This window comes from Ammospiza nelsoni, chromosome 2, assembly GCF_027579445.1.
Source record: "Ammospiza nelsoni isolate bAmmNel1 chromosome 2, bAmmNel1.pri, whole genome shotgun sequence".
NCBI lineage: Eukaryota > Metazoa > Chordata > Aves > Passeriformes > Passerellidae > Ammospiza > Ammospiza nelsoni.
In genome coordinates, this window is record NC_080634.1 from 15,815,722 (window position 1) to 15,876,669 (window position 60,948).

General features: G+C 42.3%; 1 protein-coding gene across 2 annotated transcripts; it reads right to left on the reverse strand.

Moving 5' to 3' along the window:
- Positions 1 to 37,404: 37,404 nt before the first annotated feature.
- LOC132069663 (transforming growth factor beta activator LRRC32-like) lies at positions 37,405 to 55,843 on the reverse strand. 2 transcript variants are annotated; one of them, XM_059466026.1, is made up of 3 exons: positions 55,696 to 55,843; positions 45,274 to 45,364; positions 37,405 to 40,350 (listed from the first exon to the last, which is right to left on the reverse strand). In XM_059466026.1, exons 2-3 carry the CDS (start codon positions 45,358 to 45,360, stop codon positions 38,410 to 38,412), a joined length of 2,028 nt encoding a protein of 675 aa, XP_059322009.1. In that variant the 5' UTR covers positions 45,361 to 45,364; positions 55,696 to 55,843; the 3' UTR covers positions 37,405 to 38,409. The 2 variants fall into 2 exon arrangements, with proteins under 2 accessions (XP_059322009.1, XP_059322008.1); XM_059466025.1 differs by lacking the exon at positions 55,696 to 55,843 and adding an exon at positions 49,241 to 49,468.
- Positions 55,844 to 60,948: the final 5,105 nt, after the last annotated feature.

The window sequence follows — 60,948 nt, forward strand, 5'->3', positions numbered from 1 at the left end:
TTATTTAGGAGTGCATTGGTACACACAGACAGAGGCTTTAAGACCTGATGTCCTGGTTATGTCCACAGCCACGATGGCACAAAGTACTGATGTGATTTAGTGGTTATTTCCCTGCATATCAAATTGTGCGTGTCATCGCCTCATCTTATCCCCTTCTGATGACTCACATGGTCACCCTCCCAGCACCAGTGTGGTATAGAGAAAATCTTATGTCCTGTTAGTACAGTGTGGCAAAGGGAGGCTCATTGCTGTGTCCCAGGAGAATGGGAATGCTCACATGGGGGCTCCTGTGCTCAGAGTACCAGAACCTCCTTTCTCATACACGTATTAGTAAGTACTGTTCCTAGACAGTTCAAACTCTTATATGGTTTCTTGTGCTAGGCTTCAATAAACTCATCCTGGTGTGGTTAGCCGGCCCTGATAGACTCAACAAGTGTAAGAAAGGAAATCATTCTTTATCCCTGGCAGAATATTATCAGACATGCATAAGAGTCATGTCTATAGAGACAAAAACTGGATGAGAGAATTTAAGATTAATTGGATAAAAAGTATCAAAGATAGTGTGTTGATGGGTCATGCTCTAGCCTTGGCAGTCTTGATGGGCTGGACTTCTTGTCCAGCTGTCTATTGATTCACAGTGTGCACTCCTTGGAGAGCATATTAGTGATTGCACACAAATGGTCATATATGGGAATGAGCAATGCTGAGTCTGTGACAAAAATAGAGAAGCTGTTGGCAGCTCTCTTGGCCACAGCTGAAAAGTGAAAGGGCTCTTCAGCATGTACACACCAGGGTGGGTTCTTGGGAGGAATGAGTAAAAGGTGATGCTGTCTCTCTAGTTTATTGGTGCTTGTTTCCTAGAGACCTACTCAGTCCTTTGGGGAAACATTGGGATTGACAGGAATTTTGCTTGTGAGCTCAAGTGCTCCATGTTACCCCCTTTGTGTGCTTACAAGCCAGGAGCTTATCCTGCAAACCTCTAGAGGAATATGAGACATCTCCTTTACATTATCTTTGTTTAGAAATTTGGAATTACTTTCTATTTAGTGTGGCATTCTTCTACCTTAGACTACTCCATACACATAAAAGGTGCTACCATGGAGGTGATGAAGCAGCAGTGTCCTCTTTGAGCTAGAAGGAGCTCTCAAGCTTACTTTAGGACAGAATATTTACTGCAAGTGAAAGGAAAAGGTCTGATGTGGCATCCAGCATTTTTGTACCAGCACAGAGCTTGATGGTAGTTGTTACATTTTTTGGTTTTTGGAAAAGATTGTCCTCTAAACAAGACAACAATAATAATGGTAAGAAATCTGAAGGTAACCCAAACCAACAGAGCCCTTTCAGCATCACAATTTGCTGTGCAAGAGCACACAGGGAGAAGCATAGGTGGGACATTTGATCAAAATAACAACACCAACCAGTTTTATTAGATAGGCTGAATAGGGTAAAGGTGTGGGACTTTTTCCCCTAGCAGTGGTTATCAAAGGGAATGTGTGTTTAACCAGATTCTAAATGTCTCACAATATTTTTAGGTAGCTGAAGGATGAGGACAACATAAAGACTCCCCTCCTCACCAAAGTGCAGGGAGTTGTGTCCTGCAAAAACCCAGATGCTAAAGATTCTAAAAGCTCTCCCAGACATTTTTTCTATCAAAATCACATCACTGTTATTTGAACAGAGGGAGTGGCTGCAAATTCAAACATAGCTGCTTGTTGCCTGAAAAACCGTGGGTCTTGAGAGTTTTGATAAACTTTACTGGGAGGATTTTTTTAATCCATAACCCACAGGGGTGAATGGGACAACTTCAAACTAACCACAGCCTCTGCCTGTATGTATTTAAGCAACTTCATATGGGGACAATATGACCTCATACAGGGATACAGAAAAAAATTAGTAATTCTTAGCTAAAACATCTCAAGCAGTGAAGCCTGTAGAAATTCCTAGGATTCAAGCTGAGTTAAAGAAGAAACTAATAATACTCAAATACTGGAGCCAGAAAGGTTAGGCTAGTCAAGAGAAAATAGTTCTAAATCAGTGGAGGTCATTTGCTCCCTTCACAACCTTGTTTTGAAGAGCCTTGTGGAGTGAGCTGTCAGTTTAACATCAGCAGCTGCAGATAAATGCCATCAGAGGCTGATGCTCTGGAGGAGAAATCAGCTTTATCTCACAAATCAAAAGCAAGCAGCACTGGTAACAACAAAACTGCCAGCAACAGGACTTCATCCACACTAAGGAAAGTTCTGCCAGATCCTCAGTCTGTCACCTACGAAGATTGGAGGTTTCATCCAACATTCACTTCAAATAATACATTTTGTAAGGGAGGGGAAATATCACTTGGGTATTATGAGGAAGCTGTGGTATCATATTTGTTTGCCTACCTGACTTTCTTGTTAAAGGCTCACCTGGGTGGATCTGCTATAAGGCATCTGTTTATGGGTTGGTTAATACCAGTCTGTTTGTTGGTTGTAAAAGTGCCAGCTCTGTTCTGCTTATCTCATTGTGCCAGGAGCTGAGCCAGCTCCTGAGCCAGGTTTGCTGAGCAGGACAGCAGTGCTGCTCATTCCCAGCAACTGGCAGATAGCTAGTTGTCTGATAGATTTTTGCCTCTAAAAATCCTTGCTGTTGCCATTTTCCAGGTCAGAAGAGGAGGCAAATGAAGCTGTTAATTTTGACATGTTATTTTTTCAGAATCTGATGGTCTCCAGGCCAGAGACGTGCTACTTTTCCAGGTTTCCGTGGGAATCCTCTAGGAGAAAGGTATCCTCTTGCTCAGAAATAACATTTTGTTCCCTTCACTCATTTGCTGCATATTCCTATGTGGTTAGTTGATCACCCCAATGGGCGTGGCAGAAGAGGCAAGATTGATAGCTGTGCATACCAGGACACATATTCAGAATAATATTCTGATATTTGAGGCAGATGAATTGAAAACATATGTATCTCCACAGAACTGAAAGCTAAATCAAATCTGGTTATCTACTGGATTTTATTTACTAATACTGCCAAAGAAATCAATTATGAATGAACACTGTTGAAAAAAATGAAGTAGTGATTCAGGATTGTCCTTAGAAATGCCCTTTCTTCTCCAATGCAATTATCTAAATGGCACCTACCTCTGAGCAGGCAGATGGTGAGGCTGCTTTATTCATGCAGCTCACTGCTGGTCCCAGGAGTGTGTGGGAGTCCCTGCAGGGACTAATTTCAGATAATTTCAGATGCCACAAGCGTTAAGCACCTGGACAGACACATTGTCCACAGGGAATTATTGAAAATGTCCACAGGGAAAGCCTGGCAGTCACCTTCAAGGCAAGGATTTCTTATGCCTGGCACTGGGCATTTGAAATCCTTGGCCCAGACAGATAGAAGGGTGGGTCTGGGATTTAAGGGAAGACCATAGGTTCTGCAGGAGAAACTGTGACATGTTTTACATGTATCCATGGTCATTAGCTGACATTAGGAGAGTAGATCTCAATATTCACACTGTCCCAACCTTGAGCCTCACCTACCATGGAGAAGCCAAAGCAAAATGCAGGTGATTTTTCCTTCCATTTTCTTCAGTGAGTTTCTCAGAGAATAATAAATGAGACAGTAATTGGTGTCAGGACATTGGGATTTTGTGTCCCATTCCTCTAGTCCCCTGAAGCTGTGCCTCTTGGCTGAGTTAACACTCTGTTATGAAGATAGAATTTTCAATACAGCTGCCTGGGTAAAGAATCCAGTACTAGATCAAGCCTGGGGAAAAGTTATGCCTGCAAGAGTGTTGTGATTTGTCCAAACGACTGTATACATAAATTGAATTCACAATCAGAACTATAAAGTATAAGTGATATACATGCACATATAAATGCAAGTGCCATATGTGCCATCAGCAAAATCTCTTTGCCAGTGTTTACCTAAAGTTCTGTCTTCTGATTTTATTTCCTTTCCTCATTTTTATTGTCTGCCATGTCCAAAGTTTCTGAGTTCTGAAAGCTTTTTTCCCTGAGCCCTGAGTTCACAGGCTCTCTTCCTCCTGATAAAGCAGATAAACATCTGAAGCAAAGGGGCTCTGCTAGGACACAGCCCAGCCAGCCTGGGGACCTCTCAGACCAACAGAGCTGGACACAGCTGGACAGTCTGGGAGAAAGCAAAAATCTGCTCAGATAAGAATTTTTAACTGTCTGAAACAAATTTTCAGCTGGAAAATGCAGTCCAAATTTGACGTCTTTTGGGGATGAAAAGTATACAGCTATGACTAATTTCATGACCATCTCATTTTTCCTCCTTGATGCTTCTACTAGAATGTTTTTCAGAGGAAACCTGTGAGAAGCTGAGGTCTTGTTTCACTGAAGTGTTGAGATCACAGGGCATGTGTTTGGTTTTTTTCCTTTTTTTTTTTTCTGGTCTCAAAGGAGAGAGAAAAGACAAGCAATGAAGGGGGAGGTCAGCAATGAAGTTATTTTGTACACATGCAAGCACGCACTTCAGATCTTCATGATGCAAACCAGATGTTCACTGTCTGAGTCTTAGGAAGACAATAATTTAACTCATCCAGAGTAGCAGAAAATATGGAGGCATCTATCAAAATTTTGCCAAAAGAGGATTTAGCTATTTCTAACAGTAACTTGGTTGAACTATTATTCTTTGAGTAGTTTAAATTTCAAATACTCCATTATTTTAAAGAAAAGTTTCACTGAAATTCTTTTGTTCTATGGTATGAGTTTCCAATTTCTCCTTTGTTGCTCCAGTTCTGAAATTTAACTGCATTTTAATCACTCTGATGTCCTCATTTTTAAAATAAAATTTAGTTTCCATCAGTCTCATAACCACATTCATATTCTCATAATATTCATAATTCAGTTGGAGAGGCCACTGGACTTTTGGTTTGTTTTGTGCTGTTCATTCTGGTCTGTACTGGTCTCTGCTTCTGGTTTTCTTACCAGTGGGGTTTTTTATACATGTGCTTCATAGGGTATCATTTAAGCTCCTTGGTTGCACACAACTTAAATAGGAGGACCACAGCCTCAAGATACAATTTCAGTGGTAATTTTCAACTCAATAAATGTCACAGTTTATTTCCAAATTCCCAGTCTCACTCTCATAATCCTCCAATAAACAGTTACAAGAACTTGTTATTCAAAGTGAACCAAGAGTTGGGTTTTAATTTAAGGGTGTGTTTATAGTTCGGGTTTAAGATCAGTATTCTGTTCTTTGGTTATCAATTGTTATCACACTGCTCTTATTCTGGGAAGTACTGAAAAACACCTGGAGAAAAACAGTCATGGGACACAGCCAGCACAGCTCCATGAGGGGAAAGTCCTGCTTGTCAAAACTGATTTCCGTGTATGACAGGGTGATCTAGGAAAGCTTTCTCCAGGTGTTTTTCAGTAGGTGTGATCCTCCTGGACTTCACCAGAGCTTTGGACAGGCTCTCCCAGGATCCTACTGAACAGAATGTCCAGCCCACAGCTGGGTAAACACATCATGTGGGGGAGAGCAGCTGGGTCCTGGGTCAGGAACAAATGGTGACAGTGCCTGGGTGACATCAGTGGGGTTCTGCAGGGCTGAGCCCTGTGCTCCCCACCCCCTTCATTAACAGCCTGCACACAGCACTCAGTGGAACACACCCTGAGTTTGCCACTGACACTAAACTGGGAGGAGCTGTCAGCTCCCTCAAGGGCAGAGAGGCCCTGCAGAGAGACCTGGACCACCTGGAGACTTGGACAGTCACCAACCACGAGAGGTTTAACGAGGGCAAGAGCCAGAATCTGCTCTGGGACAGGGCAGCCCTGGCTGTGAGCGTGGGCTGGGGAAGGAGAGGCTGGAGAGCAGTGCCATGGAAAGGGACCTGGGGCTCTGGTCCATGACCAGCTGAACAGGAGTCAGCAGTGCCCTGGCAGCCAGGAGGGACATCCATGTCCTGGGGGCATCAGGGACAGCATGGCCAGCCAGGCAGGAGGGGACATTGTCCTCTCTGCTCTGCTCTGGGGCAGCCTCACCTCGAGTGCTGGGGCAGGTCTGGGCACCATGGTTTAAAAAATGGCATTGAGCCATTGGAGAGCATCCAGAGAAGGCTCATGAGGATGGGGAAGGGTCTGGAGGGAAAGCTGCATGAGGAGTGGCTGAGGGCATTTGGTCTGTTCAGCCTGGAGAAGGGATGCCTGAGGGGAGACCTCATGGCAGCTACAACTTTCTCATGAGGTGAAGAGGAGGGGCAGACACTGATCTCTGCTCCCTGGTGACCAGTGACAGTGCTAAGGGAATGGCATGAAGTTATACCAGGAGAGATTCAGGCTGGAGAATGTTCTCCTCCCAGAGGGTGGTTGAGCACTGGAGCAGACTCCCCAGGGCAGTGGTCACAGCATCCAACCTGACAGAGCTCACGAAGCATTTGGACAATGCTCTGAAGCACAGGTTGGGATTGTTGGGGTGTCCTTTGCAGAGACAGGAGCTGGACTTGATAATCCTGATGGGTCCCTTCCAACTCAGTATATTCTATGATTCTGTTTTCTGGGTGCTGTTTTAATTTCAGCAGTAAGTGGTCTTCATCTTCTTCAGGGTCAGATTTACAAGGAGGATTATTCAGTGTAGAGGTCACTCAGATGCCTAACCTCTCCTGGGCAGCTCAGTCTGGATTTGCCATAAGAAGTGCATCAAGGACAAGGCTTATGTTGCTGAGCAGTTACCTATAACAAAAACCAGAAAATGTAATGGGAGTACTGGGCTTTGTCTTGAGGCTCTGAAGAGAATCAGCCCTACCAGCGCTGACCTGGTGGAAGGTGCTTCTCAGTGTTCATCAGGCTTCCTCTTGTGCTACCCAAATCCTTTCTGATACAGGATGTTGGAAGAGTAAAGTTTCTCTCACTTAACTCAAGGTGACCTTAAAAGCATTCATGGAAGACATGACTTGCTGGATCCAAGTTCCTCCTCTCTCTCAGGTGACTAGAAGATGAAACCCCTCCAAAATCAGAGTGCCCTTGCAGTATTGCTAAAGAGTATGCCAGTACACTCCTGCTGCTGTTTTGTGGGGCAGGGCAACATCCGGATGCATTTACTAGGTCAGATGCTCAAGAGGACTCAGTAAAACATTTGGTTTATGAGCTCCATTGGATTTTAGGAGTCAACTGGGTATTAAAAGGCTGATGCCAAAACTTATGCAATCCTTTTCTTACCACCAAGAGAGTATCATAGGCTGCTATGGAATGCCACTACTGGGAACATAGACAACTGGGATTTTAGGGATCTTTAGGGTTAACAAGCAGCTAATTGAAGGGGTTTGGCACTGCTCTAGTGCCAGAAGTAACAAATAGATGCTTAGTCCTTTGGTGGAATTTAGCATCTAAATTTTGAAAGCTTTTTTTTCTAATTTCTCAAACCTTATGGTGTAACCCCTTTCCACCATGTTAAAAAAATTCTCAGGGAACTGAGAAATTTTAAAACAACTTAAAACTGAAAGTAGAGAAGGATGTGATAGTAGCAATAAACACAAGAGTACTTTCTTTTTCTCTCACAGCAATAGTCCTCTGCTGGGAACTTTGCCTCAAAAATGCCCGCTGGGAGCATCCCTGGCAAGGCTGTGCAGGTGAAGGGCTTCCCGGCTAATGAGCTCTGAGAGATAAGTGCAGAGACTTGTCTGGTGAAGAGATGATTCCTTTCTTTTTCCTTTCAAAGGAGCTTTTAGAGTATCATTGTTGTACAACCACAATTCACATTAAAATATTTGTTCTTTGGAAAATGAAGATGAGATAGTCTTGAGTCTGACAGAAAATCCCGGTATTCCCCAGAGAGCATGGAATGTGAAAGGAAAATACACTTGGCTCTACAGTTCAAAGAAGAGATAAAAAGTCTCAAAAGCATGGTTTTGCTTTCAAAACCATATTTGTAGGTTTATTTTAAACTCATCACATGCAGTCTCCTTGCTCTAAGTTTCTCGCTGGCACCTGTTGTTCCTGGTTTTTTACAGTCTTTAGGACGCATACAGGACAGAGGGTCGTGTTCCCTTTGATGTGTGTGTGTGACCTGCTGGCAGAGCTGCAATGGCATTGGCCTTGTACAGAGATGCACAGAAATGGGATCCTGCTACACAAGGAACTGTGGAAAGATGTGAGGAGTGACAATCTTTCTCTCAGAAAGCTTACTAATGAGACAGATAAATAAGCATATTTTGGAGTGAGAAGAGACTACTTAGTCAACAAATGTAATACGGTATGTTATATCATTTACTGAAATGTACAGTGTTAGATGTGGCTCTTGGCGATCAGTAAGAGAGTGTAAGAGCTATCCCTCAGACCTCATGCTGGAAACAAGAGCTGGAGTCCTGAGCTTAGGTCCTACTGGCAAGCCATGGGCTGGGCACCAAATACTGTGAGGGTGGTGAGGCCCTGGCAAAGGTTGTCCAGAGAAGCTGTGTCTCCTCCATCCTGGAAGTGTTCAAGGCCAAGTTGGATGGAGCTTGAAGCAACCAGGTCTGGTGGAAGGTGTCCCTGCCCATGGCAGGGGGTGGAACTGGATGAGCTTTAAGGTCCCTTCCAGACCCAACCAGGCTGGTATTCTATGGTTCTATAAGTATACATTGCAAGAACTGAACTGGGAAAACTGATATTATTGATAATTTTAAGCACCAGACAAAATTATTTTGCTAATCTTCAAAATAATCCCAAATTTTGGCAGAATTTGCCAGATAGTTTCAACAGGAAGCTGTAGAGCAGGATATGAAGGTAATGATGAAGAGAAAGTATCACAGCAGTCCTGCCTGGAACTGTTCAGTGCTTTACTCTTGTAAAAATGGAGACTCAATCTCTGCTTTGACCAAGGACACCACACCCCGTCAAGCTCTTCTGAGCAGCTTATTTTTCCATCACCATCCCTGACAGCTCCATCCGTTCAAAGGCAGAACCTCCCTCTAATTTTTGAACTTCATAGCATCAGATTTATTTGTTATTTTTACTCTTTCATGGTAGTTAGATTTATAGTTTGTTTGCCTCCAGATGACATACATGATATAAGGTACTGCGGAAATGTTTGAAGCTAATAAAAACAGCACAAACCCCTCCCAGTTCCTCCATCCTCCTGACTTCAAAAAATACCAGCTGAACAAAAAGTGACTGCTAGGACAGACAAATGTATGGGATATGAAATATTTCTGGGGATATCTGCTAAGATGCAAGCCAAGCATGTAATGCTAGGATCATGTTCATAAATCAGGAAAGAATTGTGATCTCATCCTGATCCTCCCTACCAGTCCTGGAGGAAGGCCACCAAAAACTCAAGGATAGTACAGACCAGTGTGTCCTTGCTTCTGAATTTTTTGTATTCTCTAGTGTTTCAAAAAAGATGAACACCTCAGCCTAGATCATGAATTAGCTGCGTGTTTTTTCCCCAGAAGTAAAAAACTGCAAATTATAATCTTAGATTTAAACATTCCTTATATTCCCTATTAAACCCTTTTTTTTTTAATCAGTGTAGAACTAATTAAATACACATTAGTAGCAGCATGCAGGGGGAAAAAAAGGAAAAATTTATCTTTTGTAACATTTAATCAGGGCCATATATAAGTCAAAATTTTCTTATAAATACTCTTTTGTGCAAATAGAAGCCTGCCCAGAGGAGCCTCTGTTCCTTGCATTATGCAGGCAATGAGGTAGAAAAATCAAATTGGTCCACTCTGGTCTTATAAGCTATGAATCAAACTCCATTTTAATAATGTGACTGAGAGCAAAGTCATACATGGATGGCATCACCAGACGCTGAGCAGGTGTCTGTCCTTTTCTGAATCCAGGTAGTGCAGTCCTCTTGGATGGTTGGGCAGAGACATGGTCTTTCAAGAAAGGTAGATGTCACCCAGTTGCCTTCAACATTTGCTTAACATAACTAATAAAATATTAAACAAAAAATTGGGCAAAGGTGAGATCCTGAAGAAACTTCAATTCCCAACATTGCCAAGGAATTCCATGGTCTATCAGAGAGTGTTTTGCAAGCATAAGCTCCACAGAACTCACTGCCCCGTAAGTATGAGAGCTGTGACAGCAAAGACAAGCAGTTCCAAGAAGGAGCACGACACAAAGGGCTTCTCTTGTGTCGGGCACCACATCTGGGGTTTCAAGGAACTGAAGAGGCAGATGAGTTAGTTATGCTCAACATTCCCATTCCTGACAAGCCTATGGAGGAGATTCTGGAGGGTTCTGCAGACTTCTTGGGGTTGAAGTGATAGAAATGAAAATAAAATTTGATCTGCATATTTCTTCTTTCCTTGTAATGAGAAAAATCATGAAATCAAGCCAAGAAGAATTAAATATCCTGCATCAAGTTCTACGAAGTCTAGTTTCCAAATACAAAAACACTGCTTCCACTTTGGCTCAGAGTTGCAATTCACACAGTGCGCCCTTGGAGCTGTGATTCAACCTCCCTGCATACATATCTTTTTTCAGCTGGGAACAGCCTTTAATTTTTTATCACAACTCTACTATCTGCCTGCATTATTTATATTATTTATACACAAGTGTATAAGATCCTCCGTTAACTAATTTATAGGCACTGAAGGAGGCCAAGAGCTGATTTTTAATTTTCAACAAAGTGCATGCTTTTCTGAAAGCTACAACATGGTTCTCAAATTAAGTAAATTAAACATGGTTTTTGCCTTGAAGTGTTTTTTCCTTTTTTAAAAAAAAATTGTTTCTGGGAGGTTGGTAATTTGGGGTCTTCTCTGTTTCCTGCCTGGATCAGACCCCACACTCAGAGTATGAAAGTCTTTGTTCTGGGACATTCTCACATGAAAGAGAATTTTCTCTTGTGTGTAAACTTCTCTTCAAAGACCAAATCAGTGGGTTGGTTTTGAGGTAAAAGCTATGCGTGTGCAAGAGGGCTTTGTGGTAAGCCAACTCATAGAAATCTCTAATGACTTGGGATCAAAGAAAATAGTGTTGCTTGTAACAACTTGGAGAAAAATCTGTGGACAACATTTGCTGGAAATGAGCTTGTGGGGAATATGAGACTCCTGTATTTGTCATACTCTTTTTTGGGTTTTTTTTCTGCTTGCTTTTAATAAATGTGAGCGTTAATGGCTTGCTTTGTGCCAGCTGAACTTGATAAACTCCTTGAAGGAGGCTGAAGGATGATAAAACCATGTGTTTGGAGCAACTGAGCTATGTCCCACAGCAGAAGGAAAGGTCTCTGTTTTGTTTTGGGTGTAGTTGTCGGCTGCTGGAGCGGTTGATACTTGAAAAAGGAGGGAGGTTGATCTGGGACCTCAGTAATAACCTAAATGCTGGAGAAGACCTGGCTTCTACTGCCAAACAGCCAAGAACCTGGAGGAGAGAGTTACTCACAAAATGCTGCTCCTCCCATTGCTGGTGCCAGATTTCTGTGCTCAGATGGGGCAGGGTGGACAAAGGATAACTGGACTGGTCCCCAGGGCTCTAAGGAGTTTGCTCATGAGCCTGCAGTAGCATCCCATGAAGCCTGTGCCCCTGGGAACACACATCCTTAGGGAATATCCTCTCATGGAAGACAAACCTCATTTAGACAACCTCAGGCTCATGCCAAACAGCAGATCATCTCATCTGATGGAAATATCTGTCCAAATGAGGAAGGATCCAGCATGAGCAGGGAGTGAAGGAGCAGCACTGTATTGTCCCAAACATCTCTGCATAGCCAGCAGAAGAGCCAAAGGGAGTGTCTTCCCTGTGGGAAGGGGAAACTGCAAACCCAAGGACAACCCTTGTGCAAAGAGGGCACTGTGAACAAACTTCTTTTCCCCAGAGAATGAAACCTGTCATGTTTCAAGTGTTGATCTATCCAGGACTGAAATGAGGTACTCTTGATGCAACTTGATGTGAAAAGGTAATGACAGTGGACAACTGCCACAGAATATTTTATGAAAAATCCTTTTGCTAGGACTTTTTTCTACTGAGAAGCTGAGAGGCCTCAGAAACAAAATGTAAACAGTAATTATCTGCTGGTGTGGAATGCAACAGGTCTCATGTGGTTGTTTTTAATTAATGGTCAATCATAGTCAGCTGTTTTGGACTTTCTGGTCAGTCAAAAGATTTTATTATCATTCTTTTATTTTCCATTCCTTTCTATTCCTTTGCTAGCCTTCTGATGAAATCCTTTCTTGTATTCTTTTAGTATAGCTTTAATATATAATTTTCTTTTAATATAATATATACCATAAAATAATAAATCTGTCTTCTGAAACATGGAGTCAAGATTCTCATCTCTTCCCTTATCCTGGGTCCCCTGTGAACACCACCGCAGACAACACTGATGTTCCATGTAACACAAAGTGAAGCAAAGAACTTCCATCTGCATATGAAGAACAGCTTCAGTTTCCAAGACAATATTCATAAAAGCTTAATGAAAGCAAGGCTTTCCATATTCTGCTATTTCAGTTATCATTCCCTACTAATTTTCTTAGGGAATACGAGGTCTTGGGAGAGATATCTTGACCACTTGCAGTTTGAGAATCCTACCAGAGCCTTGATGTCCCTGAAGCCCATGATCAGTTATTCGCAGATGACAAAAGCACTGCAAAAAAGGCAAAGGATAAAGGGGGAAACTAATACCACAGTTATTAGTTTAATACCAACTAATACCAAAGAGAACATAAAATCATACTGTATCAAATCTGAAAGGCACACTTACATGATGAAGAAGATTATGCAAAGTACCAAGGCTGGAAGAGAATTGTGAAGTTTCTGCTTAGATGAACATAACCATCTCATGATATCTCAGAATGCATTAGTAGGGGAACTAAACACAACAACCAGGTTTGGAAACATTCAGACAAAAGAACCAAGGATAATTAAGGTGTTAAAAATTTGCCTTGTAGAAAAAGTCACGAAGCACTGAGACTGTGTAGCTGTCATAGCCAGGAGAAAAAAGTGTCTTGATCAGATTCTTAGGGTGCTAAGGAAGATGACAGGAGAATTTTCAGTCTTAGGAGAAAATAGTAGGAGGAGACCTAGAGGATGGAGATTGGATCTAGATGTGTAACAAGTCATTGGAGCAGCTTAGAACAGAGAATGTGACTGAATTTTCATTGCTAATAACTCTCCAAATCACTACAGGATATTTTTCTCCATTTTGACCCTGAATTAACTGCCAAAATCCTATTGACCTCTTACACAATAAGTCAGACAAATGATCTTGGTCCCCTCTGATCTGAGAGGCTATGACTAATGTATCATGTGTTTGTTCTCTCATTCTCTCTAAGGAATAAGGAGATAGAGTGGGCTGTTTTGTCTTGGAAGTATTTTTGTGAGGTTTTAGTGTTCTGTACTTATTTTAGAGGTGGGAGGTCAGAAATGTGTTATAGTTGGACTGTTTGGGAGAGTTCTTTAAGGGGAACTTCTTCCATCCTGGCCACTGAGAGTGCTTCAGAGTATTTCACACTCCTTCTGTTAGAAAGTTTTGAGGCGCCAGAGGATTGAGATATTCCAGGTTGGGGAGCTGTGGGCAATCTTTTGCCATTGAACCCTTAAGGAGTGCATTTATGGCTGGGAGTTGTAGGAAGCTACTACATACAGAAAAGGCATTGTCTGATTCCATATTTGATGCCACTTGATGCAGTGCTTTGAGTCCCATGGAAAGATAACCCACTGCTGATTTTGAAGACCTGTGTTTCTCCTCTGCACATCCACAACATTTCTTTCACAGAAAATGAGCAATGTAAAGCCCACCCATGCTTTCTGAGGAGACACTATTGGCCCTCTGAACTCTGTCAAAGTTCAAAGATGACCAGCAGGGCTTCTTAGTCACTTTTCAAATATTAAGATAGCTCATACTAACACTTGCAACCAGCCAAAGATAACTATGGCTAACTCAGAAATATGGAAGCTGTGACTAATTAATTTTTTTTTTTTAAATGTCATTGCTTTGCAGTGCCTAATGAAGCATGCAAGATCACCCTTGCTGCTAGTTTCTTCTGTGACAAGAAACTATAGACATATATATGTATATCTACATATATATATCTATACATATACTAAATATTATACCAGAAAACACGGAAAAAGAAGAGGGTAAAGTTTTGTAAATATGCAGCCAATCTTTACTGTTGTATTGAACAAAACATCCCATCCCTGGAAGTGTTCAAGGCCAGGTTGGCTGGGGCTTGGAGCAACCTGGTCTAGTGGAAGTGTGCATGGGTGCTCTGGATTGATACCAGGTACCCACAAAACCTGCTCCATTACTCCCCTCTACAACTGGAGAGGGGAGAGAAAATATAGGAAATGAGTAAAGATAAGGGAGAGATCACTCACTGAACACCATCATGAGCAAAACAGACTTAACTTGGGGATATTAATTGATTTTATTACCAACAGAATCAGAGCAAGAAAATGAGAAGTAAAATAAACCTTAAAAACACCTTCCTTCCCTCCACCCCTCCCTCCTTCCTTAACTCTCCCTCTCTTGCAGTGGTGCACAAAGAGAGAATGGGGGTTACAATGAGATGAGCTTTAAGGTCCTTTCCAACCCAAACCATTCCATGATTCTGTAATTTTATGATTGTCATCTCTCCCTAGGACAGTACAACAGAGCAATGAATTAAGGAGACAGTTGTTACTTTACATGTAAAGAGAGGTGGGACTGTGTACCATATGCACAAAAAGGACTCAGGACTAGAGGTCATCTGAAGCAAAATGGACTTGGGTTTTTAGAACCTCTTTAGGTCTGACCAGAACTAACTGGTCCAAAGTCACCAACAAAGGGATTTAATCCCTGTTCATTCATCGCAGCCTGTAATCAATAACTGATGGACTATTTTGGTTAATAAGACCTCAGCTTTCTGTAATGGAGGCTTTGTAATTTATCCAAACCAGAGCACAAGAGCTAAAAAGCCTGAATTTTAGTAAGTTTGGCTTCTAATTTTAGATTTGAGCTGCTTGTTTTTGTGGCCACCATAAAAAGACATAGGAATAGAGCATTATTGGCAGCATTTGCACTTCAAGGAATAGTTTAATTTGCCACTTTTTGCTGAACAATCCAACCAACAAAACAGGCGGAGGTTATGCACCAGGAAAGAACTGATTCACTATTTCTGTAACAAATCATCATTTCCCTCCAGGCACTATTCATACATACAATAAAACTTCCCCTGAAAATCTGGCACCCTGTGTTAGTAAGAAATACAGAGGCTGAGAACACAGAATTAAATTAATTGTTCAATAAAAGGAGTAAAAATCAGGATTAGAACCAAGATCTTTTGACCTTTATCATTGTGAGACTGGTCCCTTCAATTCATTAGCAAAGTCCCAACCTCTTTCTGGAGGGTACACACTTTGATCAACTTATACTTAAGGTACCTTTATCCTCCTCTCCAGAACCTTTCAAGGCTCAGAACAAGTTTTTTTCTAAGCTCAATGAGAAAGTGCAGGTTTCCACTTATATCTGCAATTTTAAACAAAGTTGTTTGGGCCTGAACACTGTGGGATATCTGGTATCAGCTGTAGCCAGCTACAGTTGGGGTGCTGACCTCTCTTTTCTGGGTCTTGAAAGTGTTCAGCCATTCATGACTTTGCATCTTTGAGGAAGAAGGTCTGGTCACAGAAGTGATCCTGGCAAGTCTGAGTGGAAATCTCAACCAAAAGATCATGTGGAAGCTCAGAGCACCACATCCTTTTGCTCATACAGTCACAGAATCAAAGAATCCCTGAATGATTTGGGTTGGAAGGGAACTCTGAGATCATCCAGTTCCACACCCCTGCCATGGGCAGGGACATTTTCCACTAGCCCAGGTTGCTCCAAGCCCCATCCAACCTGGCCTCGAACACTTCCAGGGATGGGGCAGCCACAGCTTCCATAGACAGCTTGTGCCAGGGCCTCACCACCCTCACAGAAAATAATTTCTTCCCAATATCCCACCTAACCCTGTCCTCTGGCAATGGGAAGCCACTCCCCCTTGCCCAAAGTCCCTCTCCAGCTCTCTTGCAACCCCTTTAGGCACTGCCAGGGGCTCTGAGGTCTCTCCAGAGCCTTCTCTTCTCCAGGCTGAACACCCCCAGCTCTCCCAACCTGTCTCCAGAGCAGAGGGGCTCCAGCCCTTGGAACAGCTCCATGGCCTCCACTGGACTTGCTCCAGCAGGTCCAGGTTCTTCTTGGGGGGCTCCAGAGCTAAGCAGCTCAATCAGATGTGATTTTTAGAGCTCCAGCTCCTGTTGTGCAGTTTAGACTAATAGTTAAGCTAATTAAAAAAAAAAAATAAAAAATAGTTTTCAAAGGAGAGAAAATTTAAAAAGAAGTATTGCTCAAAACTACTCCTCAGAGATCTTGGGAAGATCTATTATAATAAATACATTAGCATATTAATAGAGCAAAACCAGTCAAAATAGACCTTGGGAAGGTTTATTTCAATATATATGCATTAATATATTTGTAGATATTCCCAATGTCTATCAGAAGTGGTTCTGAGCAATATTTCTTTTTAATCCTCTCTCCTTTGCAAAACTTTTTTTTTTAACAGATATGCTGTGAGAGTCACCCTGAAACAGTCTGGTGTGCAGTCCCTGATGCTGCCAAGAGCTGTGATTCTTGTTTCCTTTCTCCCAGTACACTCCTGTGTTTCTGGTGAAGGAACTGTTGTAGCTCACATGACTCAGGTTTGTTCAGCAGGCTGCCAGACCCAGTGTGCTGTCAGATTTGTTTATTGGGATTATATCCTTCCAGGCCTTTTATGGAAAATCACAGAAAGCCTCTATTTCAGCATGTACATTTTGGTATCAACAAACCACAAACCACCGCAGTATGTTTTACTCTCAAGTTTGTCAGCTTGCACGCCATTTCTAAAACTTAGGAGTGCAAAGGTGCATAAAAAAAAAACTGATTAAGAAAGAAAAACTTCTGAAAGTGCCCCTTTTAGATTGTCCTCCTAGTCAAGATAAATGGTGTTAAGGTAAATGCCTCTGAGTAATGGCAGTAATCACTTCAGCTGTGCAAATCTTTAGCATGTTGCTCCTTCTGGAAGGAGACAGTGTTGAGATAAAATCATTATTTACCTTTCAAGGGGGTGACAAGACCTTTTCCCAAACCTCTAGCAAGGTCTGTGCAGCTCCCTGAGCTAAAATAGAAGCTCACTCCTGGTCCCCTGCACAATCCCTCCAATGGCTTGCAGCCATGACCTTTGAGAAGTGGGTTTGAAGCAGGATGGCTCGGGTTGGGCAGCACATCCCCCCTGACCTTTTCCAAAACGCTGTTTGTTGATAAGGTCTCCTCACCATCCATGCTGCTGCTCTCAGCCTAGCTCAGGTTTTCAGGGAAATGCTCCTGCTGGAATCTCTGCCCTGCCGGCGTGTCAGAGCAGAGTCGTGCTCCTGCACATTGGGAATGTGCGCAAGCCAAGTACCAGAGCTAAGATGACAATTCTTAATCATCCACTTGATTATATTTAACTGCTAGCCTAAGGGCTTTCTTTTACTTTTCAACCCCCTCATGCTGATAGTATTTATATACATATTTAATTTAACGTACACAAGTGTCTGATGTCAATTAGCCCACTCTGATAAATGAAGCATAACACATACATAAATCCTTGCAGGAAGAAAGCTCCAATCCTGTTTATATATTTCTTATCTCTAAAGGAAAATACTCTATGGTCTGTAAATCCAGACTCTGTGAAAAACTCGTTTTGTCACATCACTTTGCTGTTGGACAATGATATTGCTGCTGCTGTGACACATGAGCACTGCAAGAGGACATTGTCTGACGGCTTGAGACAGCCAGTCCTGTGGTGAAGGTCCACAACCTTTAAAACAGCATCAAAAATGTCCAGAGTGAGGGAGAAGTGTCCACAGATCAGAAATTGAGGGAAAATTTTGCCACATTCAAATCAAAACCCTTGCCCTTACTTGAAGCCAGAATTTTTCCACTGGCATTTGACTTTGAGCACATTAGAAAAAACATATGTCAAGTTGCCAGCCTGTAGTGTAAAGTTAGTGTGTCACCAGGCTCAGCAATGGAGTGAAATGGGAGTTATATTTCTTTTGAATTAAGTTGAAGTAAAAAGTGCTGTTCCTATAAATGGCTGGGATTTGTAACCCAAGATGTGTCCTCCACCTGAAACTGTGCAAGTGGCCACCCATCTTCTAATGGCCCATTTACCATAAATAACACTGTTGCTGTCCCCAAAAGTGGGATTTGTCACCTGGTGTGCAGACAGTCAATCTCACATGCAGAGCCGAGCTATTTGATTATTTTATATTTTCAAAGATGGGTGCTAGGTAGTAAGCCCACAAAGTTAGCAGTCTCAAACCTTTACACCATACATTTTAGCCAACAAGGAAGTCTTGGTTCACTGGATACAAGTTACCTAGTTCTCTTATTATTAGTATCCTACCCTCTACTGGTTGAATGATTCTCTTTCTTCTCATGCGAACTTACCTGCAGGCTCAGTCTTTCCCTTCTATTGAGTTGGTGGGTTGCTCAAGTCAGTGTTCCATGAGTGAGCAATCTCCTCCATGGAATTACCTCTCACTGCTTGGCTGGGTGTGTGAGCTGCAGGGTGAGCTCTGCAGGGTGGCAGGAACCCAAGGCAGTGGCACTCAGGCTGGCACCAGCTCCTTCATTACAACAGGCACCACAGGGACCTGTGGGACAAGCCAGGAGACCAGGGATACAGCAGGAGCAGAGGACTCAACAGGAAGACCCCAGACTATGAATAAAGGGTATAATAAACCCTTTTCATACACACATGAAGAAATCTTTGCCTTCTCCAAAGACTAATTCTTTGAATTGCTTTGATTATTATGTGCTGCACTCATCTCTCCATTCAGCTTCCTTGTAACAATACAGTAGAACATGATCTTCAATGTTTTTTTTTAATTCACATTACCTTGACATTCAAGTACATTTCCTTGATCCCATGAGTTTATTAACACCTGCTTGTTCAAAGCCAAACTGTAACTATTCTCACTGTTAGAACTTTTCATTTTGTTGGAGGACCTACATGGAATTTGACTCCTGGTGCAATCTGAGAGACCCCACCACAACATATAGTCACCTAAGATTCTGGAGAATGTGCACTTTTCAGTGCCACATTAGTATTTTCTCTTCAAACCTTCCACCTACTCAGTGCTGATCATCTTCTTGCTTAAATATCTGACCTTTAGACAATCAGAAAAAGTGTATTGAATTATTAACTTTGAGGTTGGTCTTCAACCTCTCACATAATCACTCAATAGTACATATCACAGACACTTTACTTCTAATAAACATCACATGCATAGCAATGGCTTTGGAGATCTTCCTTTGCTAGAACAGATGAGATACCCAGGAACACTATCAAGACTACGAGTATTCAAGACTAAATTGCACAATATGTGTTTTATATTTGAATAAAAATTGGTGGGATTTGCCAGATTAAATATAGATGTATGTGATGTTAATATTTGTGTCTGAGCTCAGCAGTTTTGCCACTGGGGAGAAAGAGGTCCTTTTAGAGACTCATTGTAGAAGAATCTGATCCAGCAACTGATCCCATAGAGTCTTACAGAAATTAAGACTGGGAAAGTCCTGAAAAGGTGACCAATATCTTCACTCAGTTTCCAAGGGTGGATCAAGCACTTCTGGACCTCCCTTAGCAAGTGCTTCTCTGAGTTCTTTCTAATAAAAGGGAAAGATCAGGTACAGTGTTGTGTTCAGTAGAAAAGACTTAAAATAAAAGTAGAAAAGACATTAAGATGGCTTAATCCCACCCTAATTGGTTAAGTGTTAATGGCTGAATATGCCACTTAATTTCAGCTTCTGAAAAGTTCTGTACCTGCTTTAAGTTACTCTTCTACTGTTCACCATGGAAAGAGAAAATGAATGATGAACATCCTTAATACCCCAAAATAAGTAAAATAATTTCTTGGTATGCAACTCCTCTGAAGGTAACTCTGTATTGCTGTTGGTTGTAAACCAACACCTAGTATCTTAAATTATCTATCCAGAATTAAGTATGATGGAATGAATCTGACCACCATCAGGCCAGGACCCACATCTGAAGAACCATTTTCATGAGGTCACCCTGACGGTGCTAAGATTCCAGACCAAAATCATGCCAGGTTTGAGGGGAGAAAAAATATTTAAAAGAATCTACAAAGTGAAATGAAAGGCTCTTCCTAGAAATTGTTTGGGTTTTTTCTCAGTTTCAGTGCTGTAAATGGTCCATATTGATCTTTTCAGAGGTCCTAGGTCAAACCAACATCTCTTTTTTATGCAGGATTTTTCAACAACAGAGGTGCACATACAGTCCAAAACCTCACAGTTCTGTTACTAACTTTGCAAAATGCCTGAGGAAGTAAATATTATGGAAAGAAATGAGGACAACAATTACATAAATAAGGGAATACTTAAGTGTCTAAGACAAGATTTCATATGACACTTTGTTTCTCATTACATTATTATGCCACTTTTATAAATCATTAACAGTCTCCCTTTGTAATCTGCATGTTTTTAAAATATAAGATTCCTTTGATGATAGTCTATTTTATTATGCCTGGGGATGTTTCTAATTACCAGGATCAGTGCATTTTTTGCAGGTATTGAACTCATTAATGATCTATGGCATTTTTTCCCCTTTTTTGATGTTTCTCCTAGCTCAACCCATTATGAAACAACAAGGCAAGTTTGCTGTAATGAGAAATATAATTTTGAGAATTAAACTAATTTTCCCAATAACTGTTTTCTGATATTTTCCTGTTTTCTGTCAAAGCCCAAACACACATTTGTAAATGTCTCTTGATGTCAGAATGCTGTCTACATATTGTGGAAGCTTTGAGACTGAAACTGCACATTTTCTAATAGCTATGATCCATTGATTTGTGCTGGCTCCTTTAAAGATTGACTCTCAGTGCTTTTCAAGTTCTCATCCAGTTGTACTTAAGCTTCATCTGGATTTATGTGAATCCCAGATCTCCTGCTAATCTCAAGTAATGCTATAGAAGTAATTGAGACTGGAATGCCAAAACTAGAATGCAATAAATCTTAATTCATTCAGAAAAATACTGAAGACATATCTGCTGGGAGTCAAAACTGGGAACAAGTATTTGCAAACACAAACAACAGGCTAAAGAGATTGTAAGAAAAAATGAGTAAGGGGGTTTTGCATTGTTTATAAGAAAACAAAAGCTAAATACAATGTATTGGATGACTGCTTTATTAAAGAAGCACAAACCAAGTTTGGAAAGATAGATTTACTCTCAGTTCAGTCTTTGTAATAAGGATTAAAGTTTTTTGCTTCACTGAGGGATTAGTCAGCTCTGCTCTGTTCTTGAAGACATCTGCTTTGTATTTCATTGAGACTACTGCAAAATTGCTTTCAGCCATAAATTTCCAGTGTGTGTTTTAGTTGGATTTTTTTGGGTTGACTTGTTTGGGGTTTGTTTGTTTGTATTTTCCACAAAATGAAAGACATAAGTGGCATCTTACTAGCTAACAAACCGTTCCTGGGCCCAGCTAAGGCTGCAGATGCTGCTCTGAATGGTAACTGTCTCTGTCTAGATTAGAGCTGGTAGAGAGATGTTTGGTGAAGATCAATCACATCTATTATATTCCTGGTTTAGTTACCACAGAATAAAATAAACAGATAGGTTGTATCAACTTCAAATGAATTTTTCAAGCCATCTTCTGTTGAGGTGATTCACTTCTCCTCCTCCTTCTCCTTCTCCTTCTCCTTCTCCTTCTCCTTCTCCTTCTCCTTCTCCTTCTCCTTCTCCTTCTCCTTCTCCTTCTCCTTCTCCTTCTCCTTCTCCTTCTCCTTCTCCTTCTTTCCTGAGTGTCTGGTAGCACAGTAGTCTGGGTACAGGCTTGGAGGCAGGAGATGGGCATTTAGAAGCCCATATCTGCCCTTCTTTCTCATGGAATCTGTCCCCTTGGATGAGGCTGTCCTGTGACAGTAAATCCAGTAGTAGCATCAGGGAAGTTGTCACCTGTCATCAACAGTAATCAATATCAGCAGGCTCATGCTGGTTTTTATGTGGTTATTCATGAAAATTTTCCTGGTGAAATTCAGCAGGACATACAGCACAGGGGCAGCCATGATTTCAGGTCAGCCTGATGTGATTTTTTCAGAAAAACAAAGAAAATAAGATAATTTCAGCCTTGTTGGAGCCATGTACCTGTGCAGTGAGGCTTCTTGAGTGCGTAAGGGTTTGTGATCAAAGCTCCATTCCACTTCCTCTTGTCCCAGATGAGTAGGATAATGCACAGTGAGCCTTCCTTTTTGCTGAATGATACATATGTGAAGCTTTATAAGTAGTTCTGGGATCATGTTGGTGCATTGGGTTGAATTAGGTCTGTAGAGCTGATGACTGGTGCTGCTATTTCTCCTCATTTCCATGGTAAGCTCTCACGAAGCGATGATATTTTATCCATATGCAAATGTTCCACAAAGGCCATATGCAACTCAATTTTATATTATGTCAGCTTCTCTACAATAACCATGGTTGTCCCACTGAAAAATACCTTCTGCAGTTGGAGTTCAGTCTGAGACTCTTCAGAAATCTGTTGAAACTCAATTTTTCTATCTCAAGTGAAACAAGCTAAAAATATCACAGAATCACAGAATATGAGTTAGAAGGGACTCCCAAGGATCATAGAGTCTGACTCCTGGCCCTGCACAACACCATCCCTGAAAGCCACCCCACATGCCTGAGAGCATTGTCCAAATGCTTCTTGAGCTCTGTCAGGCTGTTGCCGTGACTGCTGCCCTGGGGAGCCTGTTCCAGTGCTCAAACATCCTCTAGGGGAAGAACCTTTTCTAATATCCAGTCTAATCCTCTCATGACAGAGTTTCTGGCCATTCCCTCAGGACTGCCACCAAAGAGCAGAGATCAGTGTCTGCCCTTCCTCTTCACCTCACAAGGAAGTTGTAACTGCAGTGAGGCGTCCCCTCAGTCATCCCTTCTCCAGGCTGAATAGCCCAAGTGCCCTCAGCCACTCCTCATGCAGCTTCCCCTTAAGGCCTGTCCTTTGAATGCTCTTCAATGGGTTATAATGTCTTCCTTGTATTATGGTACACAGACCTACAGACAGTATTCAAGGTGAGCAGAGAAGAGTGGGGAAAATAGGTGTTTTCCCTGACCCCTGCAGCTTGTCAACATGCTGGAGGGAAGAGATGTCACCCAGAGGAAGCTGGACAGTCTGCAGAGGTGGCATGGTGTGAACCTCATGAAGCACAACAAGGCCAAGGCCAAGGCCCTGCACATGGGTTGTGGCAATCCTAAGCACAAACAAAGGAAAACTGGAGAATGGATTGAGAGGAGCCCTGGGGAGGACATGGGGGTGCTGAGGGATGAGAAGCTCAACATGCCCTGGCCACGTGTGCTGACACCCAGAAACCCCTTAAAAACCTCAGGCTGATCCCACCAGTTGGCAACAGGGAGGGGGGATTCTGCCCCTCTGTCCTCCTCAGGTGAGACCCCACCTGCAGTGCTGCTTCCAGCTCTGGGGTCCAACATCAGAAAGATATGGAGCTGATGGAGCAAATCCAGTGGAGGCCACGGAGATGCTCTGAGGGCTGGAGCCCCTCTGCTCTGGAGACAGGCTGGGAGAGCTGAGGGTGTTCAGCCTGGAGAAGAGACAGCTCTGGAGAGACCTCAGAGTCCCTGGCTGTGCCTTAAGAGACTCCAGAAGGGCTGAAGAGAGACTTTGGACAAGGGCCTGGAGTGATGGGAAAAGGGAGAACAGCTCCCCATTGCCAGAGGACAGGGTTAGATGGGATATTGGGAAGAAATTCTTTTCTTTGAAGGTGGTGAGGCCCTAGCACAGGTTGTCCAGGGAAGCTGTGGCTCCCCCATCCCTGGGAATGTTCAAGGCCAGGTTAGACAGCTCTTTGTATTTTCATTCCACAGCAGCACGAGTGGATTAAGAGTCCTTAAGAAAATACTGTGTATGTTCAAGCACTTTTATTCCCCATCTGCATGAATAGTGTCCCTTATCAGGTTTCAATTTGCAGTTCCCTTGGTACTCCTTTAATTTCCTTAATGGGTTCTCAAATTTCCTGTCTTAGTGGCGTTGGAGAGAGGAGGGGACACTGAGTCGTGGTGGTCAGAATCCAAATTCATTGTGGACTACATATACTTGTATACTATTCTAGGAAACCTAGTAATTTTTTACTGCAATGGTTGGGTTAATCATCACATAAACAAACATACATTTTGCAACGTCTCTTTCTTGTAGAAGTTGACTCAGTCTTCTTTTCTTGATCCAATCTTCTTGCAATCTTCAGAGCTCTGTTTGCTCTTGCCAAGGCATCCTGATTATCAAATCTCTTATGCTAATCAGGTCCAAAGTGCATCATCTCCCCCTTCTCTTTTTAACCAAAAACACTCCTTTAATGGCCTTATTAATTAATCTCTGCACACATTGAAGCAAGAAAGGTATCATGATTAATACAATTATTATCAAAATTATCACCTACATACTCATGCTAGAAAAAAATCTCTTAGCCAGGTTGCAAAGCCCCAGCCACTAAAGAGGTTATTGGCAGCTGCAGGGGGCATTATTTGATCTAGAAAGATTGCTAGAAGTATAATTGTTCTAAAAGGTTTGATTCTTATATATGGGGTGAGAGCAAGAAACATTTTAAAAGTTTTAGACCTATTCCTTCTGTGTATTTAAAATCTAATTTTACAGAACCTAGGAGCTCTAATTCTTGGGGCTCCAAGTGGCCCTACTTTGGTTATGCTATCAATTAACTTTATTGTGAAGAGCAACATCTCCAACATGCAAAACCTTTCACAGCTGGGTTGTCAGCTCACTTTTATATGTATTGTTTACTCTTTAGGCTATTTATTCCTCTGATGTTAATTCTAGATTGTTGTTTATTTCTACTGAGCTGTCTAAAGCTGCCAGGTTTCAGAAGTCAGAGGTCTGCAAACAGTACAAGCAATGCACGTAGTACAGGGATACAAGCAAGGGACTGTGACTCACAGCTTCTAAATTCAGCTTCCACCTACACTGCTCCACTTAATTAACTCCTGCAAGGCTCAGTTTTAGTATTTTGCAGTATTTTGTAATCCAATAATTAGTGTCTGGAGTGTGGTGATTCTGGCAACCTTAGAAAGGAGCTTAGATATTCAAATGCTGTTAATATTTAAATGTTGTAAATCAGTAAATAATGGTGATTAATTGGCTGTAATTTCCATTCTTACCCAGTGATGACAGCTACTTGCTCTCCTCCAGACCTCTGCCATCCCCGCAATAGAATTCATGAGGACTGTGATTCAAGCCAGAATTTTTTTGAAAAATGAGCAAGGAGGTCCTGCTAGCTCTGTGACAAGTGAGAGCCACCTGCACAGAGAGCAAGGACACAACCAAGGGAAAGCAATTCTAGAAGAAAAGCTGTTTGTTTTTCTTTGTAAAAACAGTTGCTAACTGAGTAGAGAAAAAAGGTGACAACAGAAAAAAAAACATGAAAAGCACTGTCCTGCATCCTGTGTCCACAAGTACCCCAGGCCGCTCAGATTGTTCCTGACCCTTAGCAAGTAGAGGTTGAAGATTAAAAATACCCCAGAAAATGAGGATCTTCTACCTTGCATGACCTCTGCCTGCACTCCTGACTTTTCATGCCCATTTGGGCATTTTCCAAGCCACCCCAAAAGGGACAATACTTCCATTGTGAGAAAAATGTAATATTTGTTTTGTTATATTGATTATCTTATTCTACAGCTGATGACCAGGGAACTGGTTATTTGTTAAACACCCTCAGTCAGGAGCAGGCAGCCAGAAATTCTGCATGAACAACACAGCTGGATTAGCAAACTACCTCTCCCCTGGGCTGCTGTACATCCTCCCTGCACCTCCCATCTCCAGCACACTGTGAGCAAAGGGCTGTGGTTTGTTCCCAGGGACTGCTTAAGCCTCAGCCCTGTCCCCCTGACCTCTTTGCTGCACTGGAGTGTAACCACAACATTGCAGAGGCAATGAAGAGCCTCTGCAATAAGGTTTGGGTCACTCTTCCTCAGTGAAAAGGGACTGCACCTAATCCAGTCCTTTGGCAGGACATCCACTGATTTATGTGAGTTGACTGGCCCCATCCATATTTATTCCTATGGGGCAAAACTGGCCCCATTTTTATTTATTCCTTCATCCAAAAGCACCAAACCTAGTTCTTCACTGGAGTATTGCTATCCTGCAAGTACCACAACTTTCTCCAAGACTTTGAGGGCAGCTGGGGCTGCTTGTGTTAACTAATAATGCCTGATATAGAGTAAGGACTCATCCTTCACAATCTGACTGCCAACTGCTCCAGCTCTCTTGGGTTTATGATGTTAGCAACAATGGCTGGAGCATCCCCAAGCTGGGTGTGGTGAGACATGTTAGCATGCTCTGCTGTTGTCTGGGATGGCCTCCTGGCACTGGATAAAACTGAAAGAGCTGAACAGACAGTCAGAGCTGTTTATCTGGCTCCTGAGCCATCACTGCTAGCCCAAGAGGACCAAGAGGCTAGATGGCTGCAGCTTAGTGAGGACTTTTCCTAATTTAACAGAGGGCAGTGCTGTAGTGTGGGAATAATTCCCATTCTCAGTAAACCAAGAGGGGGAATTGTGGGAATCCATAAAATCAGAGGGTTTTGGGAAAGCTGCAAAAGGCAGGCCTCACGGACAGCAGAACGGTGATTAGAGCTAAGCAGTAGCCATGAGATAGGTCAGCAGAAAAATTATGTAAAATGTAGAAAAGTAAGGACAAACAGAACAATGGTCTGTGTATTAACGCTTGTCTAGAATAACTCCTTAAGCTACAGAAAAGTTTATCTAGCAAGATATTAAAAAGTCCTAAGCTTAATAATGGATCTCTGTGCATTGTGTTTTAAGGCTGACAAGCAGGTATATTATTTGAAATAAGCAAGCATGGTTTTAACAAAAGGTATGTTAAAAGTGGTTAGGTGGAACGTATAGTGGTTAGATAGAACTACTGTCAATATGCTTTTTCTTTGTGTGATTGGTCAAAAAACTTATAAAGTGAGTTGTAACATTAAATTCTTGGTCTGCTACCTGGGATGTGAGCTGCTGGCATCTTCCCATTGTCATAACCATGTAATGAGACTGATGCTGGAAAATAAAACAGCTCAAGGCACGTTCCTCAGCAGTCCCATCCTGTTTGTGATTTGTACATTACCCCCAGCCAGGGATACTGTAAAACAGCTCCATCTCTTCCTGGCTCCTCAGCTTGACCTTACTTCGGGCTTATCAGTGTAAAGAGACACAGCAGGGCATGAGCTGACCCTGACTGGGGCTGTGCACCCATGAAAGCTCCTTTGTGGAAGCTGAGTTCTGGCACATGAAGACATGCAGATCCCAGCCAGAACTGGCTTGAGGCCAACCAGCTCAGCACTCAGGTGGAGCAAACACACAGCTTGCACTTGTCTGTGTAGACATACCCCTGGGGAACTCAGAGAAAAAGATGAAGCTGCTGGCAAGGGTTGTTCAAGACCTTTCCCAAAAAGCATTTTCCCTGCTACAGGACTTATTTAGAGCAATCCTCCTCAAAGGTCTAAACTGAGGAATATACTCACAGCCTGATAGGGGGTTTGGTTATAAAGAAATTATTTGTGACACATGTTACTGAATGAAAGGAAAACAGAAGCAGTGAGCAGGCCCAGTCTGGCACTGGCATGATTACTCCCTACCGCTGGATCCAAAGCATCCTAAAAGGGCAGCAAGTCTGCTGCTGAGACTCCTGGGTTGTTTTCCCTGCTCTATTCCTCCCTCCTTCCCTCTGTTGCAAAGATGACCTGCTCTTGAATGTATCTAAGTATTGCTAAACAACAGAAAGGTGCTCTCACATGGGTTTTCCTGACCCAAGGGAGGGTGGAGGGCAGCCATCCTGCCAGAAGAACAATACAGGGAAGTACCATTCAACTGAACTTTGACCAAGGAGCAGATCATTGCTCTGGTTATTAAACTGGAAGCCCCAAGTTTAGCCCCAGTCCTGGGGTATCTGGGAAATACCTAGTGAAAGAAAATCAGCAAATATGACTTGAGGTTAGTGCAAAGACCACATTTCGTGCACAGTTTCACCCCTGGCCAATGCAGAATGTGTTTTGCTGCAAATATGGTGTGTGAGCTACCAACACACTTTGCAGAGTGAGAACTGTGTGCAAGCAGATAATTTACTGGATGAGGATGCTGTAAATGGAGGCACATTGTGTACCCTCTCTGTGTACTTGGAGGAACTCATGCAGGACCTCCCCATATGTGGAAGAAGCCAGGTTATTTTTCACCTGTTTCTGATTGAATTTGACAAGAAGATCTTCAAACATGTTTCGATACACACCAAATACACCCAATCCCTGCAGGACTCTCTGTACAACTGTAACATGGACAAGTTCTCATCAGAGGAACGTAAAAAGATCAGTTCTTCTTTCTCTACCTAGGTACAAACACTGCATTGATTTTTACATTAATTTTAAGTAGAGTCTGATGAAAAATATGGCTTATAAAGTACTTTCCAAGTTTATAAGTTATGAACTGCTGCTTTCGAGTGTTCTGTGTGTGCTATATGTCAGGGACGACACATTCCACAACATAATGGATGAAGCAAATGCTTTCATTTCATCTCTGCCTGATGATCCAGAGTGGAAATCAACTGATTCAGGAGAATGTGTCTATAAAAGAATTCTCCCATAAAGATCTGACCTTCCTCCTTTTCAATAGGACTATGGTGGGGATTTTATTGCTATGCTATGAACAGTCAAGACTAGACACCATTTCCCCTTGGTCTGCATCCTGTTTTTGAGAACAATGGCTGCATTTTTGACCAAGTGCCAGCCCATAATTCGTTTCCCTGCATCCTTTGGAACACAGATTTGGTTGATACTGTAATAATTTGACTGTTTCAATTAGAGCAGGGCTTTGGGTTTTTTTTTTCCCCTAGTCAGTAATATTATTTCTTAAGATTTAAATATTTTAGAATAATATACAAGGAAAAGAGGCCTCACATCTTGATGAAATATGTGTGCATAAATTCCTTTGACCTAATCTCCAGTCCACTCAAATATGATACAGCTCAAAAGTTCAGCTTGGGATGAAATTTTGTTGAGTTTATGTCCTGTTTGGGACAGACAGCTTGAAACAGATAAGAAGAATTCAGTGAAAAACAGAGGGAGAGGAAGGCAGTGGTCGAGATGGAATAAACGCAGCAGCTGGAGGAAAACCAAATGCATTAAAGAGTGAATATTTTGTACAAAGCCTCAGTTTTGATGGTGTCACCGGTTTTCACTCAAAATGTCCCCTGAGCACAGTCCAAACAGTTCCTAGATGCATTGAACTTGCTGAGCATCAGTCACCATCAGTCCCCTGGGCGTTGCTGGTACCCTTTGCAGAGCAAAAAGTGAGCACCAGCAACAGTAGTGCCTTACTGATGGGACACAAACTATCCCACTACAGGGTTGCTCCCAAGCAGGAATTTGGAAATGCTGATGTAATTATTCTGGGACTACTTTTATTCAGATTCTTATGCTGACCTGGATTCCTCAGATTCAGGATTGATCCCAAATGTATTCACTTTTCTGCCACTAGCGACACTGCAAAAATCCACCCAACAACTGACTTACATTTTCTGTGTGTTTGTTCCTTCTTCCCTGCTGATTCAGAATGTTTAAAGTATCCGTTTCTGTTTATGTGCTTTAATTCTGCGCTTTCCACTGTGAAACAATTCTCATAACCTTTCTGCAAAGGTCCCATTTTTCACACCTTTCCCAGTTGCTGCAGGATCCCCTTTGAACTGTCGCACAGTGTCTGCCTGGAAAACTTTGCCATGTTTTATAATCTCATTCTTGAGCCCTAAAGGGATCTTAAGGAGACCCACCTGGGAGCTCTGCAAAGCAGGAGGCAAATAGGAGCAGCTGCCATGGAGCTGTGGCTCATGACCTAATAAATCATCCCTAGTTGTTATGTGAATGTTACTGGACATAGTATTTGCCTGGTCCATTTGTCAAGTGAAACATGAAGGTGATTTAAACTGCTGATTTAGACTACTTCATAAGCAAGGAGAGATGCAGAGAGTTATGAAGGCTTGGCTGGTTAACAGATTGTAAATTCACCTTGTTCATTTACAGCTGAGGCATCTTCAAAAACTACACTGGTTTAACCAGAACAATAACTTAGATATATCTTTTAGGGCTTTTATTATTTTAAGAAATTGTTATTGTTATTATGTTAGGGAGGCCTGTTCATTTTATTTCATCCAAATAAAGTAAGCTCTTTCTCTGAGATAAGTCATTATTCCTATAATAACTCTTGCTCAAGACCAAAATCCGAACAAGTTGTGAAATAAGAAGTGTGAAGGAAAATCACCAACACCATGTGCGTAATGAGATGGTGAATGCATTGCTCCACAGACCTCAGTGATCTGTTTAACTGTGCATGACTCAGGTACTCTGCTAGGAGACATCTGAGAATACTTTGTGTGGGTGAATCCAGAGGTCTGCTGAAGAGCAGTAGGAAGGGTGTGATGTAAATCAAATGAAGTGACACATTCTGCAGTGCACAAACAGGTAATGCCATTGCATTTGATTGCATCTACTCAGAAGCCTCCTGAGAAGAAGCAGGAGGTTGGAAAAGCAATTCCATGGTGAGAAAAGATGACGATATGACATTGGATGTGCACTGGCAGACAGTTGTGCAAAACATTCCTCATTGAAAGCTGGTCTTGATTTTTTTATTTGATTCGTTTTAAGAGGGCAAGCTGACATTAGGCTTCAGAAATCAGATCTAACATATCAGCCAGCTAAAGCAAAGCAGTTGGAACATCTGTTTTTCAAACTAATTCTGAGTTTCCTGTTCAACTGTGAGTTTGACTGGGTACCCACAAATTAGTGTTCAATTGCCTTTGATCTACCCTGGGCTTTGCTGCCTGAGGGCCAAGTATGGCTCATTTGCCTCTCTATCCCATATCATATCTGCAAATTCTGTGTTGATACAGCCCAAACACCAGGAACATTCCCAATGACAGTATTTTCTTGCCATAGACTGAACTAGCTGTCTATGTTTAGGCAATTAATTCAAGCCTTTAGCTCTGGGGTAAGACTAAGCTCCATCCTATATGGCCAGCAGGACCTGGCAGTGGCCATCCCCTGTGCTGGGTACTGCTGAGGTCACATCTCAAATCCTGGGGTCAGTTTTGGGACCCTCATGATTAGAAGGACACAGAACTGCTGGAGCATGTCCAAGAAGGGCAATGGAGCTGGGGAAGGGTCTGGAGCACAAATCTGCTGAGGGAGGTTCTGAGGGAGCTGGAGGGCTCAGCCTGAAGGAAAGGGGGTTTAGTGGGGATCTTCTAACTCTCTACAGCTTCCTGAAAGGATGCTGCAACCCCATGGGGATTGGGCTCCTCTAGCAAGTAACAGGAAGAATAGGAAAATAAAATAATCCCAAATTGTGCCAGGATTTAGATCGGTTTCCAGGAAAATTTCTTCACTGAAAGAACATTGAAAAATAATTGAAGGCATTGGAACGGGCTGCCCAGGGAAGTGGTGACAACCATCTGTGGAGGGAGACAAAAGCCATGGGGATGTGGCACTTGAGGACATGGGTTAGTGGTGGCCTTAGTGGCTGGGGAAACTCTTGGTCTTTATGACCTTAGGGATCTTTTCCAACTTACACAATTCCATTATTCTAAGATACACATAAATGCGAACATCACCACATGAGCTTGTGGTCAACTTACAATCTGTTCACCACCCAAGCCCTCACAACTCTCCACACCTCTTTGTGGAGGTCTTGTCAACAAAGCTGAAGAGAGGCTTTGCTTATTCCATGTCAGGGATGTGGCTCTCCCAGACAAACTGACTGTCCAGCTCATGCATGTAGAGACCATATAGGAATTTAGATGTCTGTCAGAGAAATGAAATGTCCTAATCCTTCATGATGGTACTTTTTTTCAGCCATTCTCAGTGACTTAAATGCTGTAATCTGGGCTAGAAAGTGAGACAGAACTAATCACTGATGGTTCACACACCTCAGCCTTCCTTTGAAAACAGTAGATGGAGATTGCGGTGATTTTTCTTCCTCTTTTCTCCTATAACATAGTGTTCAGAGCACATATGACACATCATGACTTAATGTCCTCCTCTGCAGGAAAGGACACTTTTAATTAGTATGTCATTAAATATGGGAGCATGGTATTTCCCAGGTGTGTTGTTCAAACTCTTCTCCTCTGCCTTCTGCAGTCCCAGCAGTCAGATTTTTGTGTGGAGAGAATAGTTCTGTCCTCCAGAGGTTAGCTAAATCTCCTTTAAGGAGCACAACCTTCTCCATATTGAGACAAAGCTGAGGATAAATTGATAGGATCCATGTAGCACTCCTGCTGGCCTGGACAGCACTTAAAGAATAGAATATTCCCATGAGGATAGGGGAGAGAATGGGACTGGCCATCTAGACATGGAGTTATCATGGCTGCTCCATTTCCAGCTACACTTCTCTTGGCAATATCTATCTACTTAGGAGGCTTGGTAAAGTTCAAATTAAGAGTTCTGCTGGGGCTTACACACATATGAAAGTGGTTTTGTGCTGTTTGTGGCACTTCGGAATATTCCAAGAAGCAGAAATTCACAGGAAATTTCCACATCAAACATAGTCCTCTAGAGACTTCAGGCACCAGGTGGAAGAACCAGCAGCTAAACAAGGACTGTAAAGATTTATATTTTGGGTTTAAATATCTAGAGTGGCAACTAAAGCACCCAAATAATTTTCTGGATCTTCACCTCAGTGGGCATCATTCTTTCCAAACAGGAAAGGAGCTTGATTTAGGGGTGATGGGTCAATTTTAACAATTCAGTTACTTGTCTGATGCTTGCGGTGTAACACAGGGACACATTAAAGAAAACACAGGGTCTTGAATCACATATGTGAGGCAAGTAACTTATGCTACAGTCTGGTACAAAGTGTTTTCCAAGAGGAAACCATCAGTGAAAATGAGGGTTTGAAACTCTTCAATCTATGCTTCTTGTCAGATTTTTTGGTAACATTTTAAAGTGAAAGGCAGTGAAGATATAAACCTTGTAAATATTATTTTTAAAATATGAATTACAATGTAGGTACTCATGATGGAAGGAATTTCTACAACATAAAACATTTTTTAATGAAAACCTTACCTCATGGGTCTCTTCTGGAATTTCAAAATGTAATTACCTTTATTTTATTTTATGTTCTTCCTGTGCCCCAGAACTATTTGATATTTTAAAACATGAAAAGACTTCTTTCATTTCAACAGCCTATTTTATTTTTATTTATTTTCTCTGCCTAATTTAGTGATAACTGGGAGGGATGTTATTTAGCATTAGCTGATTGAAATATTTCCTTATCTTCTCTAGAACAAATATAATAAAAGCAAACTGGATGTAGCAATGATTTTTTTTAATTGTATATGCTTTCAGCAGAAGGAGTATCTGAATTAAAATTGAAGCTCTGTCCTTACAAAAGAGACATTTGCCAACTTCAGATTTTTCAGTATTTTCATGGAAAATTTTGGAAATATTAACTTTAATTTTGAGCTACAAAACTTGGTAGGGAAAAAAAAGGGGAAGATTACGTGACCTCAGACTTCCATGAGCGGACTAGCTCTGTCAACATCTGACATCATCAGCCACTTTTGCCATCTTTCTGCACACTTCTCCTGCCAAATCCCTTCCACTGCTTCAGTGCAGTGAACAGATGTTAGTTACAGGCTCTGTTTCTCTGCTACTCTATTCTTTACCTAAGTGTATGACCCATTCTTGTTTTCCAGAGATTAGGAGAATAATTTGGAACAGAAGGAGCCTCAGGAGAACTCCAATCCAGCTCCCTGATTGAAGCTGGGCCAACTGCAGTGTCAGAAGCAGTTGCTCAGGGCCTTGCCCTGATGAGTTTTGAAAGTCTCCAAGGCCTTTCCAGACTCTGACCCCTCTCATTATGAAGAATTTTTCCCTTATGTTTAATGTGAGCTTCCCCAGCTGCAGCTCTCAGGAGTTGTATCTTGTCCCTTCAGTGAATGCTCCTGGGAGGAGCTGATGCTTTTCCTTGTAGCTGCCCATCCACTAATGACAAAGACTTCTCCTCAAGACTCTCTCTTCTCCAGGCTGAACAAGCCTAGTTCCTGCTTCTGGCTCTAATTTCATCCAGACCATTCCTTCCCCATTCTTCACTGTAAGGGTGACAGAGTACTACACTAGGCTGTCCAGAGAGATTGTGGAGTCTCCTCCTCTGGAAATCTTTAGAACCCACGTGGACACGATCCTGTGCAATATGCTCTGGGTGAACCTGCTGTAGCAGTGGGGTTGGACTAGACGATCTCCAGAGGTGCCTTGCAATCCTAAATATTCAGTGATTCTGTAATATGGATTCCAGATTCCTGGCTTAACTATTCTTATTCCCCTTCTCTTCTCCTTGTGCCATACCTCCAGCCTAGTTGCCCATTCCAAACCTTCTTCCCTTTTGTGGGTTTTCTACCTGAAAATGAAAGTGTCTTCTTCACTGGTCTTCAGGACCAGGGTCTCCCTTCTCCACTTCTTTTTCTGGGAAAATCAGGAGGAGTAAAGAGTAAATACACTTCCATAGTCACCTTCCAGAATATTTCTTCATAGAGTATACTGCTTGTGAACTGGAAAATCATGAAGTCACCAAACTGTTTGGGTTGGATGGGACCTTAAAGAACACCCATTTCCAGTCCCCTGCCACAGGTTACTCCAAGCTCTATCCAATTTGGTCTTGAACACTTACATGGATGAGGCATCCACAGCTTCTTTGCAACCTGTGCCAGTGTTTTACCACCTTCACAGTAAAGAGCTTCTTCCTCATCTAAATCTCTGCTCTTATTTTAAAGCTGTTTCCCTTTTCTTGTCCTATCTCCCTGCATAAAAAGCCACTCTTCCTCTTTCTTACAAGCCCCCTTTAGGTATGGAAAGGCTGCAATCAGATCTCACATTGTCTCCCAGATATGTGTCTGACATGACAACTGCTAGAAGTGGACCAGAGGAGGGAATCTGTGGCTCTGCAACACAGCAGAAGAGCCATGGTCAATAGCTTGTGAAAAAAGAGACTCAGTGTTGCAGGATTGCTCCCTTATATTGGCCCAAATTTTGCTTGATATCATGTTGCATTAGCCTCCAAATGTCTTTGCTTGTAAAAGAATGTAGTATAGCCTGACAGGTCCTCCTCAGAAAGCTCTTCCATGTGTTTTGTTTCTTCTTCCTCCCATTTCAGTTATAACCCATTTCCCTGGTTACTGATACTTTCATTTCAGTTTGTTTCTCCCCAGAGAAGTAAAAGAGTAGTGAATTACATGGAGAATAGATATGGCGAGGAAATACTTTGAGTTCCCAAAATATTAGGAGGCAATTATTCCCTTGTGTGTACTAACCTATTGTGGCTAGTTTAGGGCTGACCAGGGTCCCAGCAGAAATCTGTGGCCAGAGACAGGCACCCTGTGAGGGTATTATTTTGTCTTGGCTTTGCAGAAAAAAACCAAGTTTCTAGAAACTGAGACTTGATTTTCTGTGGATGACCAACGAGAATCATGACTTGCTGAGCTCATAGGGACCCTCTCTGGGAGTGTTTCTAGAGCTTCCAGTACTTGATCCCACTACAGGGGATTGTTTCAGGAAGAAAACACAGCAAACTGTGGTAGGAAATGCTTTAGGGAGATCTATTGTTGTTCAGCATGGAGAAGAGAAGACTGCAGGGAGACCTCATTGCTGCCTTCCCATACCTAAAGGGGTTTTTAAGAAGGGGAGAGATTGACTTCTTATATGGGCAGATAGTAACAGGACAAGGAGCAATGGTTTTAAACTGAAAGAGGGGAGGTGTAGATTAAGTGTCAGGAGGAAACTCTTGGTTGTGAGGTTGCTGAGGCCCTGGCACAGGCTGCCCAGAGAAGCTGTGGCTGTCCCGCCCCTCGCAGTGTCCAAAGCCAGGTTGGATGGGGCCCTGAGCAACCTGGTTTAGTAAGTGGCATCACTGCTCATGGCAGGGGGGTTGAAATGAGATGGTCTTTAAGGTCCTTTCCAGCCCAAACCAGTTTAGGATTCTGTTTCTATTGTCCTGTCCCATGCAAACAGCTGCAGAAAGGAAGCCATTTGTTGCAAGTGGCAACCTAAAGAAAACAGAGTTTGCACTGACTGCATAAATCCCAAACGCTCTATTACAGATGCCAGAATCACAGAAGGATATGACTTGGCTTAGCAGAAGGAGCTCTTTGCATCAACAGAGGTTTTTGCAAGGACTTTATGAAAAAGCAACAAATGAGAGTGTCAATATTGGTTGCAAAATAACAGGTTGTCTCATGCCTACTGTCCTGATTCCACCGGGATAAGGTTCATATTCTGCTTTGTTAAACCATGACACCAACCTACTGGGACAGTGGGGCTGATTGGTGGAAAGATGTGCAATGTTTTAGTTACATTTGATCTGGCCACATTTGATGTAGGATCAGATATTCTGTCATTTGGTCTTCTTGCAGGCACATTAACACGCAGGAGAGGCAAAAGTGTAGAGCTCTCGTTTTCCCTGATTTCCCTCTCTTTGTAAATGTATTCATATTTTCTTACCCTCATGCTTCTCCTCTCACCCAGATTAAAAGAATTGGCTGAAGCACGCTCATGTCACTACTTGGTTGCTTATGCTGCTAACAGAAAAATCCAAATGAGCCATGCTGCACTTTACTTCTGAGACATTCCTCCAAAAATGATTTCTGCTCCCTGGGAAGTCAATGGAAGTCTAATTAGTCCCATCGTAATAACAAGAACTTCCTTTCTGTAGAGTAAAACAATAGCAGTGTTAAAACTGTTAATTAAATCAGTTTGGCTCTGTCACCAGGTTATTAGCTGATTCTATTCACAGCAGCCAAGTTAACACTGGCTCTCACAGCAGGAGAATTAGTCTTGCCATGCTTGACACAAAAGCCATGAACTCAGTCTGTGGCAAATCAGCATCTGAGTGCACAGCTTGGAGTTTGGCTTGCTTCTGAGCTTCCAGCTAATCCCTGGGATTGCTGCGTGTGCAAGCCTTCTACAAGATCAAGTGCTTGAGCCATTGGCTTCCATAAATGTTACATCAGGCCCTATTGCTGCTGATGGTTTTTTCAAATTCACAGGATCACAGAAATCACAAAATGGTTTGGTTTGGAAGGGACCTTAAAAATCAGCTTGTTCCAATCCCCTGCCCTGGGCAGGGATACCTTCTGTTAGACCAGATTGCTCCAAACCCCATCCAATGTGGCCTTGAATACATCCAAGGATGGGGCAGCCACAACTTTTCTGGGCAACCTGTGCCAAATTCTTGCCTACATTTCCAGTACATCTCCTTATTCTCCATTGGTTGTACTCTATAATATGAAGCAGCTGTCTCTGCTTCAGGACCAGAAGGCAGAGGTCTAAGGTGGAGTCCAAATACCATAGAAAAATAGGAAAGCATTTCTTTTCATCTGTGGAGCATTCCAAGCTAGTGCTTTAATATATCCACTGCCTTGTGCTTTTTACAAAATTCAAAGTTGTTTTTATTGTACAAAATTCCACAATGATAACCACCAGCCAGTTTCATACACAATTGCTTAAAAAATATAATTATACACCATTTTGTAGTGTGGTAGTTTTGACATTCACTAGCTGGAAGAAACAGAAATGGAGCAGCAATTTGACTCTGAGTTATTTACCTAGACAGGTTTCAGTTTGAACACTACTTCTATGTGCCTGAATGGACAGTTCCTGGCATTAACAGAAGACCTGATTTAGTTCCTTTTCAAGCCACTGAACCCTGTTAGCAGGTCAGGCTCTCACTCACTGTCATGTTCCCTCCAAAAGGGTGAATTTTCTGTGAGAGTTTGGACATAACATTTGTCAGTGTCAACTTTTAGCAAGGCAACAGGCTAGCCATGTTAAACACATCACAGAATGAGGACCTACAGAACTTTTCTCACAGCACATCCTCTAGACAATAATATATTTCTGGGGAAAGTCAGTAGGAAGACAGATCTGAATAATGGCCCAGGACTGTGTTCCTTATGCATTATTTCACATTGGTATCTTCAAAACAATTTTTTGCAGTCTAACCTGCCATGGCCTTTAAAAATAGATATACTATTCTTCTGCATTGAAATGCAATCATATGCAGTGATTTTCCACCAGTTTTTCTTAGAAATATAAACATTTCAGTTCAATGTTAGCTGGTTGAAATTCATGCTCCAGGATTTTTTTTTAAAAACACTTCACCCCAGAGATGACTTTCTTCACATTAAACTCAGTTAAATATATATTGCACACAAGGGCCAATTTTCTCCTCTTTGAGTTAAACCATGGATCTGCAAAACATGGCAAATTCTCTTTCAAATCCCTGCAACTCATACCAGTGGCGTAATTCAGGGGCACTTCAAAAGCATTTAAAATCCACAGCTGAAAATCAAAGATGAGAATTTTACCCTTTATTTCTACACAGTCAGTGTAGCACCTGATTTCTTCAGTTTTCAAGACATTTTGTGTTACTATGCTTTAAAGTGATGGGTAAAGTTTTGCCTGCGGAAGCAAAAAAATGAACCCACACCAATGATGATCACAGATAAAACCAACACAAGTGTTAATATAGTAAGGAAGTTGATTTTCTTCAGATCCTCTTTTTCACAATCTTCTGGTCTAATGTTCTTGATGTGCATTTCATCCTGGTACCTGAAATTCTGAGTGTGCTGGCACGTTAAATGCTCCACGTTGGGGATCTGGACATTTTTGTTCTGGATCATGGATGAAAGCCAGATGTTTCCACAGCAGCTGAGTGGGTTCCCGGTGAGATACAAGTTTTTTAGTGAATTTTCTAATGCTAAAATATTGCTGTTCTGCAATGTACTGAACCTGTTGTTCCGTAGGTCCAGAACTTCTAGTGAGGAGTCACTACCCCACTTAGGCAGCCAGTTCAGCTGATTTTCAGAGAGGTTCAAATGTTTAAGGTGACTGAAACAAGGCAAGTCAATATTTAAATCTACCAGGCTATTACCATATAAATACAAACATTCCAGAGACTTTTCCAGACCTGATAATGCTTTAAGTTCTATTTTCAGCCCAGGGTTCATGGAGAGGTCCAAGACAATCAGAGGAGTCTTGTAGAAGCTGTATGCTGGTAGGACGTTCAGCATGTTGTCAGCTAGGTACAAGTACTGAAGAGCGGGAGAATTGACAAACGACACACAACCACTTTGCTCTCCAGCAAGTCTTTGCTTAGCCAATCCTGAGTACATGCTGCAAAGGCTGATGTTATTGCTTTGTAGGTTAAGCAGTCTAAGGCTAGGAAGATTTGAGAAGATGTCAAACTGCAGTGTTTGAAGATAGTTGTTTTGAATATAGAGCTCCTTCAAATTTGACAATGTACCAGCATCAAGGAGAAGGTTCTGCAAAGCATTGTAGCTCAAGTCAAGGACAGTTAAAGAGATCAGTGCACTGTCATAACTTACTGCAAATGCCTGAAGACAGTTTTTGCTGAGATTAAGGGTGTGAAGGGACAACATTGACTCAAAGAACCCATTTGGAATGGATTTGATTTCATTATAACTTAAGTCTAAATGTACAAGCTGTGATAAATAAAGAGAACTTTTGTTTCTACTTTGCTTCTGGTCAAGAAAATGGACAGAAGCATTTAGCCATTCATTTTTCACATAGTCCATTTTATTATGAGGGGATTCAGCAGTGAGCTGGATTAAATTCTTTGATAAATTCAGAGTTACCAGCTTATTTACCTGAGGGAACACTGGGAAATGAAACAGTTTGTTTTCGCTCAGATCCAAACACCTTAAGCTATATTCATCTTCTGATTTGGTGGTGTGGAAGGTCTCAATGCTGTTCCTGCTGAGGTCAAGTATCTCCAGCTGCCTGAGGTTAAAATCAGAGATGCAAGTAATTGAATTCTTTGAGAGATTCAGTTTGGACAGGCTCGCTAGAGTCTCAAAAGCACCTTCTTCTATTTCCATGATGATGTTGCTCTGAAGATCTATCTCCACAAGATTGGGAGATCCCTGAAACATCTTTTGTGAAATCATTATAATACTGTTGTCTGCCAAGGAAAGATACTGCAGTGCTGGAGCTTCTTTAATGAAATACTCAGCCATCCCATTGTACAGATTGTTGTGGGACAAGTCCAGTACTTCCACCTTGGGTAAGAGTCCAATCCCCTCTGTGCCATTTTGAGCAAGCTCATATAAGTGATTGTTGGCTAAATTTATTTCCAGCAAACTCTTCATCTGTGCGAAGACTCCAGGCGTGATGAAACTTATCTGGTTAGAGCTTAAATCCAGGCACTGAAGGGAAGCGTAAAATGATGGTGACATTTCAGGAATGCTTTGAATCAGATTTCCCGACAGATCTATTTTGTTTACATTTGGATAGAGTTCATGAGGGATTTGGTGGAGGTCTTTGTTGTGGCAAAATGCCTGAGAGTTTGCCTGCCAGAAAAAGAGAAAAGAACATGTCACACGACAAATGAAAAATGTCTTTGTGTTAAATATAAGAAAAATAACATTCAGCATCGAGGCAGATGCTGCTTCTGAAATACTGATCACTTTTTCTGAGCATTCAGACAGCAAGAGCAACAATCCCAATTAGCTCCTTTGCAGCTAACATTTCATTTTAAAGCAATTTCTGACTTTGAATAGTAGAGTTTAATCTGCATGTGATACCTCCTAAAAGTTCTCCTTTTCATACCGTTCTCCTGAACTCAGTCCAGGAGAAAGGTACAAAAAGGAATAGTCCCAAGTTTCTCTGCAATCAAGCATCTTTTCCTCATTTTTGTGCTGATGTTTAATTTTCTCACTTTCATCACTGTATTGCAGACTCCACTTGCAGTAGTCGGCAGTACTTGGAAGAGTTTCACTCTGTTGGCAACATGGGCTCCTGAGCAAGGAGGTATAAAACCCTATAAGGATCCTATAGCACAAAGCCTGTCTCTCCTTCACAGTCACATGTTCAAATATGCCTTCCCTTAGCCATGGTTTAGTTAAGCAAGGCAGCTTTAATCAAATAGGGTCATTCAACAACTGAGACATTTCTGACACCGATCTCCAAACTCATTCCACTTTTATCTTCCATGTTTACCCTTTTCCTAAGGCAACAGTTCCCCTCTACTTGCATGGAGAGCATGCCTTATGAAGCCACCCACATAAGACACTGTGATACAACACTGAAAACATAAATTATGTAAATTGATTGTTTGAGAGGGGAAAAGAAGGGATGTGCAGTTAGGGTCAGGCCTTTTCAGGCCAATTCCCAGCAGAAGGGCAAAATTTATGTGCGTGTTCATGAGGAACATTGGAAACATGAACACAACCATCCTCACATAACCATCAAGTTCTATTTTGTTGTTAAGAAGAACATACAACAGCAGGAGGAAATGGAATGTGAAAGGCTTAGGCAGCATTTAATTTACTGGAGGGAAAGTCTTGTTATTAATGTGTTTGGGTGTCTGGGGAAAAGGGAAGGAAAATTCCAGGAAGGGAAGGGAGAAAAGGAAAGAAAGAAAAAGAGAAAGAAAAAGAGAGAAAGAGAGAGAGGAAGAGAGGAAGAAAGAGAGAGAGAGAGGAAGAAAGAGAAAGAGAGAGAGAAAGAGAAAGAAAGAAAGAAAGAAAGAAAGAAAGAAAGAAAGAAAGAAAGAAAGAAAGAAAGAAAGAAAGAAAAGAAAGAAAGAAAGAAAGAAAGAAAGAAAGAAAGAAAGAAAGAAAGAAAGAAAGAAAGAAAGAAAGAAAGAAAGAAAGAAAGAAAGAAAGAAAGAAAGAAAGAAAGAAAGAAAGAAAGAAAGAAAGAAAGAAAGAAAGAAAGAAAGAAAGAAAGAAAGAAAGAAAGAAAGAAAGAAAGAAAGAAAGAAAGAAAGAAAGAAAGAAAGAAAGAAAGAAAGAAAGAAAGAAAGAAAGAAAGAAAGAAAGAAAGAAAGAAAGAAAGAAAGAAAGAAAGAAAGAAAGAAAGGAAGATCTGTTGAATCTTAACTTCTATGAAGAAGCAGGATCCAGATTCCATGACACGAAGCTTTTCAGATATCAAGCAAATATTAAAAGTCAAAGATATTAAATCCCATCTGTTTTATATGAACTTTGAGGTGAATGAAGTGGCAGATCTGTTTAGCAGAAGTGGGTAACTAGTCAGCATTTTGGGAATCTCTTTTGCATCATCTCAGTTCTGGAGACCACACAAGAATGTGCCAGAGAAGTGGAAGTGCTCATTCAAACTCTAGATGTACACAAGCTCTCCCATGACACATTTTTCCCAATGATCCCAAGTAAATTGCCTATTAAAACTTAAACCCTTTCCTCTTTTCCCTCCAACTCACTCAAATCTCCCTCAGAATAAAAAAAAAAAATAGAAATTAAAAAAAAAGGAAATGTTCTGACTTCTCCCTGAAAATTTTTCTTTCCTGCAAAGCCACTGTGCAATTCCTCATTTAGAGTTAAATTATGCCCAGAGTTGGCCTTATTTCCTAGGCACAAATAGCAGGACAGGAAACCTCTTCTTACTCATTTGAGGAAGAGGAAGAAGCCAGGAAGATACAAAAATCAGAGTGAAAAAGCAGAAACTGCTTTGCATCCTAAAGCAGATGCCAGGTTTGTTCTCACACTTTCAACCAGATCCCACCAAGTGCTGAGCACCCTCCATTCCCCCTGGGCAGCAGGAATCTTACCAAAGTCTTGATGCAACTCCTGCCAATGCCAAAAATCTGCTTTTCATTGAAGTTGCTGGGGGAGAGGTCAGCCACTGTTCACCATGTATCTTGCATGATTTGGTTTTTAATCTGCATCCATGGAACCATCCCAGTGATAAAAGGGACTGATAAAATCTACACCTCACACTGTCTGCCATTTGTTCCCATAACATTTTCCCTCTCATTTTTCTTTTTAAACTCTCCTTCCTTTTCACTGACTATTTTGACCCTCACTAAATTTCTTATTTTGTCTCTTCTGCACCATATTTTCTCCTCCAAGGCACAAACTTGCATGAATTTCATTGTCATCAGCAGTAGGGAAAAAACAGATTAAGCATGTCTCTGTGGGATGGAGCAAACAGCATCTGTTTGGTTTATCTTGCCTCTCACCCCTTAGTCCAATGGGCTGGTAACCTGAGACTGGAAAAGAGACTTTTGTCAATCTCATGTTCTGACTTCATCACCTCTGCCAGTGCTGCCATCAGTTTGTTTCATTGTCAAAAAGTACTGGAGGGTGAGGACCACTTGGTCCATTAAGATGCTGGCAAAAAAAAATCCCCCAAAAAATTACCCAACAGTTCAAAAGCTGGGCATCATTTGGTTTCTGACTCCAGTTCTTCACTGCTCAGCACTGGGTGGAAGTTTTCTGCCACCTCAGTAAGAGCCCTTCAAAAAGGAGGTGGACTCAAGCCTGCCCTTGAGTTCTCCTTTATCAATTCATGAACATTTGAACCAAGAATCTGGGCTGGAGCCCCTTGGCACTGACCTGTACTTGTATGGTGTCCCTGACCATTCTTAGAAGTGCTGCTCAGGGAGAGGCTCAGCTACACAATCAAACCTTGGCATTTTGCCCAGGTACCACACATCAGCTGACCTATGACATGTGGTTATGCATCTGTCCTTGCATCACCTCAAAGCAAGATAAAATAGAATTTTCTAAAATCCCTTCCCTTCTATGAATTATTTGAAATTTCCTCCTCTGTCAATTAACAGGAATTAGCAAAGTCATCTTTCTTTGAGAGGTAAAATGTGATGCAGTTGAAGCTTTGCCTATCCTTGGAAAATAATGTGAGTTAGGAAGAATGTCCTGACATTTGATCTATTCCTTATTGCCTCACAAGCTGATAGATGTGCTGTGACTGGTGTAATCAGTGCAGTTCACCCCCATGTCAGGGGTCTGGTAGGAACTGCTTACTTCCTAAAACCTCTTGTAGGAGAGTTTACTTCAGCAACAGAACCACCAGTGGTGACTCAGAAAGTGGTACAGGTTTCTGACTCATGCCTCTTCCGTGATATTTGAGATTAGTTTCCATTTCTGAGCCTTTGCTATTCTAAAGGTGTCACCACAGGGAAAGTACCATATAAAGCAGTGAGGCTGTGATGCAATGCAGGACTGTCAATGACAGCTAACCAGCCAATCCAGCAGCTCCCTCTTTATTTGAGTGTGCTTAGAGGCACACCGAATGCCAGTGAAGGAAGGCAATCAGTTTGGACATTAGCGACACTGACTGAGCTATTGACTCACATCGCATGAGCATCCTGGCCCCTGACTGCAGTGTGTTTTCTGTCAGGGCTCATTTTATCCCAGCCTAGTTGTGTCGTTGGCTTGATGAAAGCAGGTTACAGTGGAATAGTGCAAGCAAGCATGTGTTTAGTTCTCAGCAATCAGCCTGGTCTGTGAGCCATCAAAAAATGGGATGAAATTGCTTGGATTATTGCGTGGCTCGTCCAGCCTTCATGTGACTATGACATGGGGCCCAGGCTGTCCTGTTTACTGTGGCTGCATCAGTGTTCCCTCTCCAGCCAAGGAGCTGTGCTACCCAGCCACCTTCCCAAGATCTTTTTATATATACACTAGGTCTTCATTTCTCTGGAATTCAGGAAGTGCAACAATATGGCAGGGTGGGCAGGAATGGAATGAGTCCCACAAGGGAGATGTGTACAGCTAGCAAATTATTTTTTCCCTATTTTGGAAATTCTTGAGGATTTGTGCTGAACAGCTTCAGTGTTCAAGGGGGGAAAAAACCAAGTATTTTTAAACATCCTGGTACAGTCAGAAGCACTTGGAGAGGGAAGGGAGAAAGCTCAGTTGCAAATAACATTTAATATTGTACCAGATGCTTGCAAAAATTCAAGGAGCAGATTTTGTACTGGAGCAAGAGTCTTTGTCATTTCTCTTTGCTCCAGCAGAAGTCAGGTACAACTTCTCTGGCAGAAATGCTGTGTCAGGGCAGAGGAGGTCTGTCTACTTGTTATTACAAAAGAGCTGGAATACAAGTATTTCACAGAAGATGTTTTAATGAAAGTGCAAAGAACAACTGATATAAAGAAGTTGATTTTAAGACTAATTCTTTCTCTGTCTTAGCCACAGAAACTCTGTACAATCTTAGGGAAATCAAGTCAAATTTCTTTTAACCAGTTCCTCCTTAGGAAAAAAGCTGAGATAATGACCCTTCTTTGCCCACCCCTCCCCTTTGTGTGCTGTCACAACAAGGACACAGCCTGAGGACAAACTGCCAAGCATCCCTTAAACCTGCAAATCCTATCTCTGTCATCTCTGGAAGCCTGGTCCTGGGGGTTTCCCTTCTCAGAGACTGCAACTGCTTGTGCAGTGCCTGTAACAAGGGAGTCCCAACCTCACTCAGGATCCCAAGGGACCTAAGTAGAGAGACAGCCTTACCATTTCACAGGATGTCCCGTTGGGTAGTTGGTAGTTAGAGGTTCCTTTGTTCACCACTGCCAGGAAGAAGATGATGTACAGTTTCATGGCTCTGCAGGTAAAAATAATTACAGTTAAACTTCATATGGGACACAGTGGTCAACACATGCAAAAGTTGGCACCAGGTCATCATCTAACATGCAGAAGGACACAAGCAGTGCAATAAATTAGGCCATCTCTGAGGACTTGAAAGGAAGGTCCAAGGCATTTAATGGGTTTTCCCCAGTGTGATTTCAGCTGCTGCCTAAATGATATCCAGAATACTCAATGAAGTCCAGATGTTCAAGCTGGGCAGGGTGTCTGACATCATGGAGAAAGAAAACTACTGAAGACTGAGTTATCTTCATATACCCATAGACGCAGCACCAGTGCTTTCAACAGGGTGTAAGTTTTGGGTGCCATCTTCTGAGCACAGCCAATAGGTGCTGCTCAGTGAGAACCAGAAGTGGGAATAGTTGTCATTTCCACTCATAACACTTTCTATCTTATATATCTTATATATATATCTTATATATCTTATATATCTTATAACTCTTATCCCAGAGCGTCAAAGAGCTTCTACATGTGTATCCTTGCTGAGTTAACGACAACAGCTTAAGGATTGTCCTAGGTGACAATGTCAAGATGTATTCTACTCCCATCCTCAAGAGCTGCTGAAAGAGCTCTGAGCCCATGGCTCAGAGATAACTCCTTCCAGGAGCCATTTCTGCTTAAGGGACCCACCACATGACTCACAGAATGATGTCAGCCCATTGGGAGATGCTCTGCCCAGGGGGGAGGAGCTAAGCATCCCCACCTGGGTATAATCTGGGGTTTGGGACAGAACAAACTGCCCTTACCCATTGGTTTCCAGAGGACAAGAGCTACCAGATGGTTTCTACAGGATCACCACTTCAACAAGACTATTTCATCTGGACTGCTACCACCATCCTAACAAGCAGGGTGTCAGGTTGTATTCTGACTCTGTCAGTGGTTTTTCTTGTGTATTATTGCATGTATTTTGGGGGTTTTTTCTTTTCCTAATAAATTGTATTTCTGACTTGGAATCTCTCACTGGTTTTGCTTTCAAACCAGAACAGGAGTGGACTGAGATTTTTTATTTTACACCAGGTATGGACAGGCTTATAAATACATTTGACAGGAGATCACAGAACCATATATCCCACAGAATCACAAAATATGTAAAACTGGAAGAAACCCACAAAAATAATTGGGTCCAATCCCTGGTCCTTACAGCACCATCCCCAAGAGTCACACCCTGTGTCTGAGAGTGCTGTCCAAATGCTTCTTGAACTCTCTTAGGCATACATTGGAAGGGACCTTTAAAAGCCATCTGGTGCAATTCCCCTGCCATGGACAAGGACAGATTGTCAGCCTTACAAAGAGACAGATATAAAATATAATGGATTTGCATGAAATAGAGAATTCATAAGAGTTTAACTGTTAGGAAAGCAGTCCATAAAAGAGCACAGAACTGCAAAAGAAGCAAACACCTCTGAGAAACCTTTCGCTGGACAATAGGGAAAAACAGAACTAAAGCCAAAGGCAAGCATTCCTGCTTCAAACAACTCCAAATGCAACCCCAATCCCATGCACAAGCCACTGGTATCAATGTACTGCTGCTCAGTGGCTTCCAACACAGAGCATTGAATAGCTGGAAACAAAAGAGATCGGATCATTCTCAGCTGATGGAGATCCCTCTGCTTGGTCACTTTGATGAATGGAGCTGATGGCCCCTTGCAGCACTGACAGTCACTGAACAGCAATGCCAACAAGTTCCTGATGGGAATCTGCCCATTTCTACCTTCCTGAACCAGAGAACAGAGCTGTGTATTAGGAAAAGAGAAACTGGGTAGGATTAGTACACAGCTACTCTCTGTACAGTTTGTGTATTCCTTCCATTTCACAAGAAAACCCCAGTGACCCCAAGGTGAAAAAACAGGTCTCAGTGATGGGATCAGAAGTGTTTTCCTCCCTGTTAAAACCAAATCAAGGATGTTAATTCTCTACCACTGAATCAATGTCTGCAACATATGCTGAAATCATCTGATGGAAGGAGGAATTACCAATATCACCATCTATAATGATTCTGTTGTCCCCCTCTGTTCTTCATTCCCCAAGCTTAGAGCAGCTGGAACCTCCTTTAAGGAGGAGAAATCTATTTTTATCATTTGAGTATTAGTTTGCTGAAGTGGCAATAGAAGATGAATGCACCAATGATTACATGGCTTTTCTCCAAGCCCTCAAAGGGGAATCCTTCCTGTTCAGACAAAATGAATTAAGCTGAGGATATTAGCCACAACAGGGCACCACCCTGAGGAACAGTATGTGGCCCATGTGCTCTTCAGTGTCTTCCCTTGTCACACTGTCAGTGCAAAAAAAGGTCTGTTTGCCTCTTAAATAATAAACTTGGCACAATCCAGAGTCTTAACACACTTTGTAACTTCCTAAATTTTAGGTTTATAAAGCAACTGGGAAACTGATGTATTTGAACACCAAAAAAAAAATGTAATGGTTTGCTGTGTAAGGCAAATCTGTAATAAGCAAGAAAGCTGTCCCTCAAGGTGTTTCTAAGGTGGCTGTCACATATTGAAGCTCATCAAGGATGTGGTGGCCTCTTCCAGCATAAAGCAACACAGACTCTGTCCTCACCATTTAACCATTTAGTTTGGAAAATCCCTCTAAGACATCAGCTCGAACTGTTCTTCCAGCAAAGCCAAGGCCATCACTGTCCCATGCTCCCAAGGGCCACATCCACACATCTGTTAAACCCCTACAGGGATGGGTCTCCATCACTGCCCTGGGCAGCCTGTGCCAGTGCTTCACCATTGTGGTGAAGAAACTTTCCCTAATATCCAAACTGAACCTCCCCTGGCACAACCTGAAGCTACTTCTTCTTGACCTCTCATGGTACTGCCCAACCTCCTTGCTCAAGGAGATTCCCTCCCTAGGGTAGTTTCAGTTCAGCTGTCCAGGGGAGGAGCTTTTCCTGCATAGTTTTTCTCTGAACAACCTTTAGATCCTTCTCAGCAACCTCTAGTGTGACACATGAGTGCATCCCCCTCCTTTCTACCCTCTGGGCAGGTCTCAGCATCCCCCCACGCTCTCCCAGTGCCAAGCTCAGGGTTACAGGACCCTCATTCCCTTGCTGTGCAAGAGGATGTCTACCAACACTAGACCCCTCCTGCTGGCATTGATCTCTCCACCCACAGCTGACAAAAACAGTTTGGGAGCAGCAGCAGCAACAACTCAAAGGGGCTTTTATTGCTTTGAGGCTTTCCCAGAGCTGAAGTAGCTTCATGATCAGTGCCAGTTTGCTCCCACCAGAAGCTGTGATAGAAAGCCCAGCACAAGTCAGTGGATTGAGCCCTGAACCTCATTTAAATCCACAGCTTTCCATTACACCACTTCAAAATCATGCAGTGTCAACCCCAGCTGAAAAATACAGGTGGTTTAAGTCAGTATCATCCCCAAGGAGTATTAATAAGTCAGTCAAATAATTCTAGAAAAAGCATACCCTAACCATGTCAGCATGCCCACTTAAAAAGTAGGAAAGGCAGAGAAGGCAGAGAAGACCAGTAATTTGCCCCAATACACATTTCAAACTATGGAATAATAACAATTCATTCCCAGTTTCCACTTCAGAACAATGTTTGCCTCCATCTCTATCAAAAGATTAATCCTGAAACTACTTCACAGATGTTGTTTGCATAATAAAAGCAGCACTTTCCAGATTTCCCCCAAACGTAATTTTTGTTATTGCTTAGACAATTAACGGAGATGCTCGCCTGTGCCAAGGAAAGTTAAACACAAGAGAACACACAGAACAAAAACCACACTCCCCAGGGTCTGATCCTTTTCCACACAAGTCTCTTTCCTGTTAAGTTAGTGCCTTCAGGGGTAAAAAGAGGGACTATTTCACATTTACCTTGTTTCAAGGGTTTCTTGCATCCCCAAACAGTGCTTATCATCTCTTTAAAAAGCATGTCCAGCTCTTCAAAATCAATTCAGTCCTGGTATCGATGCAATTATTCTTCTGGTTCATGTTCACCCCTTCAGGACACCTAGAGTTTCACTCATAACTTCAGAATGAAGGCATTTTCAGGAAAATAACCTTATTTGGGACAGTGCCTGCTTTAAATTATGTTGCTTGTCTTCCTCTCCACTCCTCCCCGGGCTCGTGCTGGGTCCCAGCCACCGCTGTGCTCGGGACGGAGTCAGCTACTGTGTGACATCCTGCAGCCCTTCCTTGGGGCAGGCATTGAGACACAGGGGGATTTCTGCCAGAGGAACTGTCAGGAGCAGGCTGTGGGTTTTCTCCAGAGAAAAAGTAACTTATTGGCGATGCCATTGTTTGGCTGTGTGCGTGGGGCATGACAGTGTGTTTATTTTGGGTGTGTCTGCAAGCTACATTCCTGGAGGGTTGTAGGCTCCTGCACCTAAATCCCTCTCTGCATCTTTAAGGAAACAGTGCTTGCAGATTAAATGTTTAAAATTCGTGGCTGATAATTATAAGCCCCAAAATCTGGAAAACTATTCTGGAAGAAATAACTTTTCTTTTTGCAGTCAGCCTACTAATGAGAGTGTGATTGCATTCTGCTGGCTGGAGAGGGGTCCATTGCTGGCTACAACACCCTTGATGGATTTTCATCGCATGAAGCAGGAATTAGGGCTAAAGGCCTCCATAAAGGTATTTTCAGATGAGCTGCTGAATTTTTGGCTGTAAGTAGACAGAGCTAAATATACTGGATCCAGTGGGAAGAATTCTCACTGCAAAGGGGTGCTTTTGTCATGCAGAAGATGATTTCAAATGGCCCAAGTTTGGCTTTTTATTTATTATTTTGTGCTGCCCTCTAGAGCTGGAGCAGCTGGTTTCCTCATTTCCTTTTCCTAATTAAGTCCTGCTTCAGGAAAACCCACTTCTACACAGATTTCCCTGCTGTTTTCTCACAGAGACGCAAGCCTGAACTGCCACAACACAGTTTTCCCATGGCTGAAATACTACACCAAAGAGCTGGGCTCTTAGTTTGCTTGGTAATGCACCCTGAAATGAGAGGTATAAATCACAGATTTATGGAATCTCAGAATTGGAAAGGACCTTAAAGGATTGGAAAGGACCTTAAAGTTCGTCTAGTTCCAGCCCCCTGCCATGGGCTGGGACACCTTTCACTGGACCAGGTTGCATGTCTAGCAACAAAAATACTATGACAAGGCAACAGGGGAGGGCATGATTGGGTGAAATGGATAGAAAAATACTCGTTAAGCTCTCAGGAGAACTGTCCACCAGTGAGATTCCCACAATCTCAGAAAAGTTTTCCTTGACTTGTTTCTCATCACTTTAGTTTTGATCACCTTCCCCCAAGCTTGTAATGTCTTGAGCTTCACTTTGCAGTGCTATTTTTCACTTCATCCCTTTGGCACACTCCCTGGAGTCAAGCTCTCCATCTGCAACCCCTGTGGGGCAAGCAGCAAACTCATGTTGAAACTGGGGACCACTGTGCTATTCAGAGATTTAAATGCCTTTTGGATGCTCTGGGTTTAGCGCTTGCCTTGTCAGCAGTGTGCAAAAGCACTTGAAAAGCACAGACACCTTGCAAGGCAAACCTCAAATATTTGAGGTCTCCAAGGAAAATAAATACTTTTTTTAGTAGAATATTTTGATCTGATTTTAACTGCAAATATCATGCCTCTAATTAAGAGCAGCAGGTGGCCAGGATGGTGGCAGCTTCTACACCTGGATGTTCAGAACACTTTAGGAAGTTTGGGTTTACAGGGATAAAAACAGCAGAGATTCTGTGCTTTTCAAAAAGCCAGCTCTGCTCCTCAAGCTGTTTTATTGAGTAACCAAGTAGCTGTGCCAGCTGAACTGTAAAGAAGAGCCTGGACAGAAACAAATGCCAAAGCAGGAGGGAAAGGCATGCACTGATTCTACTGCTCAAGGCTTTGCTTCAATAAAACCACACTCTCAGAGGACACCAGCTGCAGTGGGAAAGATCGCTGCTGTCCTTGCCATCTTTGTCCTTTCCCAAAGGGAATCTGGCAGCAAACAGTTTCAAAGACTCCAAAGCATTTGGCTGATTTCCCAAATTTTCAATATTTTTGGCTTTGGGCTACCCAGCAGTTTACACTATAAAGTGGTGTTGAAACTTTAGCATGGTATGGGTAAGATATATCTGCAGGGCAAGTGTCACCTGCATCAGTCAGAGACTGGGTCAGAGAATCAGAGAATGGCCCAATTTGAAAGGGACCTTGTAGATAATCCAACCCCCTGCCATGAGCAGAGATTCATTCCATTAGACCACATTGCTCAAAGCCCCAGTCATTATCATCTCCATCACACAGATTGGAGAATCAAGCTTTTCTTGCCCACAAAATAGCAAGGGTTGTCCCATCCCAACAATGCCAAAGGGTGTGCTGGTTTTGCATCACGGAAATGATGTTCTAAGAGAAGGTGCTAGCAGTTTCCTCCATGTCTGACAAAAAACCAATCGGTGATTAGCTTTGAGAATTGACAATCTGTTAAAGCACTGTAAATTCTCATATTAAAAATGAAAATTCCGGGAATTCAGCCTTGCCTTTTCCGGCCTGAGAGCAGGAAACTGTGAGAAACAACTGCTCATTTTGAAAATTTAGAAAGGGTTATTAAACCTTAACAAAAATATAACAAAGGACTACCTAAGGAAAAAGCTGCAGTGCTGGGAACTGCCCCTCATGGATACCACATGGCCAGTTCCTCTTCCAGATGGATGCTCAGCCTTTCATACCCCTGGGGGCTGCATCAGCCAGCCCAGCCCTCCCAAAGTCTGTCACTCAGCTCTTCTTTGCCATTTATCAGTGGAGATTGCTCTCTTGTGACTCCATTGGAGGTCAGGTGTTGCCGTGCTGCACCCCCTGAGCAACCCCTGAGCTTTTCCATTCCCCACTGCCCCATGCCAGGGACACCTGTGCAGCTTCTTTGTACCTGTCCTGGACAGCCCCGGCTGTGTGACGGCAGCAATACAGGGGGAAGGGAACTGTGGGGAGAGCAGAGGGCATCTAAACTACAGTAACATAACTGTACATCACTAAAGCTTCTCTTAATATTCACACAATAGTTATGTTCTAATTGTGAGAGCCAATCATCTCATTATGCATCTATGACATAACTCAGCCAGCCTGTCTCGGCCTTAATCTTAGGACTGAAATCCTCTTGTAAATCTATAGAGAAAAATTTAATTTATCCATCAAACTTTTTTTTCCCTATTACGCATTGAAGAATCATGGGGGGGATGGATTGTCCAAACCTGTGTTAAAGCAGACAAACATTGAAATAGCTGTGAGTTTAATTAAAAGCTTGAACAGAGAGAGGAAGAGTGATGAAGACCCTGTGCCCCCAGGGAGAGAAGAAAAAGACCTCTATTCTCAGAAATGAAGATGATCTCAGAAATAAATAGAGAACTTTTGCTTTTGAACAGCTCATCCTTAAAATAGTATTCCATAACTTAACATGGCCCATAAACACAACTGTGGGGAAACCTGTGAAAAATGGGAGGAACTTCACAATTGCAGATTTAATTTTTCTGGGCAGCCACTATTAGTGAAAATTAGAAGCCACGAGAGAACTGTTTTCTTGTAGAAAAGTCTCCATAAATTTACTAGAGGGACTCCTCTCCCTAAGTGAACTTAGAAGAAAAAATATTCTAGAAGTGATTAACTGACTGAATTATTTCTATGTGTTGTGAGAAAGAAAAGGTTGTAGGGGGAGGAGAAATGTTCTAAAAGTTTATTCTGATTCTTATTATATATAGTTGGGGGTTTTTTAGTTGCTGTTAATAAAGTTGTATTTATATCCTTTTACCTTTGAGCCTACTTTGCCTTTCTCCTAATCCTATCTCACAGCAGGAAATGAGTAAGTATATTCTAGTGAGTGCACTGGCATTTGGCCAGCACTGAAACCCACCACAAAGGGTTTGCACCTGCAAATCCTGTGAAATCCTTATTTTCCAGTGGTGTCTCAGCAGTCACTTCCTACTCTGTTTCTGTCAATGTCAGTCGAATTTCATCCTCTGTCACCCAAAGTGAGGGACACCTTATCAGACCTCTCCTCTCCTCCAAACCCTTTCCCCACCATGGCCCAGAGCAAGAAGGAAAAGCAAATCCTAGCTGCTGGCTCTTATCAGTCAGTCTGTGAACTGCTGCAGGTCTCCAGGGGTTTCAGAGAAACAAGAAAATGTCTTGACGATTTTGTGTCTTGAGTCTCCAGACTTTCTGGAGTCTGTCCATTCATAATGCTGCTGCTTTCTAAGGCACTGCTTTTGTTTGAGTCCTGTGTCAGGCTCTATGAATCAAACTCTCTAGAGAAGGACATAAAACAAGTTCCTGCCTTAGAAAGTAGGTCTGAACTGTAAACTCAGGAGCGGGACAAGTCTTGCTCCTTTTTGGCTGGAATAGCTCCCTGGTAATTCGTCCCACAGGGAAGATGGAGACAACATTAATATTAACCCTATTAAAAAGAATACCCAATGCCATTCTGAGCCACAGATTTTGAGAAGGAGGCACAGCTCCAGCTCCTGATACTCTACAATTCCAGAATCTCCAGAAGCTGATTCTCCTGGTTTATTTTGTTCCCCCAACCTGCACTGTGCTTGGCATCCCGCAGGCAGATGCAGCCCCCTGTCTTCCTGGTGTCAAGTCCACAGATCAAAATAGAGACTCCTCCATCTCCTGTAAAGCCAACAAGGCTTTTCTCCTGTCTTTTGGAGCTGCTGCCTTCCTTTCTTCTATTTCTGCCCTCTCTCCATGTGCATCTTCATCAGATGTTCAGCCAACAGCATTTCCCCACCAAAAATTAACATTTCCAATTACTGAGATTTTAGCCAGGTTCCCTATTTTATTCACCCTATTTCCTCCTACTCTCTTCAGAAAAGAGAATGTAAATGAACAAGAACTGAATGAAACCCACAAGCCTGGAGAATTTGTGAATGATGGGCAAAGGGACAGAGGGAGATGGGAAAATGTAAACTACTTACATCAGCAAAAAGTGACATGTACTGGCATTTGCAGATTAAACTATCTAAGCATGAAATACTATTCCTGGAGAGCAAAATTCAAATTCAGGAACCAAACCAGAATATTTTCTTACGAGCTTTTAAAATACACTTTTAATTCAGCAATATGACTTTTTAAAAACAGTGAGGTCACTATTTGGGAAAAGGTGTACTGATTTTATAAAATCCAATAGGAAACAAAATGAGGTGAGGAAAATTATTTTGATAGATTTGATTTACATAATACTGATATCCATGCTTGAATCCACCCATCATTTTACTAGTAAAAGGCCAAGCACTGATCCAGTCACTAAGATGTAACCATCTGCTTAAAAAAGAGATGACAGGTTGTAAATTTTTGTTCTTGAAAACTAGAGGATTTCAGCATTTTAGAGTAATATGTTTATTTTAAAGTATAAATTAATACATCTTAGTAAAAAACCCAAATTATCACTGCTGTACAAAGCCAAATTATTGCTTCTATTTAAGGGAAGCATATTTGTCTTTTATCAAAAATACTTTTATCTAAATTACAACTGGGCTTAGCCTTAGAAAACTTACTGTGATTTTTATATAAACTATGATTTTCTAAAACTTTACTATTTCCAAATATTGCAAAAACATTCATTCTCATGATAACAGTCCAGATCCAGCAAAACCATCTCAGTAAATCATCGTTCACCCAAAGGTGACATTCAAGGTGTGAGGATCTTAAGAGCAGCAAAATAACCCTGCCATCTCACACCTCGTGCTCCAGCTGGGAGAGCTCAATGACAGCACTGACAGGAAGAAGAGCAGACCAGCCAAACAGCATTTTGCCTATTTCACCCGGGGACTGTGTGATTTGCCCAAGGCTATATTAGGATTCAGTGTTGGAGAGCTGGTTGAGTGGCATTTAATTAGTGTGCAGTGCTGATCTGTGCAGCACTCCTAGTTCAGAGGGCTATAATGCAGTAGTACCATAAATAGACTGAAGTCCTGTGAAGAAAAAAAAACCAAACCAAACATCTCCCCATTATCTATTCCTGCAAACACAAAGAGTAATAACAAATACTGTGTATGACAACTGTACTGTTATAAACTGACTGGTGCCTCCTTAATATAAATTATCCAACTCATACAGTGCAAGTCCCTGATGGATTAAATATAAAACTGGGTGGATAGAGCCATCCACACCGCGTGCTTAGCCAGTTCCCCAGCCTATTCATAAACACAGAAGATTTTATTTATACAGTACCTTCCTCATCTGTGTTAGTTTCAAAGGCTGCAGCTCAAAGTCACCAGAGCCCTCATCTCTCCCACAGCTGAAAGTGCAACTTTCCAGCAGGCTCCCGGGCTCACACACATCTCCACATACCTGCTCTGTGGCTGGAGGAGGAGGAGGTTTCCTCTCTGCTTGCAGACTTTTTTTCCCCCAGCTCTCCCAGCAGCCTTTCCAGCTCAAGCCAAGGAAGAGTTTCCTTGGGGAAGTCGTACCTCTGTTGCATGCCAGCTGACTAAAACTCTGCAAGCGCTGAGAGAAGTTTGAAGTCACAGGGAAAAAAAAAATAGTCCCCATAGACTAATCCTTGAATTCATTCCTTCACAGTCATAAGATCTTACATATTTCCAGGCTCCCCAGACTATATAAATACATATATCTGTAATGCTTTTAAGATATGTGTGTCCTCTGCTCTTCTCTTTATTCTCCATTTTGTTCATTCAGCCTTGGCTTATTTCCTGCAGTTTCTCAGCTGGTAATTACGCTCCTCTCGTATTGACACATGAAACAGTCTGTGAACACCACAAAAAATCCCCTCCACAGGCTTTGGGACACGTGTTTGTCTCTGAAGTCATCCATGCCTGTCCCATGGCTGTCAGCCTGGAGATTCTCAGGGTTGGGGTAAATTAGGGGCACTGAGCTGGCTGCAAGCCTTACATTTCAAGTCCACGCAGGATGGGGTGTGTAGGAAAAGGGTATATGGGAATAGGGCAAGCACATCATATTTGGTGTCCCAACAGATCATTTGTGCCTTCATGGCACAGCAGTGGGATGACCAAACACAGCCTTGGGGGGAAGGATAAATTCAATTTAATGCCTGAATGGGCAATAATGTAAATACCTTCTAAGAAGGGCTGTGGGATGAATTTTGCTTCCTTTACTTTGGGTGTTGTTATAGACATGTAATGCAATAGTTGGCTCTCACAATTAAGAGATAGATATTATCTAAATGTTAAAATGTATAGTGATGTTATTGTAATGTCCCCCCATAATCCTCTTTCCTCTCTCCCTTGTAACAGCCTCAGTAGTCAGGGCATTTCGAGAGGGCTGGCTTATTACCAAGAGGAGCAGTGTAACAACACCTGACCTCCAATCGAGATATAAGAAGGTCATCTCCAGCAATGCCTGGCAGAGAAGGGGTTGACTGACAAAATTTTGGGAAGGGCTAAGGATATAAAAGGCAGAGCATCCATTTTTTAGAGGAGCACATGGCTGATAGTCATGGGGGCTCCCAGTGCTGTAATTTTTCCTTATTTAGTCCTTTTGTTGTTATTTTTTGTTAAGGTTTAAAAAACTTTTTAACATCTGATCTCCCTCAGAGGAGAGGTTTTCCTTCTGCATCATGTGCTTTATCAACTTTTTTTTTAGATATGCAATAATGGCCAAGAATTTTCACCCAAAAAAAATGAAGTGCTGGTTCTCTTCTCCCAACCACCATCAATTCTGTCCCCCTCTCCCAGATCTGCTTATTAAAATCAGCTAAAAGCTATGTCCTTTTACACCATGTGCCAAACAGGTTCATGAATTCTGTTAAACATTTGCAGGCTCCAACTTTTGCTTCTCTGCAGCAGGTTTGCTCTCTGTAGCACACCAGCTCCTCTGAGTCAGAGTTACTTCAGAACTGCAGCATACTGGGAGATTCGACATGAAAACATCTACGGATGTGAAAAATGTGGTTTGATAAGTATCTCAGTAAATACACTTTGCTCATGTTGTTGCAATAAGACTGTAATAAGACTAATCAATTGAATAGCAACATATACATAGTGGTAACAAAGAAAACAATAATTTTTTTTACTCCCTCCACTATTGCCTATGTACAGATGTAGCTGTATATGCATTGTTGTTGGTGCTATTATTATTATGGACCAAAACCCACCTAATAGCCCACAATAGCTTATTTGGAAGCTGTTGTGCTTATGGATTGACCAAGGAACGAGCATATTTTGTATCCCCTCCTGTCACCACAGCAGGACCACCTGATGGCCAACTTGATGTCACAGTAGCCAAGCCTGGAGGATCACGGTGGACCTGCTGCTTAGAGGTGGAGAGCCAATTGTATTTCCCAGGTGGTGCATGGCTGGCTAATATGAAAATAGTCCGTCTCAGAAAGGATAGGAAGTCTCCCAACATGAAATTTCAGACTACATGGAAGCAGCAGGAATAATTCCTACAGGTCCTGCTGTTGTTAGACTCCATCGCTGGTTGTGGGCAGCAGAAACTTGGGTCAGCCTGTGGTTTATTCCCAGTGACACCGAAGTGCAGATGGCTTTTCCAGTTACATCTCTCCCACTAAAGATACCTCTCCCAGGGAGTGATCTCTGCCTAATCCACACAAACCTCATCCTTTTCTAGTGGAAGTGGGACATGTCCAGGTGTGTAACACTCAGTTATCTGCCTTTGGATGGTGACCCCACTACCCTGAGATAGTTGTTTCACTTTCTTTTAGAGTGCCCTGTGTAAGATGGGGATAGCATGCAAAGCTATCCTAGAATAGTGCAGAAGGCTGTGCAGCACAGGAGCAGCCAACCTGATCCAGGCCCTGAAGAAAACCCAAGGACTGCACCCAGCTTGGAAGGAACAATCTGGTTTGGTGGGGAAGGGTGCCCAGAAGAGAGCTAACCTTCAATGGAATTGATGTGAGGAGCTGAGATATCTGACAGCACTGATGTACACCCCATGGAAGAACCTGAGCACTCTAGGAGGGACACCTGCAGACTTGTAGGATCTTGCCTCCAAAACTGCTTGGAAGCATCAGTCCTACAATAATTTCTGCTGGTACCTGCCATGCACAAGTCCTACATTTTTCTGTACTAGGGCTGCAGGATGTGGCAATTGGCAAATGCCACTTCAAAACAAAGAGCCCACAGGTCAGTGCTGGTCACACAAAGTCAATCTTCACCATATCCTCACCCCTCCAAGTCTCATGGGATTCCCATTCTTCCATAGTAGAGGTGAGCAGGCATGGTTGGTGGGGCTGGCACGAAGACAAGCAGAAATGCACGAACAGAAAGCAAAATTTCCAGCTGCTGAGATGCTCCAAGACATCATTGCCTCTATAAGTTTCATTATCTTGAACTGATTTTAGCCCAGTTGCTATCTAGAAATTGCATTAAAAAGGAAAAAAAATTAGAAGAAAAATAAGGCAAAAGAAAGAAGACAAGAAGAAAAGAACTGGCAGTTTTTATACAATTGCAAAAGATTACAGGTTGACCATGTGCACACCTCACACTTAAAATAGGTTCTATCATGTCAACAGGATGCCCAACACTAAGTATAAATTATATTTCCCAAGACTAAACAAAGTTTAATATTTATGCTCCTTTTCCTCCTGCTCCAATTATAGCTTGTTCTTTAAAAGAAAAACAAACACGAGGAGCAAGAGGTCCAAGAGCTTTGCTCTGGCCCCATTTTCTATTCTTTCAGTGTTGAGGGAAGTTTGATGCTGGGAATATGATGATGTTTCACATGCTGGGATTTTGGCTTGTCTTGGTGCTGATGCTGGTGGTGAGCAGAGAAGGGAAGTTGTCCAGGTCAGGTGTGATTCCTGTCCCATATCAGTCTCATCATATGGTGCCCACAGCTCTCAGGCACTGTGTCTTCACCTGAACTCGAAGCTGCTCTTGGCATCTCCCTGGACTAGGCTAGGCTCAGTCCCCTGTGGTCCCAGCCAAAATCTTCCTCAGGCCCACCTCACCTTGGGCCATGAGGACATTGTTGTTGCAAGATGAACAGCTTCAGGAACAGCTGCAAAAGAAACACACATTAACTAGCTCCGAATCAGCTACCAGTGACCCAAATAGCTGTGAAATTCACCCCAAAAGCAGAGTAAAAGGCACATGTCCAGTTCTCCCGGGGCACTTCACCCTCCCCCAGCCAGATGTGACCAGCTATGAAGCAGTTCAGCTGCACCCATATTATGGATCAGTGATTGGAAGGATGAGCACAGTCCTGAGCATGGTCCTGGCTCACCTTGTCAGTCTTAGAGGACAGGGTCCCCAGGCACTGCTTGATGCACTGGCAGGCAATGACAAAAAAATTGAGCAAGAATGCAAAGTTCACAGTGCTCAAGACATTTGTGGAGTGCTTTGGAATGTTGTACATCACCTGGAGTGGCAGATGTTGTGGAAACTCCTGGTATAAGAGGGTACTACTGCAGGATAAAGATGACATGGCTTTAGTGATAAGGGTCTTCTGCAGACTGAGAGACCACAGAAGATAATACAAACAAGTTGTGATGGAAGCATCTCCCCAGATGTGAGGGTTGCTGGGGCATGCAGCAGTGAGGCAGTAAGGGAAAAGAGAGAGGAAAAGGACATGGGCAAAACTTCCAGACAAGTAAACCCACATCACGGGAGTTTCAAAGTCTCATAATTTTTGGAGGGTTGAAATGGGGCAAATGGAATTTGTGTGAGGGGACAAAACTCCAGGGTCTCCAGAGCCCTCTGGTTTTATTTTCCATCCTCTGTGGACCTCTGACATACACCACTGCCCAGCAAGACTTTGACATATGGCTTGCAAGCAGAGTTGCCAGGTGGATGTCTCAAGATGGCAATAAGGACAGAGAGCTCCTGCCTCACTTGCACTTGCCTGACAGCTCCTATGGTTGGAAGCATCTTGCATCCAACCCAGATTTCAGGTGTTTCTGTCCACTACTCTATGTCCGCCACTTTTTCTGCCCACTACTATCTCCAGGGATATCTTCTTGCCTGTGTTTGAACATCTCAAAGCTCAATCAGCAGGTTTGGGAAACTGTGCTCCATGGCACAATGCAGACCATTGAGACTGATGTGGTTCCTATTGCAAATATTTCTCATAACTCTAGTCTACCACTGCAATAGCAGGGGGATCTATGAATCAGGTGGTGCCAAACAAGCAGCAGAACAGTTTCCTGTTGTCTGTGCGAAGAGGTTAAAGATCATGTTTGACTCTTCACCTCCTGCTCCAATTAAAGTGTGAATTGTCATCCATTCTTCCTTCTCTTGGTTTCCTTTTGGGTGGGGGAATGAATGTCATTCATATCTAGCATCTTCAGTCCCTGCTATTGATTAATATCTTATGAAAATCAGTTTAAACTATCAAATACCATTGAAATAATCAATTTTCACTTTTTGTTGCTCCTCCTTTCCACCTCTTTATTTTGGCTATGTGATGTCTTACTGTAGGGAAGCTAGTAAAAGGATTCTGTGTACAAGGCCTTGAAGCTGATGATGACATAGATCCTGCAGAAAAGGATTTCACCACTGTTGGTTGAGAGTGTGATTTTGCTCCTTTTATGTTTTTTTTTTTTAGGCAAGCACTGAAAAGAAAAGAAATTTGCAGTCATAATCCTAGGGAGAGAAGAAATTG

Bases quoted from the DNA above. Each gene is read 5' to 3' on its own strand.
- LOC132069663 (XM_059466025.1), bottom strand. From the start codon at position 49,263: ATGCAAGAAACCCTTGAAACAAG. The intron at 45,365-49,240 runs GTAAATGTGAAA...TTTTACCTGCAG, and splicing joins CAAGAAACCCTTGAAACAAG to AGCCATGAAACTGTACATCA. The intron at 40,351-45,273 runs GTAAGGCTGTCT...TTTTTCTGGCAG, and splicing joins ACGGGACATCCTGTGAAATG to GCAAACTCTCAGGCATTTTG.